This window comes from Lissotriton vulgaris, chromosome 4_1 (genome assembly GCF_964263255.1).
Source record: "Lissotriton vulgaris chromosome 4_1, aLisVul1.2, whole genome shotgun sequence".
NCBI lineage: Eukaryota > Metazoa > Chordata > Amphibia > Caudata > Salamandridae > Lissotriton > Lissotriton vulgaris.
The window spans coordinates 1,052,062,564-1,052,134,652 of record NC_141691.1 but is presented as its reverse complement, the minus strand read 5'-3'; positions in this window follow the sequence as shown (position 1 = coordinate 1,052,134,652).

The window sequence follows — 72,089 nt, the reverse complement described above, 5'->3', positions numbered from 1 at the left end:
TGGGAAACGGTGATGTTTCAAAAGTGAAATTCTGTGCTTGTACATAGGTTCTGCCCTGTGTTTTTTAACCCCTTTACTGCTAAGGCAATATTACTGCTGCCATTCACTTTCCATTGAAATCAATGGAAAGTCCATGACGAGTTACCCTTGTCATTAGCGGCGAAGAGGTTAAATGTTAATCAAAAAACGATTTTTGGTGCAAATCAATGGAATTTTCATTTGGCCCCTATTTATGATTGCCTTGTGCAGCCGGTGCATCACTTTAAACATGGGAAATAAATGACGATCTTCTGGCGCAAGGCCTTCATAAATAAGGCCTTGAGTTTCTTCGTCCTTGGTTTGTGTTCTGCTTTTTGATAATGCTTGATATCAACATTTGCAAGGTAGAGGATTTGTATTTTGGGAAACAGTGATGTTTCAAAAGTGATATTGAGTGCTTATACATAGGTTCTGTGCAGTGTTTTTTAAATGTTATTAAAAAAACGATTTTGGGTGCAAATGAATGGTATTTTCATTTGGCCCTTATTTATGATTGCCTTGTGCAGCCGGTGCATCACTTTAAACATGGGAAATAAGTGACGCTCTTGTGGCGCAAGGCCTTCATAAATAAGGCCCTGAGTTTGTTGGCTGTTGATTTGTGTTTTGCTTTTTGATAATACTTATTATGAACATTTGCAATATTATGGATTTGTATTTTGGGACACAGTGATGTTTCAAAATTGATATTGAGTGGTTGTACATAGGTTCTGCGCAGTGTTTCATAATTGTTATTCAAAAATTGATTTTGGGTGCAATTCATTGGTATTTTCATTTGGCCCTTATTTATGATTGCCTTGTGCAGCCGGTGCATCACTTTAAACATGGGAAATAAATGACGCTCTTCTGGCGCAAGGCCTTCATAAATAAGGCCTTGAGTTTCTTTGCTCTTGGTTTGTGTTCTGCTTTTTGATAATGCTTGATATCAACATTTGCAAGGTAGAGGATTTGTATTTTGGGAAACAGTGATGTTTCAAAGTGATATTGAGTGCTTATACATAGGTTCTGTGCAGTGTTTTTTAAATGTTATTCAAAAACGATTTTGGGTGCAAATGAATGGTATTTTCATTTGGCCCTTATTTATGATTGCCTTGTGCAGCCGGTGCATCACTTTAAACATGGGAAATACGTGATGCTCTTGTGGCGCAAGGCCTTCATAAATAAGGCCCTGAGTTTATTTGCTGTTGGTTTGTTTTTGGCTTTTTGATAATGTTTGATATCAACATTTGCAAGATAGAGGATTTGTATTTTGGGAAACAGTGATGTTTCCAAAGTGATGTTGAGTGCTTATACATAGGTTCTGTGCATTGTTTTTTAAATGTTATTCAAAAAACGATTTTGGGTGCAAATCAATGGTATTTTCATTTGGCCCTCATTTATGATTGCCTTGTGCAGCCGGTGCATCACTTTAAACATGGGAAATAAATGACGCTCTTCTGGCGCAAGGCCTTCATAAATAAGGCCCTGAGTTTATTTGCTGTTGGTTTGTTTTTGGCTTTTTGATAATGTTTGATATCATAATTTGCAAGATAGAGGATTTGTATTTTGGGAAACAGTGACGTTTCAAAAGTGATATTGAGTGCTTATACATAGGTTCTGTGCAGTGTTTTTTAAATGTTATTCAAAAAACGATTTTGGGTGCAATTCATTGGTATTTTCATTTGGCCCTTATTTATGATTGCCTTGTGCAGCCGGTGCATCACTTTAAACATGGGAAATAAGTGATTCTCTTGTGGCGCACGGCCTTCATAAATAAGGCCCTGAGTTTATTTGCTGTTGGTTTGTTTTTGGCTTTTTGATAATGCTTGATATCAACATTTACAAGATAGAGGATTTGTATTTTGGGAAACAGTGATGTTTCAAAAGTGAAATTCTATGCTTGTACATAGGTTCTGCGCAGTGATTCTTAAATGTTATTCAAAAAACGATTTTGGGTGCAAATCAATGGTATTTTCATTTGGCCCTTATTTATGATTGCCTTGTGCAGCCGGTGCATCACTTTAAACATGGGAAATAAATGACGCTCTTCTGGCGCAAGGCCTTCATAAATAAGGCCTTGAGTTTCTTTGCCCTTTGTTGTTGTTCTGCTTTTTGATAATGCTTGATATCAACATTTGCAAGGTAGAGGATTTGTATTTTGGGAAACAGTGACGTTTCAAAAGTGATATTGAGTGCTTATACATAGGTTCTGTGCAGTGTTTTTTAAATGTTATTCAAAAAACGATTTTGGGTGCAAATGAATGGTATTTTCATTTGGCCCTTATTTATGATTGCCTTGTGCAGCCGGTGCATCACTTTAAACATGGGAAATAAGAGACGCTCTTGTGGCGCAAGGCCTTCATAAATAATGCCCTGAGTTTGTTGGCTGTTGATTTGTTTTTTGCTTTTTGATAATACTTATTATGAACATTTGCAATATAGTGGATTTATATTTTGGGACACAGTGATGTTTCAAAATTGATATTGAGTGGTTGTACATAGGTTCTGCGCAGTGTTTCATAAATGTTATTCAAAAATCGATTTTGGGTGCAAATCAATGGTATTTTCATTTGGCCCTTATTTATGATTGCCTTGTGCAGCCGGTGCATCACTTTAAACATGGGAAATAAATGACGCTCTTCTGGCACAAGGCCTTCATAAATAAGGCCTTGAGTTTCTTTGCTCTTGGGTTGTGTTCTGCTTTTTGATAATGCTTGATATCAACATTTGCAAGGTAGAGGATTTGTATTTTGGGAAACAGTGACGTTTCAAAAGTGATATTGAGCGCTTATACATAGGTTCTGTGCAGTGTTTTTTAAATGTTATTCAAAAAACGATTTTGGGTGCAAATGAATGGTATTTTCATTTGGGCCTTATTTATGATTGCCTTGTGCAGCCGGTGCATCACTTTAAACATGGGAAATAAGTGATGCTCTTGTGGCGCAAGGCCTTCATAAATAAGGCCCTGAGTTTGTTGGCTGTTGATTTGTTTTTTGCTTTTTGATAATACTTATTATGAACATTTGCAATATAGTGGATTTGTATTTTGGGACACAGTGATGTTTCAAAATTGATATTGAGTGGTTGTACATAGGTTCTGCGCAGTGTTTCATAAATGTTATTCAAAAATTGATTTTGGGTGCAATTCATTTGTATTTTCATTTGGCCCTTATTTATGATTGCCTTGTGCAGCCGGTGCATCACTTTAAACATGGGAAATAAATGACGCTCTTCTGGCGCAAGGCCTTCATAAATAAGGCCTTGAGGTTCTTTGCTCTTGGTTTGTGTTCTGCTTTTTGATAATGCTTGATATCAACATTTGCAAGGTAGAGGATTTGTATTTTGGGAAACAGTGACGTTTCAAAAGCGATATTGAGTGCCTATACATAGGTTCTGTGCAGTGTTTTTTAAATGTTATTCAAAAAACGATTTTGGGTGTAAATGAATGGTATTTTCATTTGGCCCTTATTTATGATTGCCTTGTGCAGCCGGTGCATCACTTTAAACATGAGAAATAAGTGACGCTCTTGAGGTGCAAGGCCTTCATAAATAAGGCCCTGAGTTTGTTGGCTGTTGATTTGTTTTTTGCTTTTTGATAATACTTATTATGAACATTTGCAAGATAGTGGATTTGTATTTTGGGACACAGTGATGTTTCAAAAGTGATATTGAGTGGTTATACATAGGTTCTGCGCAGTGTTTCATAAATGTTATTCAAAAAACGATTTTGGGTGCAATTCATTGGTATTTTCATTTGGCCCTTATTTATGATTGCCTTGTGCAGCCGGTGCATCACTTTAAACATGGGAAATAAGTGATGCTCTTGTGGCGCACGGCCTTCATAAATAAGGCCCTGAGTTTATTTGCTGTTGGTTTGTTTTTGGCTTTTTGATAATGCTTGATATCAACATTTGCAAGATAGAGGATTTGTATTTTGGGAAACAGTGATGTTTCAAAAGTGAAATTCTATGCTTGCACATAGGTTCTGCGCAGTGTTTCTTAAATGTTATTCAAAAAACGATTTTGGGTGCAAATCAATGGTATTTTCATTTGGCCCTTATTTATGATTGCCTTGTGCAGCCGGTGCATCACTTTAAACATGGGAAATAAATGACGCTCTTCTGGCGCAAGGCCTTCATAAATAATGTCTTGAGTTTCTGCTCTTGGTTTGTATTCTGCGTTTTGATAATGCTTGATATCAACATTTGCAAGGTAGAGGATTTGTATTTTGGGAAACAGTGATGTTTCAAAAGTGAAATTCTGTGCTTGTACATATATTCTGCACTGTGTTTTTAAATGTTAATCAAAAAACGATTTTGGGGGCAAATCAATGGAATTTATATTTGGCTGTTATTTATGATTGTCTTGTGGCGCCAGTATGTCACTTTTAACATGGGAAGAAAGGGACGCACTGGTGGCGCAAGGCTTTCATAAATAACGTCTTGAGTTTCTTTGCTCTTGGTTTGTGTTCTGCTTTTTGATAATGCTTGATATCAACATTTGCAAGGTAGAGGATTTGTATTTTGGGAAACAGTGACGTTTCAAAAGTGAAATTCTATGCTTGCACATAGGTTCTGCGCAGTGTTTCTTAAATGTTATTCAAAAAACGATTTTGGGTGCAAATCAATGGTATTTTCATTTGGCCCTTATTTATGATTGCCTTGTGCAGCCGGTGCATCACTTTAAACATGGGAAATAAATGACGCTCTTCTGGTGCAAGGCCTTCATAAATAAGGTCTTGAGTTTCTGCTCTTGGTTTGTGTTCTGCGTTTTGATAATGCTTGATATCAACATTTGCAAGGTAGAGGATTTGTATTTTGGGAAACAGTGATGTTTCAAAAGTAAAATTCTGTGCTTGTACATAGGTTCTGCCCTGTGTTTTTTAAATGTTAATCAAAAAACGATTTTGGGGGCAAATCAATGGAATTTATATTTGGCTGTTATTTATGATTGTCTTGTGGCGACAGTATGTCACTTTTAACATGGGAAGAAAGTGACCCACTGGTGGCGCAAGGCTTTCATAAATAAGGTCTTGAATTTCTTTGCTCTTGGTTTGTGTTCTGCTTTTTGATAATGCTTGATATCAACATTTGCAAGGTAGAGGATTTGTATTTTGGGAAACAGTGATGTTTCAAAAGTGAAATTCTATGCTTGTACATAGGTTCTGCGCAGTGTTTCTTAAATGTTATTCAAAAAACGATTTTGGGTGCAAATCAATGGTATTTTCATTTGGCCCTTATTTATGATTGCCTTGTGCAGCCGGTGCATCACTTTAAACATGGGAAATAAATGACGCTCTTCTGGCGCAAGGCCTTCATAAATAAGGCCTTGAGTTTCTTTGCTCTTGGTTTGTGTTCTGCTTTTTGATAATGCTTGATATCAACATTTGCAAGGTAGAGGATTTGTATTTTGCGAAACAGTGACGTTTCAAAAGCGATATTGAGTGCCTATACATAGGTTCTGTGCAGTGTTTTTTAAATGTTATTCAAAAAACGATTTTGGGTGTAAATGAATGGTATTTTTATTTGGCCCTTATTTATGATTGCCTTGTGCAGCCGGTGCATCACTTTAAATATGGGAAATAAGTGACGCTCTTGTGGCGCAAGGCCTTCATAAATAAGGCCCTGAGTTTGTTGGCTGTTGATTTGTTTTTTGCTTTTTGATAATACTTATTATGAACATTTGCAATATAGTGGATTTGTATTTTGGGACACAGTGATGTTTCAAAATTGATATTGAGTGGTTGTACATAGGTTCTGCGCAGTGTTTCATAAATGTTATTCAAAAATTGATTTTGGGTGCAATTCATTTGTATTTTCATTTGGCCCTTATTTATGATTGCCTTGTGCAGCCGGTGCATCACTTTAAACATGGGAAATAAATGACGCTCTTCTGGCGCAAGGCCTTCATAAATAAGGCCTTGAGGTTCTTTGCTCTTGGTTTGTGTTCTGCTTTTTGATAATGCTTGATATCAACATTTGCAAGGTAGAGGATTTGTATTTTGGGAAACAGTGACGTTTCAAAAGCGATATTGAGTGCCTATACATAGGTTCTGTGCAGTGTTTTTTAAATGTTATTCAAAAAACGATTTTGGGTGTAAATGAATGGTATTTTCATTTGGCCCTTATTTATGATTGCCTTGTGCAGCCGGTGCATCACTTTAAACATGAGAAATAAGTGACGCTCTTGAGGTGCAAGGCCTTCATAAATAAGGCCCTGAGTTTGTTGGCTGTTGATTTGTTTTTTGCTTTTTGATAATACTTATTATGAACATTTGCAAGATAGTGGATTTGTATTTTGGGACACAGTGATGTTTCAAAAGTGATATTGAGTGGTTATACATAGGTTCTGCGCAGTGTTTCATAAATGTTATTCAAAAAACGATTTTGGGTGCAATTCATTGGTATTTTCATTTGGCCCTTATTTATGATTGCCTTGTGCAGCCGGTGCATCACTTTAAACATGGGAAATAAGTGATGCTCTTGTGGCGCACGGCCTTCATAAATAAGGCCCTGAGTTTATTTGCTGTTGGTTTGTTTTTGGCTTTTTGATAATGCTTGATATCAACATTTGCAAGATAGAGGATTTGTATTTTGGGAAACAGTGATGTTTCAAAAGTGAAATTCTATGCTTGTACATAGGTTCTGCCCAGTGTTTCTTAAATGTTATTCAAAAAACGATTTTGGGTGCAAATCAATGGTATTTTCATTTGGTCCTTATTTATGATTGCATTGTGCAGCCGGTGCATCACTTTAAACATGGGAAATAAATGACGCTCTTCTGGCGCAAGGCCTTCATAAATAAGGTCTTGAGTTTCTTCGCCCTTGGTTTGTGTTCTGCATTTTGATAATGCTTGATATCAACATTTGCAAGGTAGAGGATTTGTATTTTGGGAAACAGTGACGTTTCAAAAGTGATATTGAGTGCTTATACATAGGTTCTGTGCAGTGTTTTTTAAATGTTATTCAAAAAACGATTTTAGGTGCAAATGAATGGTATTTTCATTTGGCCCTTATTTATGATTGCCTTGTGCAGCCGGTGCATCACTTTAAATATGGGAAATAAGTGACGCTCTTGTGGCGCAAGGCCTTCATAAATAAGGCCCTGAGTTTGTTGGCTGTTGATTTGTTTTTTGCTTTTTGATAATACTTATTATGAACATTTGCAATATAGTGGATTTGTATTTTGGGACACAGTGATGTTTCAAAATTGATATTGAGTGGTTGTACATAGGTTCTGCGCAGTGTTTCATAAATGTTATTCAAAAATTGATTTTGGGTGCAATTCATTGGTATTTTCATTTGGCCCTTATTTATGATTGCCTTGTGCAGCCGGTGCATCACTTTAAACATGGGAAATAAATGACGCTCTTCTGGCGCAAGGCCTTCATAAATAAGGCCTTGAGTTTCTTTGCTCTTGGTTTGTGTTCTGCTTTTTGATAATGCTTGATATCAACATTTGCAAGGTAGAGGATTTGTATTTTGGGAAACAGTGACGTTTCAAAAGCGATATTGAGTGCCTATACATAGGTTCTGTGCAGTGTTTTTTAAATGGTATTCAAAAAACGATTTTGGGTGTAAATGAATGGTATTTTCATTTGGCCCTTTTTTATGATTGCCTTGTGCAGCCGGTGCATCACTTTAAACATGGGAAATAAGTGACGCTCTTGTGGCGCAAGGCCTTCATAAATAAGGCCCTGAGTTTGTTGGCTGTTGATTTGTTTTTTGCTTTTTGATAATACTTATTATGAACATTTGCAAGATAGTGGATTTGTATTTTGGGACACAGTGATGTTTCAAAAGTGATATTGAGTGGTTATACATAGGTTCTGCGCAGTGTTTCATAAATGTTATTCAAAAAACGATTTTGGGTGCAATTCATTGGTATTTTCATTTGACCCTTATTTATGATTGCCTTGTGCAGCCGGTGCATCACTTTAAACATGGGAAATAAGTGATGCTCTTCTGGCGCAAGGCCTTCATAAATAAGGCCCTGAGTTTATTTGCTGTTGGTTTGTGTTCTGCTTTTTGATAATGCTTGATATCAACATTTGCAAGGTAGAGGATTTGTATTTTGGGAAACAGTGATGTTTCAAAAGTGAAATTCTATGCTTGTACATAGGTTCTGCGCAGTGTTTCTTAAATGTTATTCAAAAAACGATTTTGGGTGCAAATCAATGGTATTTTCATTTGGCCCTTATTTATGATTGCCTTGTGCAGCCGGTGCATCACTTTAAACATGGGAAATAAATGACGCTCTTCTGGCGCAAGGCCTTCATAAATAATGTCTTGAGTTTCTGCTCTTGGTTTGTGTTCTGCTTTTTGATAATGCTTGATATCAACATTTGCAAGGTAGAGGATTTGTATTTTGGGAAACAGTGATGTTTCAAAAGTGAAATTCTGTGCTTGTACATATATTCTGCACTGTGTTTTTAAATGTTAATCAAAAAACGATTTTGGGGGCAAATCAATGGAATTTATATTTGGCTGTTATTTATGATTGTCTTGTGGCGCCAGTATGTCACTTTTAACATGGGAAGAAAGTGACGCACTGGTGGCGCAAGGCTTTCATAAATAAGGTCTTGAGTTTCTTTGCTCTTGGTTTGTGTTCTGCTTTTTGATAATGCTTGATATCAACATTTGCAAGGTAGAGGATTTGTATTTTGGGAAACAGTGACATTTCAAAAGTGATATTGAGTGCTTATACATAGGTTCTGTGCAGTGTTTTTTAAATGTTATTCAAAAAACGATTTTGGGGGCAAATCAATGGTATTTTCATTTGGCCCTTATTTATGATTGCCTTGTACAGCCGGTGCATCACTTTATACATGGGAAATAAGTGACGCTCTTCTGGCGCAAGGCCTTCATAAATAGGGTCTTGAGTTTCTGCTCTTGGTTTGTGTTCTGCGTTTTGATAATGCTTGATATCAACATTTGCAAGGTAGAGGATTTGTATTTTGGGAAACAGTGATGTTTCAAAAGTAAAATTCTGTGCTTGTACATAGGTTCTGCCCTGTGTTTTTTAAATGTTAATCAAAAAACGATTTTGGGGGCAAATCAATGGAATTTATATTTGGCTGTTATTTATGATTGTCTTGTGGCGACAGTATGTCACTTTTAACATGGGAAGAAAGTGACCCACTGGTGGCGCAAGGCTTTCATAAATAAGGTCTTGAATTTCTTTGCTCTTGGTTTGTGTTCTGCTTTTTGATAATGCTTGATATCAACATTTGCAAGGTAGAGGATTTGTGTTTTGGGAAACGGTGATGTTTCAAAAGTGAAATTCTGTGCTTGTACATAGGTTCTGCCCTGTGTTTTTTAAATGTTAATCAAAAAACGATTTTTGGTGCAAATCAATGGAATTTTCATTTGGCCCCTATTTATGATTGCCTTGTGCAGCCGATGCATCACTTTAAACATGGGAAATAAATGACGATCTTCTGGCGCAAGGCCTTCATAAATAAGGCCTTGAGTTTCTTCGTCCTTGGTTTGTGTTCTGCTTTTTGATAATGCTTGATATCAACATTTGCAAGGTAGAGGATTTGTATTTTGGGAAACAGTGATGTTTCAAAAGTGATATTGAGTGCTTATACATAGGTTCTGTGCAGTGTTTTTTAAATGTTATTAAAAAAACGATTTTGGGTGCAAATGAATGGTATTTTCATTTGGCCCTTATTTATGATTGCCTTGTGCAGCCGGTGCATCACTTTAAACATGGGAAATAAGTGACGCTCTTGTGGCGCAAGGCCTTCATAAATAAGGCCCTGAGGTTGTTGGCTGTTGATTTGTGTTTTGCTTTTTGATAATACTTATTATGAACATTTGCAATATTATGGATTTGTATTTTGGGACACAGTGATGTTTCAAAATTGATATTGAGTGGTTGTACATAGGTTCTGCGCAGTGTTTCATAATTGTTATTCAAAAATTGATTTTGGGTGCAATTCATTGGTATTTTCATTTGGCCCTTATTTATGATTGCCTTGTGCAGCCGGTGCATCACTTTAAACATGGGAAATAAATCACGCTCTTCTGGCGCAAGGCCTTCATAAATAAGGCCTTGAGTTTCTTTGCTCTTGGTTTGTGTTCTGCTTTTTGATAATGCTTGATATCAACATTTGCAAGGTAGAGGATTTGTATTTTGGGAAACAGTGATGTTTCAAAGTGATATTGAGTGCTTATACATAGGTTCTGTGCAGTGTTTTTTAAATGTTATTCAAAAACGATTTTGGGTGCAAATGAATGGTATTTTCATTTGGCCCTTATTTATGATTGCCTTGTGCAGCCGGTGCATCACTTTAAACATGGGAAATACGTGATGCTCTTGTGGCGCAAGGCCTTCATAAATAAGGCCCTGAGTTTATTTGCTGTTGGTTTGTTTTTGGCTTTTTGATAATGTTTGATATCAACATTTGCAAGATAGAGGATTTGTATTTTGGGAAACAGTGATGTTTCCAAAGTGATGTTGAGTGCTTATACATAGGTTCTGTGCATTGTTTTTTAAATGTTATTCAAAAAACGATTTTGGGTGCAAATCAATGGTATTTTCATTTGGCCCTCATTTATGATTGCCTTGTGCAGCCGGTGCATCACTTTAAACATGGGAAATAAATGACGCTCTTCTGGCGCAAGGCCTTCATAAATAAGGCCCTGAGTTTATTTGCTGTTGGTTTGTTTTTGGCTTTTTGATAATGTTTGATATCATAATTTGCAAGATAGAGGATTTGTATTTTGGGAAACAGTGACGTTTCAAAAGTGATATTGAGTGCTTATACATAGGTTCTGTGCAGTGTTTTTTAAATGTTATTCAAAAAACGATTTTGGGTGCAATTCATTGGTATTTTCATTTGGCCCTTATTTATGATTGCCTTGTGCAGCCGGTGCATCACTTTAAACATGGGAAATAAGTGATGCTCTTGTGGCGCACGGCCTTCATAAATAAGGCCCTGAGTTTATTTGCTGTTGGTTTGTTTTTGGCTTTTTGATAATGCTTGATATCAACATTTGCAAGATAGAGGATTTGTATTTTGGGAAACAGTGATGTTTCAAAAGTGAAATTCTATGCTTGTACATAGGTTCTGCGCAGTGATTCTTAAATGTTATTCAAAAAACGATTTTGGGTGCAAATCAATGGTATTTTCATTTGGCCCTTATTTATGATTGCCTTGTGCAGCCGGTGCATCACTTTAAACATGGGAAATAAATGACGCTCTTCTGGCGCAAGGCCTTCATAAATAAGGCCTTGAGTTTCTTTGCCCTTTGTTGTTGTTCTGCTTTTTGATAATGCTTGATATCAACATTTGCAAGGTAGAGGATTTGTATTTTGGGAAACAGTGACGTTTCAAAAGTGATATTGAGTGCTTATACATAGGTTCTGTGCAGTGTTTTTTAAATGTTATTCAAAAAACGATTTTGGGTGCAAATGAATGGTATTTTCATTTGGCCCTTATTTATGATTGCCTTGTGCAGCCGGTGCATCACTTTAAACATGGGAAATAAGAGACGCTCTTGTGGCGCAAGGCCTTCATAAATAATGCCCTGAGTTTGTTGGCTGTTGATTTGTTTTTTGCTTTTTGATAATACTTATTATGAACATTTGCAATATAGTGGATTTATATTTTGGGACACAGTGATGTTTCAAAATTGATATTGAGTGGTTGTACATAGGTTCTGCGCAGTGTTTCATAAATGTTATTCAAAAAACGATTTTGGGTGCAATTCATTGGTATTTTCATTTGGCCCTCTTTATGATTGCCTTGTGCAGCCGGTGCATCACTTTAAACATGGCAAATAAGTGATGCTCTTGTGGCGCACGGCCTTCATAAATAAGGCCCTGAGTTTATTTGCTGTTGGTTTGTTTTTGGCATTTTGATAATGCTTGATATCAACATTTGCAAGATAGAGGATTTGTATTTTGGGAAACAGTGATGTTTCAAAAGTGAAATTCTATGCTTGTACATAGGTTCTGCGCAGTGTTTCTTAAATGTTATTCAAAAATCGATTTTGGGTGCAAATCAATGGTATTTTCATTTGGCCCTTATTTATGATTGCCTTGTGCAGCCGGTGCATCACTTTAAACATGGGAAATAAATGACGCTCTTCTGGCACAAGGCCTTCATAAATAAGGCCTTGAGTTTCTTTGCTCTTGGGTTGTGTTCTGCTTTTTGATAATGCTTGATATCAACATTTGCAAGGTAGAGGATTTGTATTTTGGGAAACAGTGACGTTTCAAAAGTGATATTGAGCGCTTATACATAGGTTCTGTGCAGTGTTTTTTAAATGTTATTCAAAAAACGATTTTGGGTGCAAATGAATGGTATTTTCATTTGGGCCTTATTTATGATTGCCTTGTGCAGCCGGTGCATCACTTTAAACATGGGAAATAAGTGATGCTCTTGTGGCGCAAGGCCTTCATAAATAAGGCCCTGAGTTTATTTGCTGTTGGTTTGTTTTTGGCTTTTTGATAATGTTTGATATCAACATTTGCAAGGTAGAGGATTTGTATTTTGGGAAACAGTGATGTTTCAAAGTGATATTGAGTGCTTATACATAGGTTCTGTGCAGTGTTTTTTAAATGTTATTCAAAAACGATTTTGGGTGCAAATGAATGGTATTTTCATTTGGCCCTTATTTATGATTGCCTTGTGCAGCCGGTGCATCACTTTAAACATGGGAAATACGTGATGCTCTTGTGGCGCAAGGCCTTCATAAATAAGGCCCTGAGTTTATTTGCTGTTGGTTTGTTTTTGGCTTTTTGATAATGTTTGATATCAACATTTGCAAGATAGAGGATTTGTATTTTGGGAAACAGTGATGTTTACAAAGTGATGTTGAGTGCTTATACATAGGTTCTGTGCAGTGTTTTTTAAATGTTATTCAAAAAACGATTTTGGGTGCAAATCAATGGTATTTTCATTTGGCCCTCATTTATGATTGCCTTGTGCAGCCGGTGCATCACTTTAAACATGGGAAATAAATGACGCTCTTCTGGCGCAAGGCCTTCATAAATAAGGCCCTGAGTTTATTTGCTGTTGGTTTGTTTTTGGCTTTTTGATAATGTTTGATATCATAATTTGCAAGATAGAGGATTTGTATTTTGGGAAACAGTGACGTTTCAAAAGTGATATTGAGTGCTTATACATAGGTTCTGTGCAGTGTTTTTTAAATGTTATTCAAAAAACGATTTTGGGTGCAATTCATTGGTATTTTCATTTGGCCCTTATTTATGATTGCCTTGTGCAGCCGGTGCATCACTTTAAACATGGGAAATAAGTGATGCTCTTGTGGCGCACGGCCTTCATAAATAAGGCCCTGAGTTTATTTGCTGTTGGTTTGTTTTTGGCTTTTTGATAATGCTTGATATCAACATTTGCAAGATAGAGGATTTGTATTTTGGGAAACAGTGATGTTTCAAAGTGATATTGAGTGCTTATACATAGGTTCTGTGCAGTGTTTTTTAAATGTTATTCAAAAACGATTTTGGGTGCAAATGAATGGTATTTTCATTTGGCCCTTATTTATGATTGCCTTGTGCAGCCGGTGCATCACTTTAAACATGGGAAATACGTGATGCTCTTGTGGCGCAAGGCCTTCATAAATAATGCCCTGAGTTTGTTGCCTGTTGATTTGTTTTTTGCTTTTTGATAATACTTATTATGAACATTTGCAATATAGTGGATTTATATTTTGGGACACAGTGATGTTTCAAAATTGATATTGAGTGGTTGTACATAGGTTCTGCGCAGTGTTTCATAAATGTTATTCAAAAAACGATTTTGGGTGCAATTCATTGGTATTTTCATTTGGCCCTCTTCATGATTGCCTTGTGCAGCCGGTGCATCACTTTAAACATGGCAAATAAGTGATGCTCTTGTGGCGCACGGCCTTCATAAATAAGGCCCTGAGTTTATTTGCCGTTGGTTTGTTTTTGGCATTTTGATAATGCTTGATATCAACATTTGCAAGATAGAGGATTTGTATTTTGGGAAACAGTGATGTTTCAAAAGTGAAATTCTATGCTTGTACATAGGTTCTGCGCAGTGATTCTTAAATGTTATTCAAAAAACGATTTTGGGTGCAAATCAATGGTATTTTCATTTGGCCCTTATTTATGATTGCCTTGTGCAGCCGGTGCATCACTTTAAACATGGGAAATAAATGACGCTCTTCTGGCGCAAGGCCTTCATAAATAAGGCCTTGAGTTTCTTTGCCCTTTGTTGTTGTTCTGCTTTTTGATAATGCTTGATATCAACATTTGCAAGGTAGAGGATTTGTATTTTGGGAAACAGTGACGTTTCAAAAGTGATATTGAGTGCTTATACATAGGTTCTGTGCAGTGTTTTTTAAATGTTATTCAAAAAACGATTTTGGGTGCAAATGAATGGTATTTTCATTTGGCCCTTATTTATGATTGCCTTGTGCAGCCGGTGCATCACTTTAAACATGGGAAATAAGAGACGCTCTTGTGGCGCAAGGCCTTCATAAATAATGCCCTGAGTTTGTTGGCTGTTGATTTGTTTTTTGCTTTTTGATAATACTTATTATGAACATTTGCAATATAGTGGATTTATATTTTGGGACACAGTGATGTTTCAAAATTGATATTGAGTGGTTGTACATAGGTTCTGCGCAGTGTTTCATAAATGTTATTCAAAAAACGATTTTGGGTGCAATTCATTGGTATTTTCATTTGGCCCTCTTTATGATTGCCTTGTGCAGCCGGTGCATCACTTTAAACATGGCAAATAAGTGATGCTCTTGTGGCGCACGGCCTTCATAAATAAGGCCCTGAGTTTATTTGCCGTTGGTTTGTTTTTGGCATTTTGATAATGCTTGATATCAACATTTGCAAGATAGAGGATTTGTATTTTGGGAAACAGTGATGTTTCAAAAGTGAAATTCTATGCGTGTACATAGGTTCTGCGCAGTGTTTCTTAAATGTTATTCAAAAAACGATTTTGGGTGCAAATCAATGGTATTTTCATTTGGCCCTTATTTATGATTGCCTTGTGCAGCCGGTGCATCACTTTAAACATGGGAAATAAATGACGCTCTTCTGGCACAAGGCCTTCATAAATAAGGCCTTGAGTTTCTTTGCTCTTGGGTTGTGTTCTGCTTTTTGATAATGCTTGATATCAACATTTGCAAGGTAGAGGATTTGTATTTTGGGAAACAGTGATGTTTCAAAAGTGATATTGAGCGCTTATACATAGGTTCTGTGCAGTGTTTTTTAAATGTTATTCAAAAAACGATTTTGGGTGCAAATGAATGGTATTTTCATTTGGGCCTTATTTATGATTGCCTTGTGCAGCCGGTGCATCACTTTAAACATGGGAAATAAGTGATGCTCTTGTGGCGCACTGCCTTCATAAATAAGGCCCTGAGTTTATTTGCTGTTGGTTTGTTTTTGGCTTTTTGATAATGTTTGATATCATAATTTGCAAGATAGAGGATTTGTATTTTGGGAAACAGTGACGTTTCAAAAGTGATATTGAGTGCTTATACATAGGTTCTGTGCAGTGTTTTTTTAATGTTATTCAAAAAACGATTTTGGGTGCAATTCATTGGTATTTTCATTTGGCCCTTATTTATGATTGCCTTGTGCAGCCGGTGCATCACTTTAAACATGGGAAATAAGTGATGCTCTTGTGGCGCACGGCCTTCATAAATAAGGCCCTGAGTTTATTTGCTGTTGGTTTGTTTTTGGCTTTTTGATAATGCTTGATACCAACATTTGCAAGATAGAGGATTTGTATTTTGGGAAACAGTGATGTTTCAAAAGTGAAATTCTATGCTTGTACATAGGTTCTGCGCAGTGTTTCTTAAATGTTATTCAAAAAACGATTTTGGGTGCAAATCAATGGTATTTTCATTTGGCCCTTATTTATGATTGCCTTGTGCAGCCGGTGCATCACTTTAAACATGGGAAATAAATGACGCTCTTCTGGCGCAAGGCCTTCATAAATAAGGCCTTGAGTTTCTTTGCCCTTTGTTGTTGTTCTGCTTTTTGATAATGCTTGATATCAACATTTGCAAGGTAGAGGATTTGTATTTTGGGAAACAGTGACGTTTCAAAAGTGATATTGAGTGCTTATACATAGGTTCTGTGCAGTGTTTTTTAAATGTTATTCAAAAAACGATTTTGGGTGCAAATGAATGGTATTTTCATTTGGCCCTTATTTATGATTGCCTTGTGCAGCCGGTGCATCACTTTAAACATGGGAAATAAGAGACGCTCTTGTGGCGCAAGGCCTTCATAAATAATGCCCTGAGTTTGTTGGCTGTTGATTTGTTTTTTGCTTTTTGATAATACTTATTATGAACATTTGCAATATAGTGGATTTATATTTTGGGACACAGTGATGTTTCAAAATTGATATTGAGTGGTTGTACATAGGTTCTGCGCAGTGTTTCATAAATGTTATTCAAAAAACGATTTTGGGTGCAATTCATTGGTATTTTCATTTGGCCCTCTTTATGATTGCCTTGTGCAGCCGGTGCATCACTTTAAACATGGCAAATAAGTGATGCTCTTGTGGCGCACGGCCTTCATAAATAAGGCCCTGAGTTTATTTGCCGTTGGTTTGTTTTTGGCATTTTGATAATGCTTGATATCAACATTTGCAAGATAGAGGATTTGTATTTTGGGAAACAGTGATGTTTCAAAAGTGAAATTCTATGCGTGTACATAGGTTCTGCGCAGTGTTTCTTAAATGTTATTCAAAAAACGATTTTGGGTGCAAATCAATGGTATTTTCATTTGGCCCTTATTTATGATTGCCTTGTGCAGCCGGTGCATCACTTTAAACATGGGAAATAAATGACGCTCTTCTGGCACAAGGCCTTCATAAATAAGGCCTTGAGTTTCTTTGCTCTTGGGTTGTGTTCTGCTTTTTGATAATGCTTGATATCAACATTTGCAAGGTAGAGGATTTGTATTTTGGGAAACAGTGATGTTTCAAAAGTGATATTGAGCGCTTATACATAGGTTCTGTGCAGTGTTTTTTAAATGTTATTCAAAAAACGATTTTGGGTGCAAATGAATGGTATTTTCATTTGGGCCTTATTTATGATTGCCTTGTGCAGCCGGTGCATCACTTTAAACATGGGAAATAAGTGATGCTCTTGTGGCGCACTGCCTTCATAAATAAGGCCCTGAGTTTATTTGCTGTTGGTTTGTTTTTGGCTTTTTGATAATGTTTGATATCATAATTTGCAAGATAGAGGATTTGTATTTTGGGAAACAGTGACGTTTCAAAAGTGATATTGAGTGCTTATACATAGGTTCTGTGCAGTGTTTTTTTAATGTTATTCAAAAAACGATTTTGGGTGCAATTCATTGGTATTTTCATTTGGCCCTTATTTATGATTGCCTTGTGCAGCCGGTGCATCACTTTAAACATGGGAAATAAGTGATGCTCTTGTGGCGCACGGCCTTCATAAATAAGGCCCTGAGTTTATTTGCTGTTGGTTTGTTTTTGGCTTTTTGATAATGCTTGATACCAACATTTGCAAGATAGAGGATTTGTATTTTGGGAAACAGTGATGTTTCAAAAGTGAAATTCTATGCTTGTACATAGGTTCTGCGCAGTGTTTCTTAAATGTTATTCAAAAAACGATTTTGGGTGCAAATCAATGGTATTTTCATTTGGCCCTTATTTATGATTGCCTTGTGCAGCCGGTGCATCACTTTAAACATGGGAAATAAATGACGCTCTTCTGGCGCAAGGCCTTCATAAATAAGGCCTTGAGTTTCTTTGCTCTTGGGTTGTGTTCTGCTTTTTGATAATGCTTGATATCAACATTTGCAAGGTAGAGGATTTGTATTTTGGGAAACAGTGATGTTTCAAAAGTGATATTGAGTGCTTATACATAGGTTCTGTGCAGTGTTTTTTAAATGTTATTCAAAAAACGATTTTGGGTGCAAATGAATGTTATTTTCATTTGGCCCTTATTTATGATTGCCTTGTGCAGCCGGTGCATCACTTTAAACATGGGAAATACGTGATGCTCTTGTGGCGCAAGGCCTTCATAAATAAGGCCCTGAGTTTATTTGCTGTTGGTTTGTTTTTGGCTTTTTGATAATGCTTGATATCAACATTTGCAAGATAGAGGATTTGTATTTTGGGAAACAGTGATGTTTCAAAAGTGAAATTCTATGCTTGTACATAGGTTCTGCGCAGTGTTTCTTAAATGTTATTAATAAAACGATTTTGGGTGCAAATCAATGGTATTTTCATTTGGCCCTTATTTATGATTGCCTTGTGCAGCCGGTGCATCACTTTAAACATGGGAAATAAATGATGCTTTTCTGGCGCAAGGCCTTCATAAATAAGGCCTTGAGTTTCTTTGCTCTTGGGTTGTGTTCTGCTTTTTGATAATGCTTGATATCAACATTTGCAAGGTAGAGGATTTGTATTTTGGCAAACAGTGACGTTTCAAAAGTGATATTGAGCGCTTATACATAGGTTCTGGCAGTGTTTTTTAAATGTTATTCAAAAAACGATTTTGGGTGCAAATGAATGGTATTTTTATTTGGCCCTTATTTATGATTGCCTTGTGCAGCCGGTGCATCACTTTAAACATGGGAAATAAGTGATGCTCTTGTGGCGCAAGGCCTTCATAAATAAGGCCCTGAGTTTATTTGCTGTTGGTTTGTTTTTGGCTTTTTGATAATGTTTGATATCATAATTTGCAAGATAGAGGATTTGTATTTTGGGAAACAGTGATGTTTCAAAAGTGATATTGAGTGCTTATACATAGGTTCTGTGCAGTGTTTTTTAAATGTTATTGAAAAAACGATTTTGGGTGCAAATCAATGGTATTTTCATTTGGCCCTTATTTATGATTGCCTTGTGCAGCCGGTGCATCACTTTAAAAATGGAAAATAAATGACGCTCTTCTGGCGCAAGGCCTTCATAAATAAGGCCTTGAGTTTCTTTGCTCTTGGTTTGTGTTCTGCTTTTTGATAATGCTTGATATCAACATTTGCAAGGTAGAGGATTTGTATTTTGGGAAACAGTGACGTTTCAAAAGCGATATTGAGTTCTTATACATAGGTTCTGTGCAGTGTTTTTTAAATGTTATTCAAAAAACGATTTTGGGTGCAAATTAATGGTATTTTCATTTGGCCCTTTTTTATGATTGCCTTGTACAGCCGGTGCATCACTTTAAACATGGGAAATAAGTGACGCTCTTGTGGCGCAAGGCCTTCATAAATAAGGCCCTGAGTTTGTTGGCTGTTGATTTGTTTTTTGCTTTTTGATAATACTTATTATGAACATTTGCAAGATAGTGGATTTGTATTTTGGGACACAGTGATGTTTCAAAAGTGATATTGAGTGGTTGTACATAGGTTCTGCGCAGTGTTTCATAAATGTTATTCAAAAAACGATTTTGGGTGCAATTCATTGGTATTTTCATTTGGCCCTTATTTATGATTGCCTTGTGCAGCCGGTGCATCACTTTAAACATGGGAAATAAGTGATGCTCTTGTGGTGCACGGCCTTCATAAATAATGCCCTGAGTTTATTTGCTGTTGGTTTGTTTTTGGCTTTTTGATAATGCTTGATATCAACATTTGCAAGATAGAGGATTTGTATTTTGGGAAACAGTGATGTTTCAAAATTGATATTGAGTGGTTGTACATAGGTTCTGCGCAGTGTTTCATAAATGTTATTCAAAAAACCATTTTGGGTGCAATTCATTGGTATTTTCATTTGGCCCTATTTATGATTGCCTTGTGCAGCCGGTGCATCACTTTAAACATGGCAAATAAGTGATGCTCTTGTGGCGCACGGCCTTCATAAATAAGGCCCTGAGTTTATTTGCCGTTGGTTTGTTTTTGGCTTTTTGATAATGCTTGATATCAACATTTGCAAGATAGAGGATTTGTATTTTGGGAAACAGTGATGTTTCAAAAGTGAAATTCTATGCTTGTACATAGGTTCTGCGCAGTGTTTCTTAAATGTTATTCAAAAAACGATTTTGGGTGCAAATCAATGGTATTTTCATTTGGCCCTTATTTATGATTGCCTTGTGCAGCCGGTGCATCACTTTAAACATGGGAAATAAATGACGCTCTTCTGGCACAAGGCCTTCATAAATAAGGCCTTGAGTTTCTTTGCTCTTGGGTTGTGTTCTGCTTTTTGATAATGCTTGATATCAACATTTGCAAGGTAGAGGATTTGTATTTTGGGAAACAGTGACGTTTCAAAAGAGATATTGAGCGCTTATACATAGGTTCTGTGCAGTGTTTTTTAAATGTTATTCAAAAAACGATTTTGGGTGCAAATGAATGGTATTTTCATTTGGGCCTTATTTATGATTGCCTTGTGCAGCCGGTGCATCACTTTAAACATGGGAAATAAGTGATGCTCTTGTGGCGCAAGGCCTTCATAAATAAGGCCCTGAGTTTATTTGCTGTTGGTTTGTTTTTGGCTTTTTGATAATGTTTGATATCATAATTTGCAAGATAGAGGATTTGTATTTTGGGAAACAGTGACGTTTCAAAAGTGATATTGAGTGCTTATACATAGGTTCTGTGCAGTGTTTTTTAAATGTTATTCAAAAAACGATTTTGGGTGCAATTCATTGGTATTTTCATTTGGCCCTTATTTATGATTGCCTTGTGCAGCCGGTGCATCACTTTAAACATGGGAAATAAGTGATGCTCTTGTGGTGCACGGCCTTCATAAATAATGCCCTGAGTTTATTTGCTGTTGGTTTGTTTTTGGCTTTTTGATAATGCTTGATATCAACATTTGCAAGGTAGAGAATTTGTATTTTGGGAAACAGTGACGTTTCAAAAGCGATATTGAGTTCTTGTACATAGGTTCTGCGCAGTGTTTCTTAAATGTTATTCAAAAAACGATTTTGGGTGCAAATGAATGGTATTTTCATTTGGCCCTTTTTTATGATTGCCTTGTACAGCCGGTGCATCACTTTAAACATGGGAAATAAGTGACGCTCTTGTGGCGCAAGGCCTTCATAAATAAGGCCCTGAGTTTGTTGGCTGTTGATTTGTTTTTGGCTTTTTGATAATGCTTGATATCAACATTTGCAAGATAGAAGATTTGTATTTTGGGAAACAGTGATGTTTCAAAATTGATATTGAGTGGTTGTACATAGGTTCTGCGCAGTGTTTCATAAATGTTATTCAAAAAACCATTTTGGGTGCAATTCATTGGTATTTTCATTTGGCCCTATTTATGATTGCCTTGTGCAGCCGGTGCATCACTTTAAACATGGCAAATAAGTGATGCTCTTGTGGCGCACGGCCTTCATAAATAAGGCCCTGAGTTTATTTGCCGTTGGTTTGTTTTTGGCTTTTTGATAATGCTTGATATCAACATTTGCAAGATAGAGGATTTGTATTTTGGGAAACAGTGATGTTTCAAATGTGAAATTCTATGCTTGTACATAGGTTCTGCGCAGTGTTTCTTAAATGTTATTCAAAAAACGATTTTGGGTGCAAATCAATGGTATTTTCATTTGGCCCTTATTTATGATTGCCTTGTGCAGCCGGTGCATCACTTTAAACATGGGAAATAAATGACGCTCTTCTGGCACAAGGCCTTCATAAATAAGGCCTTGAGTTTCTTTGCTCTTGGGTTGTGTTCTGCTTTTTGATAATGCTTGATATCAACATTTGCAAGGTAGAGGATTTGTATTTTGGGAAACAGTGACGTTTCAAAATTGATATTGAGTGGTTGTACATAGGTTCTGTGCAGTGTTTTTTAAATGTTATTCAAAAAACGATTTTGGGTGCAAATGAATGGTATTTTCATTTGGGCCTTATTTATGATTGCCTTGTGCAGCCGGTGCATCACTTTAAACATGGGAAATAAGTGATGCTCTTGTAGCGCAAGGCCTTCATAAATAAGGCCCTGAGTTTATTTGCTGTTGGTTTGTTTTTGGCTTTTTGATAATGTTTGATATCATAATTTGCAAGATAGAGGATTTGTATTTTGGGAAACAGTGACGTTTCAAAAGTGATATTGAGTGCTTATACATAGGTTCTGTGCAGTGTTTTTTAAATGTTATTCAAAAAACGATTTTGGGTGCAATTCATTGGTATTTTTATTTGGCCCTTATTTATGATTGCCTTGTGCAGCCGGTGCATCACTTTAAACATGGGAAATAAGTGATGCTCTTGTGGTGCACGGCCTTCATAAATAATGCCCTGAGTTTATTTGCTGTTGGTTTGTTTTTGGCTTTTTGATAATGCTTGATATCAACATTTGCAAGATAGAGGATTTGTATTTTGGGAAACAGTGATGTTTCAAAAGTGAAATTCTATGCTTGTACATAGGTTCTGCGCAGTGTTTCTTAAATGTTATTCAAAAAACGATTTTGGGTGCAAATCAATGGTATTTTCATTTGGCCCTTATTTATGATTGCCTTGTGCAGCCGGTGCATCATTTTAAACATGGGAAATAAATGACGCTCTTCTGGCGCAAGGCCTTCATAAATAAGGTCTTGAGTTTCTGCTCTTGGTTTGTGTTCTGCGTTTTGATAATGCTTGATATCAACATTTGCAAGGTAGAGGATTTGTATTTTGGGAAACAGTGATGTTTCAAAAGTGAAATTCTGTGCTTGTACATAGGTTCTGCCCTGTGTTTTTTAAATGTTAATCAAAAAACGATTTTGGGGGCAAATCAATGGAATGTATATTTGGTTGTTATTTATGATTGTCTTGTGGCGCCAGTATGTCACTTTTAACATGGGAAGAAAGTGACGCACTGGTGGCGCAAGGCTTTCATAAATAAGGTCTTGAGTTTCTTTGCTCTTGGTTTGTGTTCTGCTTTTTGATAATGCTTGATATCAACATTTGCAAGGTAGAGGATTTGTACTTTGGGAAACAGTGACGTTTCAAAAGTGATATTGAGTGCTTATACATAGGTTCTGTGCAGTGTTTTTTAAATGTTATTCAAAAAACGATTTTGGGGGCAAATCAATGGATTTGTATTTTGGGAAACAGTGATGTTTCAAAAGTGAAATTCTATGCTTGTACATAGGTTCTGAGCAGTGTTTCTTAAATGTTATTCAAAAAACGATTTTGGGTGCAAATCAATGGTATTTTCATTTGGCCCTTATTTATGATTGCCTTGTACAGCCGGTGCATCACTTTATACATGGGAAATAAGTGACGCTCTTCTGGCGCAAGGCCTTCATAAATAAGGTCTTGAGTTTCTGCTCTTGGTTTGTGTTCTACGTTTTGATAATGCTTGATATCAACATTTGCAAGGTAGAGGATTCATATTTTGGGAAACAGTGATGTTTCAAAAGTGAAATTCTGTGCTTGTACATAGGTTCTGCCCTGTGTTTTTTAAATGTTAATCAAAAAACGATTTTGTATAAACTTAAATATGTTGCAATTTATTGTTCATATTGTTTGCTTTTTGTCATTACTTTGTTGTTTGCTAATAGCGGTCTTTAATGTTTTTTCTTTTCAGAACAACAGATTCTAATCAACTTTTGAAAAGCAAGCAAAAATGCCTTCAAGGCAAAGAATTATCAAAAATACCATACGCAAAAGGAGAACATCAGCAACGGAATTTATGGAATCCTCTACAACAACTACTTCAAAAAACACCAAAAAAGCTCCTGGTAAGACAATTAAATCTTTTCTTCGCAACATATGTCATACAAAAAGAAATGATATTGGTAATGTGAATATTCAGAAGGAGACAGCAAATCTAAAAAGGAAGGAGAGGCCCACAAAAAATGTCTCGATTGGAGTACGAGAGAAGAGAATTGATAGCAATAGAAGGGTAAATCAATTTAGGGACATTCATAGGTGAATGTTTCGTAATAGGGTAGTTTTAAATTTGCTAAAAAAATGATAAGGAAGGTAAACAGAGAACTGCTTTTTATAAGAAAAAGAAAAGTGTAGAGAAGATATTTGATCAGGCTTTTGAAGTTAAGAAAAAATTATTTATTTTAGTAATCAATAGAATTAGGATACTTAATAAGGCAATTGATGTTTTCAAATCGAACAGAAGATGGAAAAGAATAATTAATCGGACTAATTTTTGTGAAGTATTTTCTGGCGAATGGATGCATAGTTCAAGTTCTGAGCCATTTTTCAATGAGGAGAGTTACTTTCAGGAAAATGATTTGGTGCATGCAGTTGACACCAGTGGTCGAGCATATGAGGTGAAAGATGGTTGTGTGATGGAAAAAGAGAAACTTGTGTCTAGAGATGCAGAAGAGGTGTTAGCTGATGAAGTTTTAGGGAGACGTACTAAGGGTCCAGTGTACACATGGAAGTGCAGTAGTATTTGTAGTGTGCGACAGGATTCAATCGATTTGCTTCGAAATTTCTTACGTACATATAGTAAGAAAAGTCTCAAACAAAAAATGAAGATCTTGCAAGAGTTAGATCCTTGCAGAGTGAGAGAAAGCACAGGTTTGCATGGGCATTCACTGGCTTGTCTTTCTAGAAAAGTATGTCAGAGTGTTTTTCATCATTTTAGGATGTTAGCAGTGCATCATAATAAGGTGAGGAAATTAGTGAGAAAGTTGTATTATGCAAAAAGTCCACCACTTAAGCTTAAACAGTTAAACAGTTCTCTTTTGCATGGATCTGAAGTGGAAGTGAAGACTATTTGTGAAGAAATTGAGTTTTGTTATTTTGGGAACAAAGAGGACAGTGTAGAAATGGATATAGTAATGGATAGTAATGTGGAAGACAATGGACAGATTTCAAGTACAGAAACGTTTGACGAGGAAATTACCAAGTTTAAGGTGAAATCAAGTGAAAGGCCTAATTTAACTTGTGTGTGTTGTCGACGGACTCATTATAATATTCAGACTAGGTTAGTTGATATATATGCAAAATGTGAATTGGAAAATAATAGTGAATGGAAGGATTTTGTAAGTTATTTGTTGGTGGAGAATTCTTTTGATTTGAGTTTTGATCAGCGTATTTGTAATTATTGTTTGAAAAAATTAAATGAAAAAAGAATGCCTGCTAGAGCAGTTCATAATAATCTTCAGTTGATAGATATTCCTTTTGAATTGATGGATTTAAATACTTATGAATCAATTTTGATTCAATGTGTCCATCCTTTTCAAGCTATTGTTCGCATGGAGCCTAAGATAGGGAAATTACCTCCTACAGATTTACAAAGAGGATTAAAGGGAAGAGTTGTTTATTTGCCTCTAGATGTCAAGAAAAATATTGATACAATTGGTGTAGAAAGAGTAGAAGAGGATCCTCTAGTTATTCTAGTTAATGGGGTTCCGACAAAGAGTAAGAAAATCTGGCAAGATTTAGTGGATGTTAGGAAAGTCAAAAAGGCAATGTTGTATTTGGTCAAAAACAATGAGTACTATAAAGATGTAAGTGTTGGAGCAGAGGAAACAGCTACAGAAGAAGACAGTGATTGTTCAGTTGGCCAAATTGAAAAAGTTGATGTGTCTAAAAATGAAGAAATATATGAACATTATACTGTTCATCCTTTGCATTCCAAAGAAGTAATGGGGAATGCAATTGACTTGTTTCAAATGAAAGCAGCAAAAGGAAGTCCCATTAGTGTATGGGAAGAAAGTTTGGAAGCTCGTTGTTTTCCACAGTTATTTCCAACAGGTCGTGGTGGACGATATGACGATCGACCAGTTCAAATTCCTGCAGCTGAATACCGGACTTTAAGATTATATGCTGAAGATCCAAGGTTTCGGCACTGCATTCCGTATTTGTTTCATCTACTGTATGAAAGTGATTTGTCTGGTCTTTCCTATGCAGTTAATCATATATTGAAAAGTGGAGCTCATCTGCAAAATGTTTCTGCAAGGGACTTTATGGAGAAAGTCAATCTGCAAGATAGTATTTTGGAATCTCAGCTAATCAATCTCATGGCATGTCAGTGTGGAACCAATTAGTATTGGTTCCGTCATCATGGAGAATTGAAATGTATGCTAAGAAACTTAGGAACTCCTACATGGTTCCTCACTCTTAGCTGTGCTGAGTATGCATGGGACGACTTACTTGAGTTTCTACGAGAGGCAAATGGAAACATACAAAATATAGAATTGAAAACACCTGGAGAACTGTGTTCTTTGGATCCAGTGAATGTTTGCAGATATTTTAATCATAGATTTGAAGCTATGATGTCTTTTATTACCAACAAAAAAAATCCTCCCCTTGGAGAGGTTTTGGATTTCATTTGGAGGAAGGAATATCAAGCGAGAGGTGCTCCTCATATACATATGTTGTTATGGATTAAAGATGCACCCAAATTTGGATCAGATTTGGATGAAACAGTGATGAGTTTCATTGAAGAGTATTCAACATGTGCTGTTCCAAAATCTACTGAAGAAAACAGTTTAAGACAACAAGCTTTACGTTTTTCAATCTCATCGTTGTGGAAAGTACTGTCGTCGAAAATTTAAAAACAAGGAAAAGTACTACACGAAAAGTCGTTTTGCGTTTCCACGACCAGTGATTTCTAAGGGAAGAGTAAATAATTTGATGTCATCTCTACGACATACCGTGACGAGGAAATCTCCCAAAAATACATACAATTTGAAAAGAAACGAAGAATCTAAGTACATCAACGATTACAACCCAGTGATTTTTTCCATGTGGAATGCTAACATGGATATTCAGTTCGTTGCTGACCACTCTATTGCTGTGGCTCGATATGTGACATCTTGCATCACCAAAAAAGAAAAGACAGAACTGAAGGAAATGTGGGAGGACATTTCACATGAAAAGAGTCTAAGCAAGAAATTATACAGTTTCAGTCTGAAGATGTTGTCGCATCGAGAAATTAGAGCATATGAATGTTCTGATCGGTTATCATCAGCAAGTCTCTATGCCAAATCAAGAACAATCATTTGGGTGAGTCTAGGTCTTGCTGCAACACGAAACCGAGTTTTGAAATCTGTACAAGAAATTGAATATTTGGCGGAGAAAGCACCAAATAGTACAGATATTTTGAAGACAAATATGTTGGATACATACTATCCAAATAGAAGTACTCACCTTGAGAACACTTGTTTGTATGAAGTTCTGCAAAACTACAGTTATAAGAGGAACATCACAGAAGATATCAATAATGGAAAATATGCAGTCATTGGCTATGAAGGATGTCTAGTGAAGCAGAAAAAAGGCCATTTGATTAATCATCGAAAATTGAGTTGCAAAGCTCCAGACAAAAGAGAATTTTACTATTTAGCTCTTTTGCAACTCTTTAAGCCATGGCGTACAGAAGAGGAACTACTTGGAGATTTTCTCTGTTATGAAGACTCTTTTAATGCAACTAAGGATACCATAGAATGTCCTATTTTTCTAAATTATCTGCAAATGTTGAACGATGAAATAGAGCAAGAAACCACAATTGCTGAAGAGATTGCTAGAGACAGTTCTCAAGACAGTCAGAGTTCTACTTCATTGAGTCAGGATCCACTAGGAGGACCTATTATCCAAAATGAAGCTGCCACTGCCATGGATGAGGTGGAAAGAGCTATGGAACAAGCTCAAGAGGATGGAGTTAACTTAGAAGATTTGGTAAAGCAACTAAACGTTGAGCAGAAAAAGATATATGATGAAGTCACAGAACAGATTGAACATGGATTCAGACATGAGAAAAAAGAGTGCTCATGTACATCATTTGAGCCTGTCCGACTGTACGTACGTGGAGAAGCGGGGACAGGAAAAAGTTTTCTAATTAAAGCCATTGCAAGTTATCTGCAGAAAAGGACTGATTCACCGCTGTCTTGTGTTGTAACTGCCCCAACTGGTCTGGCAGCACATAACATTAAAGAGATTGCTCTACATCGTTTACTGATGCTGCCAGTTGAGCATGATAATAAATTGCATTACAACAAGTTATCTGGAGATGCGTGTTCTGAAGCTTCAAGAGTCTTGAAGAAAATGAAACTTCTTATCATTGATGAAGTAAGCATGGTCTCAAATCTAATGCTTGCTTTTGTGCATTTGAGAATGCAAGAAATTCTTAGAACAGAGTATGATGTGTTATTTGGAGGAAACACATTATTGTTTTTGGAGATCTATTGCAGTTGACTCCAGTAAAAGGACAACCAGTGTTTAAAATGCTCATGCATGAAGATACTAGGAAGTCCCTTTGGAAGCATTGGAAACGTTAATATATGGTTAAATTTTAAATATGCTGAACTGCTTCAAAATATGCGACAGGCAAAGGATGAAGATTATAAAAATATTCTACAAGATGTAAGAATTGGAAAAGTAAGCGAGCTTGGGAAAGAAGCTTTACATGCTCGATTAATTTCAAATTTGTATCCAAATGAAAAACAATCTTCCAGAGAATATTTTTTTAAAAATGACTGAGAAGAAATCTGGGATATGTTTGATGCCAACTCTGCAAGAATGTTCCATCTTCAACAACAAAATGTTAGAGTTAGAAAATGAAGAGATTGTGAAACTGGAAGCAAAGATAAAATAGAGCATATGGGTGCAACAATTGTTTTGTCCGAAAATTTGAAAAACAAATTGGATTCATTAGAGAAAAGTATTTCTAAAACAGCTGGTTTTGAAAAGACTCTGAATGTGTGTTGTCGTATCATTTTGAGAAGGAATTTAAATGTTGAAAGAGGTCTGGTAAATGGAGCAATGGGTTATGTTGTTGATTTTGTGAATTATAGAAATAGAGATGGAATTGAATTTTTAAAAATAAAATTTGATGGCATTGAGCAAGTACAACAAATCAGTCGTTGTTCTGCTAGATTTTTACTTATAAAAGACTTATATGTTCGCCGAAAACAGTTTCCTGTTTGTTTGGCATATGCAGTAACAATTCATAAATCTCAAGGTTTAAGTGTAGATAATGCTTTAGTGAACATTGGAAGATCTGTTTTTAAAGAGGGTATGGCATATGTGGCATTATCCCGAGTCAGAACTTTATCAGGATTGTACTTGATTGAGTGTGATGAGACAAATATTTGTGCAGATCTAGATTGTGTTAAAGAATACAATAGGTTAAGAAGAGAGTATGCTCCACATTTGCCTCAATATCCTCTGTTTGAAAAACGTGTGGTAGGCAGAAAAAGAAGAAATGAGAGTAATTGCAGTGAGGTAGTAGCAAAAAGACAAAAAGTAGACGAAACTGTAATTGAAAACAGAAAGAAAAAGGATTGTGAAGAAAATGTTGTTGGATTTCAGTTTGAAAATAGTTCTGGTGTCAACTGCTATGCTAATGTAGTGCTTAATGTTGTTTTTTTTCTTCAAACTTTACAAGAACAGATTGTTGAAAATCGGGATCAAAGATTGTGTGGTTTATTGAATTCTGTGTTTGAGAAATGTAGCAGTGATAGAGCAAAAATAGAAAGTGTAACAGAAATTCGAAATATTTTAGATATGTGTTCTGGTCAAGATAAATTTTCACAGAACATTCAGCAGGATTGTCAGGAATTTTTAATGTATATGTTTGGTGTTTTGGAAGATGAAGGTGTAGATGTAGATAATCTTTTCAGCCTTTCTTATCAATGGCAACATGACTGCGAAAATTGTAGTTCATCAAGTACCAATAGAATAGACACTGAAAGATTTATATATTTGACTTTACCTGACTGTAAATCAGTGTCATTTGAAAATCTAGTTAAAGCAGCAGATCATAATATGGTGTGTACCCAATGTAACTATCCAATGCTATCCACATTATTTGTACAAAGTTATGGTCAGTATATCATTTTAGTTTTCCAACTTTGTAGACCTGATGGAACTAAATTGACAACTTCTATCAAAAATGTTGTGGCTTCTCAGTTATCAATTTCAGGAAGAACCTTTACAACTGAAGCTATTATTTATCATGACGGTTCTTTGACAACCTCAGGACATTATACATGCTACTTAAAATGTGAAAAAGGATGGAGTTACTGCAATGATTCTCATTTGACTTATAAACAATGTTTGCCTTATGACTCTACAAATTCTTACCTAGTGTTTTTAAAACCAAAGTTTTAGCGGTAAGGCTGACAGTGGCAGTGTCTGCTGATCCCTTTTTGATGCCAGGTACAACTGCTACATACTGCACTATTCTACCGCTGGTGTAGTGGATGAGGAAACGCTAATCCAAGCCGAAATTTTAACGCTCTGATTTTAAATTGATTTGAAAAATTTAAACATTTTAAGTTGTATTATAATTGAGCAAAAATTGTAATACTTATTTCCTCTATGCTTAGACGCTCTCCCTCGGCGCTGCCAGGGGCTGTAAAACGGTAAATGCTCAGCGCTCTGTGATACAGCCTGCCCGCCCCGGTCCGACTCGGTATCCAATACCGTTGAGCGCAGGGCGGGACAGGTACGAGCCTGAGCAACATACTTCCTGCCTCCCGCTGTAGACTCGAGCGGTTAGCGCTCTAGCCTTGATGCAACAGGGGCTATTTAGGCGGCGAGGAGGTGAGGCAAATTGCGGTAAGGCTGACAGTGGCAGTGTCTGCTGATCCCGTTTTGATGCCAGATGCAACTGCTACATACTGCACTATTCTACCGCTGGTGTAGTGGATGAGGAAACGCTAATCCAAGCCGAAATTTTAACGCTCTGATTTTAAATTGATTTGAAAAATGAAAACATTTTAAGTTGTATTATAATTGAGCAAAAATTGTAATACTTATTTCCTCTATGCTTAGACGCTCTCCCTCGGCGCGGCCAGGGGCTGTAAAACGGTAAATACTCAGCGCTCTGTGATACAGCCTGCCCGCCCCGGTCCGACTCGGTACCCAATACCCTTTCTCATGTCGTCTTTGTCACACCCAATTTTCTACTGCTCAGACAGTGCCCCACCATATACACTGTTACAACTCAACGGTGCCTACGCCAGCTCGAGTCTTAGACACCGTCCCACTAGGAAGGAAAAACATCCTATGTAACATCAGGTCCCTCTCAAAACACACGGCGGAGGTTTGGGATATGATCTCTTCCAATCAACCCGAGCTGTGTTTTCTCACAGAAACATGGCTCAAACCACATTGCACTCCGGCCATAACTCTTGCTATCCCATATAATTACAAAGTACTGAGACTGGATCGCCCTCTAAAAACTGGCGGAGGAATAGCTGTGGTGTATAAAGATGAATTAAGAGCTACGATTTTAGAGGAATTTAGTTCCCCTGACATCGAAATTCTGATTTTTAAAATACAGTCATCCCTTAAGGAAAATTATAAATGTGCCTTAGTCTACAGGCCACCTGGCCCTTACAAGAAATTCAATAACAACCTAGTTGAATTACTTGCCCCACATATTAATGATGATTGTGAATTCACATTAGTTGGAGATTTTAATGTCCACTGTGAGAAATTGGACTGCAATGATGCTCAATCATTAATAACAGACCTATCAGCCTTAGGTTTGACACTGAAGAATAATGGACCTACCCATCAGGCTGGTCATACTTTAGATCTAATTTTTTCCAACATTCAAATGATCTCATGCCCGCCTGCTACTCAGGTGAGTTGGACTGACCACTTCATCGTGGAATTTACTACCCCTCCTCAAGCACCCAATTTCACACACCGTAGCACCTTACATTGCATTCGTAGACAGTGGCATAAAGTCACTAAATCTACTTTTAAAGAAAATTTTAACTTTCCTGCCCTATGGCCTTCAGATGATATTGAAACAGCTCTCGAAAAATTGGAAGGTGAAACTAGGAAAACTATAGATAAAATTGCCCCTTTAAAGCTTTTTAAATCCAGGCCAGTTAAAAAACAAGAAGTCTGGTTCTCTGATCACCTAAGAACTCTTAAACAAGGAGCCAGGAAATTAGAAAAAATATGGAGAACTTCCCATCTCCCAGAGGATAAGGAAAAATACTGGAGCGCGCTATCTTCCTATCACAAAGCAATACGTTGTGCACGGAAAGCACACATTGCTACTCAAATACAAGAGGCTGGAAACTCCCCTAGAGTTCTCTTCCAAATACTACAGACATTTGCTAAACCGACAGCATGTGAAGCTCCTGACATGTCATCTCAACAGCTGTGTGACGAAGTTTCTTGTTTCTTCACTAATAAAATTGATAACATTTATGTTAAGATATTATGTACAAATCAGGCTGCATCGACTAATATGACACCCCTCCTTAATCCCACAGATTTTATACCGGACTCACAATCCCTGGACAGCTTTCCCCTTATCTCACTTAAAGAAACTTCTAACCTCATAAAACGGATTAAAAGTGGAAGTCCAGAGGATGCCATCCCTGCTAGACTAATGCCCACATTGGATGAGCAACTAAGTCCAATAATCACAGATTTAATAAACCTTTCACTTACCTCAGGTACTGTCCCCAAGGAATGGAAGCGAGCTCTTGTCAGACCCATAAGGAAAAACACCGCCTTACCATGGTCTGACCTGACAAACTTAAGACCCATCTCTCTGCTACTTTTCCTGGGGAAAGTTATAGAAAAACATGTCAATTGTCACCTGTCCAGACATATTGAACAGGTACAAGCCTTGGATGAATCCCAATCAGGATTCCGCCCCAAATACAGTACAGAATCTACCTTGCTGTCTGTTACTGATGATCTCCACGCCTACCAAGACAAGGGCCTCTCAGTCATCTTGGTTCTACTAGATCTATCGGCAGCGTTCGACACCGTGTCTCATTCCATTCTGACTCAACGGTTGTCGAGCGCTGGCCTTAAGAACAAAGCCCTTGAATGGTTAAAGAGTTTCCTAGCCGATCGCACCCAGAGAGTCACCTTGGGTTCATATCGCTCAGCAGAAATTGGGATCTCTAGGGGGGTGCCACAGGGCTCATGTCTGAGCTCCACGCTCTTTAATATCTATGTGGCACCCCTGGCAGGAGTGTTGGGTAGATACGGCTTTGTCCCCGTATCTTACGCAGATGATACACAGCTCCTGTTCCCCTTCAAAACCCTTTCCGCTGAGGTCAGGAACTCTTTCTCGTCTGGCATGAAAGAAGTGGCGAATTGGATGGCTAACAACTATCTCCAATGTAATGTCAGCAAAACGGAGATCATGTTATTAGGGGAAGCTAAAATACTCTGGACTCCTGATTGGTGGCCACCAGAGCTTGGAGCAGTCCCTGAACCAAAACAGGTCGTGAAGAACTTGGGTATTCGGCTCGACCAAGACCTGTCACTAAAACAGCATATACCAGCTATATTTCAGGGATATGTTTCCACACAATTGGCCTGCTCCGCAAAATCTTTCCACTCTTACCTAACTCAGTAAGAAAAACCCTCATTCAAGCACTCATCCTGAGTCGGATAGATTATTGCAATGGTTTGCTATTATCTGCCAACGAAGGAGTGCTAGACAAACTGCAGGTCATTCAGAACACGGCAGCTCGCCTTGTTCTGAATGCCCCCCCCCCCCCCCGAGAACTGCCTCTAAACCCCTCCTTGAACAATTACACTGGCTTCCAGTCAGACAAAGGGCAAAATTTAAGATATGCTGCCTGATCCACAAATGCTTGAATGGACAGGGACCCATCTATCTTGAACGGAGATTTGTCCCCTATGTTCCAACACGATCCCTTAGATCAAGCAACAATCTCCTCCTGGTGGTTCCCCATGTCAAAAGAGCTAGACAGGGAGGTAGAGCTCTGTCTACTATGGGCCCTAAATTGTGGAACAAACTACCCCTGGCTCTAAGACAATGCAAAGAGCACCTAACTTTCCGCAAACAACTAAAAACTATCTTATTCAAAAATGAAATCTAAACTCCCCTCTCCTCAGTATGTCTGTTGATTTACCGGTCAAAAGCGCAGAGATACTCCTGGCGGAGTGATTCAAGCGCTATATAAACTCACAAATAAATAAATAAATAAATAAATAAAATAAATAAATAAAGGGAATTGGCCTTTGAAGATGGGAATAGATAATAAAAGTTAGTTAGTTAATCTAATGTTTTAAATTATTTATCTCATATAGGTACTGTAAGCGGATCTCAAAGTAAAAAATACTGATATATCTGACACAAATTAGCCGTGAGGAAAGTGTAAGGTATGATGTTCTTAGATCTTTTTTCATAGGAAATCGATGAAATGAAAGTTATAGAGCACAGCAGACTTTTTTTCCACCAAAAGGACCTTCACTATCTTCTATTTGGCCTCACGGAAAAGTAAGTGAATCAAAGATTAGTGTACATATATGAGATGTAAGTTTGAATGTTTTTTTTTAAACACAATCTTTTAGATTGTGTTTTTTTTCCCGCTGTTATATGATGAAGACTTTGAACTCACTAATTTAAGTGAAATTCAATATATTCTGAGAACAGCAAAAATAAACAATGTAACATATTGTAGAAGTTATTCTATTGTTTGCATTGTGTAATTTATATTGTATTCACATTGTCTCACACTCATTTTCCTTTTTCACCCTTATTTACCTCTCTTTACTCATTTACACTGCCTTTTTTTAACTTTGTTTCATCGCTGTTCCTTTACTGCACTTCATTCACAACTTCTCAATCCAATTTGAACTGTCTGCATTTCCTCTCTTCCTTCCACCACTTTTTATCTTTTACACATTCTCTCAGTACCACTGCTTTAGTTTTCTTCCTCTCTCTTTCTTTCTTTTTCTCCTTTTTTTTTCTTTCACACTCATTGTACTGTAGTTCACTCAGTCTTTCTCTTTCTTTTTCTGTATACTTACTCTCTCACTCCTTTTTCATTCATCGTTCTATATTAACCTCATTCCCTTCATCCCTTCACTCTGTGACTCCGCTTCACTCACTCTCAGTCATCTTCTATTCCTCTTTTTTATTAATAGTTCCTCATTCAGACTTCTCTCCTTTTCACTCATTGTCCTTTTACTTTCTTATCTTTCCTGATTTCGTTTTGGTATCTCACATTCTTTTAGTATCTTACTTACCTTCAGTAATTTGTTCTCTTTCTATTTCTTTTTCCTTCTTTTTTCTCTTTCTACATTACTTAATTTCTGTTTTTGTATCCTTCACTATTGCTTTATTTCTTAGTAAACTTTTTTAGATTTTTTACCTCTTGAACTGTTTCTTCTATTTTAATATATATTTTTTACTAATTATAACGTGTTTTTTCTTTTGTCTTTCACAGATACAAGTAAGTTTTCATTAACTATATGGTAAGTGTGTTTACAAAATGTAGGCGGTCATCACCCTTTGCTTTAACCTCACTACTTTTCGCTCACCCTACCTCACCCTTGTTTCCTTTCTTTGCTTCCCTCACTTATTCTTATCCTCCATGTTTACTTCCTACCACATTCAACTTCTTTCTCTGCTTATCCACACTCCTTCACTTACCTTTTTTACTGGTTCACTTAGTCCCTTTCTGACACTCCTTCCTTTACTCTCTCTCTTCTTTCTCTCTGTCACTCCCCATGTTTTACCCTTATTCACTTATATACACCCTCTTTCACTTCTCTTTACTTACACTCACTGCTATTTTCTTTCCCTCCGTCACTACTGTTTTTTTTCTTTGGTTCCGTCACTATCTGTCATTCCCCATACTTAAGTCTCCTTCCTTTTACTTTCATCACCCATTCACATTTTCCCAGAACCTGTGCTTTAGTCTTCTTCCTCTTTCTTCTCTTCTTTTGCTCTCTTATTCATTTTCTTTTTCTCAGTTACTTCCTCTTACACCTTTTCTCTGTCTTACTATCTATTACACAGTCCCTCTGTGTTCCTCACTCTAGCTCTCTTTCTCTTAACACCACTCTCTCTGTCCCCATTCCTCATGCTCACTCCTTCATTATTTTTTTTCTTTTTTTTTTGTTGGTACGCTGACGGGACGCGCACCGGTACGCGCACCGGGGCGTACACCGGTACGCGCACCGGGAGCGCACCGGAGTCAAATATGAAAAAAAAAAATACTATTTTTAAACAAAAATATTATTTTAATATACAATATAGGGTTCATTTTTGGAAAAACATACCTTTCTCAGCTAAAGACATTTGCGAAAAAATAACCTTAGAAATTCACTAAAAAGTACATAGGTATGAAGCCCTATAAAAAGTTAAAAATTAGCAGTTAAAAAACCTATGAAATTCACAGGAAAAAACAAAGGTTTCACACCAGTTATAGTTAGGAATTAGCATTAAAAAAACCTATGAAATTCACTGAAAAAACCAGAGGTTTCACACCAGTTATAGTTAGGAATTAGCATTTAAAAAACCTAAGAAATTCACTGAAAAAAACATTTTCACTGACCATGTCATGAGTGATGTAATATGTGATGTCATCAGCAGTGCATAACACGCGCAAGTTATAGTGAGTCCAACTAACTATAACGTGGAATTTCATTGGTTTTATGTCAGTAAAATTTCCAGCTAACTATAACTGGTGTGAAACCTATGTTTTTTTCAGTGAATATATATATATATATGTATATATATATATATATATATATATATATATATATATATATATATATATATATATATATATATATATATATATATATATATTACCTACTGGCGGTCGCCAGTAGGTATATATAGTTAGGATTTTTTCTCTATGGGATTTTTGAAAATTCTATGTCTAATAAGTTTGGCGTTTGTGCACGGAATTGGCTGACATTTTCAGGAAAATGGAACATTTTGTGTCTGAGCAGCCCCTGACAATTTGGGGGGGTTTCATCAAGGGGGGGCCGAGAAAAAAGGGGGGTCCCAAAACTCATTTTTCCCATGTTAATTTCCATAGGGCGGTTGGCCTCACTTTTAGCTCGAACGGCTGAATGGATTTGCACGAAACTTGGCAAAATTGTAGGGACTGTTAGCCCGATGTGCCTTTGCTAGGTCTCAATATATGTGCTCCAGTGGATTTTGAATAATTTAGGTTCAAAAAAAGATATATATCTGGGCGGAGCCTAACCACACATCTGATCTGATTGGCTGTCAGCACTTCATCCAAGAAGTGTTGGCAGCCATCTTGGGACCAATATACATGATAGCACCTCATTAAAAGCATTGTAGTTAATAGAGGGTTTTAGGACTTTAGTTACATTATAAATCATTTGTTGATGGTACCATACTCGTTTTAGGAATTATGGTGGGTTCTAAGGTGATTTTACCATGTGAAAAAACCTTCTGCTGTGATATCATGAATATTGTTTGAAAGAAAACTAATATCTCATGATTTTCCCACAGTGGTTTGGAAGGGGATCTATAAGCTAAACTGAAAGCATATTTTCTGTAAATTCACATTATCTTTCTCAGTCATGTGAAAATGAAGTCTGACATTCTCAGTAAAACATGTACATCCAACAAGGACAGAGACTGTCAGTTGATTCCTTTGTGTTCTACTGCAGCCTCCTAGAGTGTTCTAAAGAACAACTAGAGCGCTAACAGTCCTACTTATTACAAAGGTATGGCACACCTGAAGCCATCTTGATTGGAATAAAGTGGTAACTCTTAAAACATTTAATTTAAAAAGAAACAACATGAGGGGGTATATTTTGCCATAGAAAGTATGATTAGTGCTGCAGAATGAAAAATTAGGGCACATTTTGAGTGACTTCTCAAATTTTTTTCTATTTCATTAAAACATTCTGACATGCAGTCTCCCAAAATGGCCACCAGAGACAAAAGAGCCCAAATGTAGCCCAAATATCACCCAGATGTAGCCCAAGTATAGCCCAATGACAGAATGTCCCAGAGTGTTCTAAAGAACAACTAGAGCGCTAACAGTCCTACTTATTACAAAGGTATGGCACACCTGAAGCCATCTTGATTGGAATAAAGTGGTAACTCTTAAAACATTTAATTTAAAAAGAAACATGAGGGGGTATATTTTGCCATAGAAAGTATGATTAGTGCTGCAGAAGGAAAAATTAGGGCACATTTTGAGTGACTTTTCAAATCCTCTTCTATTTCATTAAAACATTCTGACATGCAGTCTCCCAAAATGGCCACCAGAGACAAAAGAGCCCAAATGTAGCCCAAATATCACCCAGATGTAGCCCAAGTATAGCCCAATGACAGAATGTCCCAGAGTGTTCTAAAGAACAACTAGAGCGCTAACAGTCCTACTTATTACAAAGGTATGGCACACCTGAAGCTATCTTGATTGGAATAAAGTGGTAACTCTTAAAACATTTAATTTAAAAAGGAACAAAATGAGGGGGTATATTTTGCCATATGAATTATGATTAGTGCTGCAGAAAGAAAAATTAGAGCACATTTTGAGTGACTTCTCAAACCCTCTTCAATTTCATAAAAAAATTCTGACATACAGTCTCCCAAGATGGCCACCAGAGACAAAAGAGCCTAAATGTAGCCCAAATATCACCCAGATGTACCCCAAGTATAGCCCAATGACAGAATGTCCCAGAGTGTTCTAAAGAACAACTAGAGCGCTAACAGTCTTACTTATGACAAAAGTATGGCACACCAGAAGCCATCTTGATTGGAATGGAGTGGTAAGTATGAAAACACTCAATTTAAAAAGGAACAACATGAGGGGGTTAATTTTGCCATAGAAAGTATGATTAGTGCTTCAGAAAGAAAAATTAGAGATCATTTTGAGTGACTTCTCAAATCCTCTTCTATTTCATTAAAAAAAATTCTGACATGCAGACTGAAACATGCACTTTGAATACCAGCAGCAGGCGTCCCTGGTGAGCAGTAGGTTTACTACAGTGATCTAATGTGCAACTAGAGTGCTAACATTCAGAATTTATGGCAAATGTGTGACACATCTGAATGCCTTCTTGATGGAACCAAAGTAAACAAGCATTGAAAATGCAATAGATCTCGCCCTCGTTTAAGTTAAAGTCATTCTGTTTGTAATGAGGTGGCTTTTTAGCTTTGCTTTTATTAGTGTTTTTTCAACTTTCATGTAAATAACATGCATCTGTATGCATATAAGTATATGTATGCATGCATTTATGTTTGTATTTATATAGATATACAGATGATATGTGTTTATATATGTATGTATATATATATATATTCACTGAAAAAACCATAGGTTATAGACCATATATAGTTAGGAATTAGCATTTACAAAACCTTGAAAATTCACTGAAAAAACCATAGGTTATAGACCATATATAGTTAGGAATTAGCATTTACAAAACCTTGAAAATTCACTGAAAAAACCATAGGTTATAGACCATATATAGTTAGGAATTCGCATTTACAAAACCTTATTTTACTCACACAAAACCATTGAAATTCCATATATAGTTAGTTGCACTAACTATATATCGCGCACCCGCAATCCACTGCTGATGATGTCACATATTACATCATTCATGACATGGTCAGTGACATCACTGATGACATCTCAAATGACATCACTGATGACATCACTGATGACAACATCCAGTGACTGTATGTTTCTGTAAAGTTAAAATATGTCTTACATATTGAAGAATGAGTGGATGTATAAGTGTCTGGATGAAGGATTTAGTAGGTGCATGACTGACTGTATGAGTAAGTGATTAAATGTGTCTCACTGAGTGCATGGGTTAGTGACTAAACTGTCTTAATTTGTGCATCATTATGTCTGTTGTTCTGTAAACTGTTGCATGTGTTGATAAGTAGCTATATGAGTAACTATATGGGTTATTGATTGGTTGCCCAAGTATTTGTATGGGAGACTGAGTGTGTGTATGGGTGGCTGGGAGGTGTATGACTCTGTGCATAGATGTGTGAGCAGTTGATTCACTAGATGTATGGTTTCAAAAGTGCATGTGGAAACAGCTGTATGGGCGGTTGACTGTGTGCATGAGTGTATTGGTGAGTGAATGGATATCTCAGTGCTACATGTCAAAGTAAGTACATATGTAAAACACAGTACATGTGAGAGTTGACATATATAAATAACTGTGCATAAGAGCCAGTGAATGTGTGAGTGGCTGTATGGATCATTGTGAACTTGTATCAGGGATTGTATAAGAGAGTAAATATGTGTTAGTATATGTTTGAATAAGTAAAGTTTGTATAACTGTATAGTTGAGGAAATGGAGGTGTGATTGATTCTTTGCATAACTGACTAGGTGTGTGAGTAACTCCATGGATGAGTGACAGTCTGTGAGTGTCTGTTTACACTGATTGTATCTAAGGTTATATTAGAGTCTGACGAGGTTCATCGTATTATCACATGAATGATATCATCAGTGATGTGATCAGTAATGTCAAATGAGATGTCATCAGTGATGTCATTTGAGATGTCATCAGTGATGTCATTTGAGATGTCATCAGTGATGGCATCAGTGATGTCACTGACCATGTCATGAATGATGTAATATGTGACATCATCAGCAGTGGATTGCGGGTGCGCGATATATAGTTAGTGCAACTAACTATATATGGAATTTCAATGGTTTTGTGTGAGTAAAATACGGTTTTGTAAATGCGAATTCCTAACTATATATGGTCTATAACCTATGGTTTTTTCAGTGAATATATATATATATATATTCACTGAAAAAAACCATAGGTTATAGACCATATATAGTTAGGAATTAGCATTTACAAAACCTTAATTTACTCGCACAAAACCATATAAATTCGCATATATAGTTAGTTGCAATAACTATATATCGCGCACCCGCAATCCACTGCTGATGATGTCACATATTACATCATTCATTACATGGTCAGTGACATCACTGATGACATCACTGATGACATCACTGATGACATCCCTGATGACATCACTGATGACATCTCATTTGACATTACTGATCACATCAATGATAATATCATTCATGTGATAATATGATGAACCTCTTCAGACTCTAATATAACCTTAGATACAATCAGTGTAAACAGACACTCACAGATTGTCACTCATCCATGGAGTTACTCACACATCTAGTCAGTCATGTAAAGAATCAATCACTCCTCCATTTCCTCAACTATACAGTTATACACACCTTACTAATTCAAACATATTCTAACACATATTTACTCTTTTATACAATCTCTGATACAAGTTCACAAGGATTCATACAGCCACTCTCACATTCACTGGCTCTTATGCTCAGTTATTTATATATGTCAACTCTCACATGTACTGTGTTTTACATATGTACTTACTTTGACATGTAGCACTGAGATATCCATTCACTCACCAATACACTCATGCACACAGTCAAATGCCCATACAGCTGTTTCCACGTGCACGTTTGAACCCATACATCTAGTGAATCAACTGCTCACACATCTATGCACAGAGTCATACACCTCCCAGTCACCCACACACATACTCAGTCTCCCATACAAATACTTGGGCAACCAATCAATAACCCATATAGTTACTCATATAGCTACTGATTAACACATGCAGCAGTTTACAGAACAACAGACATAATGATGCACAAATTAAGACAGTTTAGTCACTAACCCATGCACTCAGTGAAACACATTTAATCACTCTCTCATACAGTCTGTCATGCACCTACTAAATCCTTCATCCAGACACTTATATATCCAATCATTCTTCCATATGTAAGACATATTTTAACTTTACAGAAACATACAAACACTGGATGATGTCATCAGTGATGTCACTGACCATGTAATGAATGATGTAATATGTGACATCATCAGCAGTGGATTGCGGGTGCGCGATATATAGTTATTGCAACTAACTATATATGCGAATTTCTATGGTTTTGTGCGAGTAAATTAAGGTTTTGTAAATGCTAATTCCTAACTATATATGGTCTATAACCTATGGTTTTTTCAGTGAATTTCAATGGTTTTTTAATAGCAAATATCAAAAGCTGTAAAATGTCAAGTACGTGGTAGGTAAAAACATTTTCGTATTCATGCACGCTGATGTGCTTTGAACGCTGCCCCCCCCCTTCCTCTTTTCTTTTAGGAGTATTCTCTCTTTGCAGATAGTGAAGGGTAGGTAACGTAAGCCTTTGCCCCCATTGTAACCCGTCGTGCCTGCTTCCCTCTACATTTGATTGATTGGTATCCAAGCATTTACTGTTTTAGAATTGGGTGCTCTCATGCTGACGCCAGCTTCAATCTGAAACATCCAGAAGCACTGTAGACTACCAATTCATTCAGTTCCGGTGGAGCCCCAACGTGACCCGGTAGAGAAGATCTTGCCCTCCCCTCTTTGATTGATTGTTCTTGTTGCCTGTCCCTTCTCTTAACATTTAACAGAACTTTTTGGACTGCTGAAAGGAGTTGTATTCCGACCGCTGGTTGGTGGAGACATTTTAACTATATTCTTGACCTGCGTTGTCGCGTAATGCGTCATATGACATGCCGCGTTAGCGCACCCGGAAGTGCTCCGGTGCGCAAGGCGCAGCTTCCCGGAAACGATCCAGAGCGCGGCGCAGCGCGTAACGTAAGCATAACAGGTCATGTGACTTGTTAATAAAACTTTTCATTGGTTCATTTTACTTTTGTTATTCTAATGATGAAAGGCTTGGTTATATGACCTAAAAATAACGCTTTGCATTGCTTTCGAACATTTTTTTTTTCCCAAATGATGAAAGCCCCACCTTTTTTTTCTCACTCTGACTTGTAAAGCAAAGGACCCAGATGCATTTACAGTTTATCACTTACAATGTTCCAGGCTAATGTATTTTCCCGGGAAATTTACAACTGTCCTGCAAGTAAAATATTCCTTTTTCGAGAAAAAGGGTGTTTCTTCGTCCCATGAGGGAGCCGTTGAGCAAAAGAGGCTCGGCCTGCTGTCTTAGTCGCTGATAGGCATGAATATCAGATTCTTATCGATCACTTTATGTTGCAGGAGTAGAAAACACAACAGCCCTTGACCATTTTTCTTTACTGCGTTCCTGCGTATTATACCTTTTAACAGTCATGTAATTGGACTGCTTTATTTCACTTGCCTTTTACTGATTCGAAAACAGTGGCTATTATTCAAAACTTTACCAAATGTAGGTACTACTACCATGTTTTTTTTAAAAACCTTTATTGTGAAAATGTCAGTATACAAATACGGGCCTATAACCACGTGGGCCGGCCACGGAGCAAACTGGAATCATATATGATGAGGGCACATTTACACTGTAGAAGAACGTAACGGGCGACCCATTAGATTGCAAGAACTAAGGTGTCTACCATTTACGGAATCGGTGGACGTACATTTTATAATTAAAGTACGACAGGGCCAGTTACAATAAAATTATCTAGATATACATTTGCGGGCAAGTACCATGGGTGACGTTAATTCGAACTTTCAATAGTACAGTAATCAATAACACATCAGAACTTAATATCAATAGGGATGTCTAAATGTTCAATCAATTCTCGTCCCTGCTCGCCATGTGCTTCAAAACTGCATACGTATCTCGTGATATCAAGGTTGGGCAACCAGTACACAACAAGGAGTTACGAGTCCCATTTATACCGGCGCCATTTTGGGCGCGGCCGGGCAGGTCCAGGATATAGTCAAACATAACAAATGAAGCTGACGTCTCTGAAGCAGTTGACGCACAGCAGGACATAGCAAATAAACATGAAGTCTCTGAAGCTGTTAACTCACTGCAGGACAAAACAAGTGAACCTGAAACCTCTGGAATAATTGTCGCTCAGAAGAACAACACACAAAACTCTGTAGTGTCTGAGGAAAGTAAAACAGAAGGGCACTGTAGTTTCAGACACACTTAACACTAATGACTTAACAAAGATATCGTCTGTCTATGAAGCAGCTGTCATGTTCACAGAATTGACAAAGAAGTGTGCAGACACCAATGCTATTAAGAAACACAAGGAAATCCCTAACGCATCAGCATTCTCGGAAGAGGTTGACACAGATGACATCTTAAGGAACAAAGAAAGACAAATTAAGGATGAGGAAGTTGTCACTTTAGTTTTTTCATCAGCTAGCGACAGCAACAAACACATTGTAATGGAGATTAGAGAGGCTACGGATGGGTGAATACATTATCAAAAGAAATGGCGACTCCCCCCTTTAGCAGATTAGCTAAATCTTTGCGTAATTTGGGCATAAAAGTTATATTATTGGAAGTAGATGGTTATGGTTCTGGTTAATTTCCATTCAGAGTGTCCTACACAGCACCACTCTAGGTAAATACTACTTTATGTAAAACCTGGGACATAGCACTCATTGGAATGTTTGTAATCTTTCCTGTTAAATTGCATCATAAGTTATTTTAACCATTCCATATAAAGTCATGCATAAAAATGAATACACAGACACAAATAACATGTGTATCCAAAAACAAAATACAGATTTCGGCCTTATTTATTACCTCTAGTTTTCATAGGCAAATTTCTGTGGAAAACATGCACATTAAGGGTTGCCTTTCCTTAAACCCTCATTCTCCAATGTGATGAACTAGGCTAAAATTCTTCTGGTCCCTGCACCCTGTCACAGAATATCACCCCAAAACATGGAAGCGCCCAAACACCAGATTGAGTTGAACCCCACAGTAAGCCTTATTTCTTCAGGGCCTCAGAATTTCTTTTGCTTTGCTCATGGAAATTGTGGGATATAGGAGAGATAAGGTGTCACCATTAAGAATGAGTAGTATTTAAATTTGCATATCAATTATGTTTAACCTTTTAGACATATGATATGCTAGCTTGAACTTATGCTTTACATTTGAAGCCAAATTCAACAGCTTAAGTAAGTAGGTTTTCGTAGTTGTAACTTTGAAGGGTGATCTAGCAAGCTGTAAAGATTTTCTAAAACAGTGGAGCGTATTTCGTTTTTTAATGTACATGTTTATGAAATGATTACACCCCCCCCCCCCCAAGGCACCCCACGCAGTCTTTCGGCGCAGCATTGTAGGATGGCCACACCAGTGAAACTTGCTACACACCACCTCGGTGCCATCCGTATCTCAGCGCCTTTGAGTCACTGTACCGCAAGAGTGTGAGAAACTCAGCTGGACACGCCGTCTTTCGGCGCAGCATTGTAGGATGGCCACACCAGTGCGGCAACTTGCTGGACACCACCTCGGTGCCATCCGGATCTCGGTGCGTTGTGCTGCATTCGACCTTCTGTAGCAGCAAGTGCGGGCGCAACTCAGCTGGAAGGCGAGTGAAACGCTAAGGGGCGCCGCACTGCACATGAGGTGCCTCCACCTGGGGAGGCGGAAGAGGGCCGTTTGCGCCGCCTCCCCCCAGGCACCCCACGGCGTCTTTAGGCGCAGCATTGTAGGATGGCCACACCAGTGCAACTTGCTGGACACCACCTCGGTGCCATCCGTATCTCGGCGCGTTGTGCTGCCTTCGGCCTATTCGCACATCGGTCCGCTACTGACGCCGCCTCATGGGCCAACGGGTTTTGTATGCTTTTTATAACCCAAAGCCGCATAACAGGTCATGTGACTTGTTTATAAAACTTTTCATTGGTTCATTTTACTTTTGGTTTCCTAATGATGGAAGGCTTGATCATATGACCTAAAAATAACACTTTTCATTGGATTAAAACATTTTTTTTTCCCAAACGATGAAAGACCCACCTTTTTTTCTCTCACTCGGCAATCAAAAAAAGTTCCGTTAGATGACAACAGAGGGGAGAGGCAACAAGAACCATCACTCAAAAAAGGGGAGGGCAAGTTCTTCCCTACCGGGTCACGTTGGGGCTCCACCGGAACTCATCGAATTGATAGTCTACAGTGTTTCTGGATGTTTCAGACTAAAGCTGGCGTCAGCATGAGAGCACCACCATCTCGTAGCTCCGTTGTGGCCATTCCGCAAGCAATCATGGCAGCCGCTCCCCACCGGAAGCCTGCGGGAGTCGGGGGCCCCCAAGACTTTTGTAGAATCTTCAAGGCTGAGGGGACGCTTTCGAGAATGGAGCCCAAGCCCTTGCAGACAAGCGTCCGATTTCCAAGGTGTCCCAGGGCCATTTTAGTGGACCAGGCCCAAATCCGAAGAGCCGGCCGCCATTTTAAGAGTCCTGTGGCAGCCGCCTATCGCTGCACCGCAAGAGTGGGAGCAACTCAACTACATGGTGAGCGAGACGCTGTAGCCGCAAGAGCGGGCGGTAAACAGCTGAATGGCGGATGAGGCACAGTGTAGCAAAAGCGGGCGGAATGGCAACTGAAACGGTAAAGGGGCGACCCACTACAACAGACGAGCCTCAACCTGGGGAGGCCCGTTCACGCCGCCTCCCCCCCCACACCCCCCCCCCCGGGGCGCCCCACGCCGTTTTTCAGAGCAGCATTGTAGGATACCAAAACCAGTGCGGCACCCAGGGGCGCATACAGTGCATACGTATCTCGTGATATCAAGGTTGGGCAACCAGTACACAACAAGGAGTTACGAGTCCCATTTATACCGGCGCCATTTTGGGCACGGCCGGGCAGGTCCAGGATATAGTCAAACATAACAAATGAGGCTGACGTCTCTGAAGCAGTTGACGCACAGCAGGACATAGCAAATAAACATGAAGTCTCTGAAGCTGTTAACTCACTGCAGGACAAAACAAGTGAACCTGAAACCTCTGGAATAATTGTCGCTTGGAAGAACAACGCACAAAACTCTGTAGTGTCTGATGAAAGTAAAACAGAAGGGCACTGTAGTTTCAGACACACTTAACACTAATGACTTGACAAAGATATCGTCTGTCTATGAAGCAGCTGTCATGTTCACAGAATTGACAAAGAAGTGTGCAGACACCAATGCTATTAAGAAACACAAGGAAATCTATAAACTATAGTTGGTCACCATGGGGTTTAAAGAAGGGATGGTTCTTCACCTGGGTGCCGTCCAGAACTCAGCACGTTGTGCTGCCTTGGAACTATTCGCACAACAGACCGCTACTGACCATTGTTGCTTCTGTTTTAATAAAAAAATGTAAGGTGTTTACTGTTTTTGTTGCGATGTATATATTTATGAGTTATTAAAGTGTTATAATCCTACTACTTTGTTGGAGTGCTATATATTTTTAATGTGACACATAATTGTGAAGACTTTGATGTACAAAATGGCATCCCTGGAATCTTCCGCTTCAGGCTCGGTCCCACACACCCTTACAGTGAGAATCCCCTCCCCAATCACAATACAGGATCGTTATCAGATAGTAGGAACGCGTGTGGTGTGACGGATCTCATGGGGTGGGGGCCTTGATCTACTGTAACTCCTTTGAAGAGGGGTGATTCTTTACAGTTGGGGCCATAAACTACATCCGCAGGGCTAGGTGATAGCCTGGGACCGGCCTGGACAATCGGACACAGAGGAAGAGGAGTGTCAGAGGGTGCGGTAGTGAATAGGGTGAAAGGGTGGTGTCGGGCGGGCACAGGGTGTGATTCTCAGGGAAGAGCAGCGCAGATGGGGGGAGGTTTTATGGCCCATGCATAAGAGAGAGAGCAGGGTGACCAATGCATGGGGGAGATGCTTGCGAGGGTGGGGAGCCATGCTGAGGATCGGCGGCGTGCAGAGAGTGGGTCTGGTCAAGGCATCTAAAATGGCTGCTGTGCACGACAAAAGTGTGGCATTGGAAAAAAAGCAAGCTCGCGCAGACAATGTTTATCAATACGAATTAATTTATAACAATTATTTTTAACAATATATTTACTCGCATTGTCAAAATGGCGGTCAACACTTCCTGATTTCCTTCGAATCGAACGTTAACAGACGTCACGATCGGCGTCGTGCAGAGAGTGGGTCTGGTCAAGGCATCTAAAATGGCTGCCGTGCACGACAAAAGTGTGGCATTGGAAAAAAAGCAAGATGGCGCAGACAATGTTTATCAATACGGATTAATTTATAACAATTATTTTTAACAATATATTTACTCACAGTGTCAAAATGGCGGTCAACACTTCCTGATTTCCTTCGAATCGAACGTTAACAGACGTCACGCAGCAAAAAAAAAAAAAAAACCACTCACGCGCAGCCGCTGGAAGACAAGTATCAACATATATGAGCATCCTCAGCCACCCTCAGAAAACATAGGGGGTCAGGATACGTCTCCCGTACCCCCTTATACCCATTTCTCACATTGTTTTTCCTCCATCTTGTAATGTAATTAAAACGAAACACAAAATGGCGAATTCCCGTTTCGCGTCCCGATTCGCTACCCAGTTCGCGAACCGGAAAGCGCTTCTTCCGCAAAAAATCAAATTTTTTTTATTTGCCCCACGGGACCCTTTAATAACCCCAACATCATTCCTAGGGGGTCAAGAAGGGTCTACCTTGCCCCCTTTCATTAAATTCGCCCTTCGTTTTTCTCCTCTTCTTGTCTCTCGATCCTACCGAGAGACAAGATGGCGGCCACACCGGACTGTTTAGAATGTTGACAGACGCCGGAGAGCCAATCAGCTTCGCTTCACAAAGCTCCGTTACGCGAAAAGTTCACGAACTGGAGCGCTTTCCGGGACGCTGTCACAGATATATCTGTTTTTTTTAACATTAATTTCTCAAAATCCACTGGAGCACATATATTGAGACCCAGCAAAGGCACATCGGGCTAACAGTCCCTACAATTTTGCCAAGTTTCGTGCAAATCCATTCAGCCGTTCGAGCTAAAAGTGAGGCCAAACGCCCTATGGAAAAATGAATAGGAAAAATGCGTTTTGGGACCCCCTTTTTTCTCGGCCCCCCCTTGACGAAACCCCCCAAAATTTTCAGGGGCTGATCAGAAACAAAATGTGCCATTTTCCTGAAAATTTCAGCCGATTCCGTCCACAAACGCCAAAGTTATTAGACATAGAATTTTCAAAAGTTCCATAGAGAAAAAATCCTAACTATATATAGGTAATATATACACATAAATATATATATATGGCTGCTTCACTGACAACCCGGTAGAATGGACTCTGAGGGCTGCAGGGGTGTCCTGCTCATGCAAGGGCACCCTCTCACTTAGAACCAAGCTCCCTGCTCTCTGGATTGCAAAGGCCTGCTATAGGGACGACTTATAGGTTTTAAGTGCAGTGACCCTAAAGTAAGTGGTGCATGCACCGACTTACACAAGCTGCACTGGCAGGCCTGTAGTTCCATTTTGCTTGGCCTCTCATGGGTGGCATAATACATGCTGCAGCCCATGGGAGGGCTCTGGGGTACCTATGCCCGGTGTACATGTGTACCATATACTAGGGTCTCACAAGGATACCCCTGTATCCAATCTGGAATGTACCTAAGTACATAACATAACAGTTTAGGGAGAAAGCAGATAGACCGGGGTCCTGATTAGCAGGATCCCAGTCAGACTAGTCAAAAACCAGCTTAGCACCAGGCAAAAATCCTACCTTCCTACAAAGTGTCTAAAATTATATAGGAGGCTGAAAGCTTGAAAGTGTAGCAGATTTACCATGTGTAGTACTCTTGTGTTGTATTTATATGACAAATAGTATTACATGTTCATTGTGGAGTGATGCTTTATTTTGAACTGTGTAAATCAGTCAACGATATATTGTAAAACCCAATAAAATTATTAGAAATCGAACTATCATAGAAATTATGCAACAAGTAACCAGGAGAGTAAAGGAATATATTGTCATAGGAAAGGCAGGCCAAGTCAACATAGGAGATGCAAGGAACGATCCCCACTTTAAACCAAAGTGCCTCTCAAATTAGAGGATTTTGGGTTCCCTCTTGAATGTGAACGGAAAAGAGGTTGTACTAAGGTCTTGTGGAAAGGAGGTTAAAAGCTTTGTTGCACTACCAGAGAATGCCTGTCTAATGCACAGTTATTGCCTGAGAGTCAGAGATTCGAGCAGGAGGGACCTATCATTTCTTGATTCTCATTGAACTCCAGAGAATTTCCGGTTTCCAGCTAAGTGGAAGCGGTGGCGTTTAGGAGGACTTTATGAGCAATGCATACAGTCAGAAATTGGGCTCTTCCATCTATGGGGAGCAACTGATGGATGCTATGAATAGGAGAGAATCCATGCCTGGCATTGCTCTGTTATGGTAACAAAACCATAACTCATAGCTTAGTATGTTTAATGTATTCAGTTTAAATCTTCAATCACTGTTATAGTGAAATGATATAAAGATTGGTCATTTATTTGCATGATAAAATGAGGTTTAGTAAAAGATTTGCATTAAAATTTCAGTGATTTAGAATTAGATAACATCTCATTGTATGGTGTTAAACCTGTCAGCCATAGGGTGGTCTTCCCCCAAATGTTTTATCTACTTGCCTCCAATTGTGCTGGATTTTTGCTTCTGTCCTTACGACTCTGTGCACTTTAGCCTCTTATTCAAAGCCACAGGGACATAACAGGCCCCCACAATCTATGTGTTTTCTTTTTTTCTCTTTGTATGTGTGCTGCATTCAGAAGCACCCATAGAAAGAGGAAAATGCCTCAGAAGATTGTGTTTGTGCAGGAAGGTGCCCTTGGTGCAAGGTTGCCTGCATTGGCACTAGGTAGCACATTGTGTGCCAGTGCAAGGAGCAAACAGAAATGAGCTGTATAATGTTAAGCACGTCGCATTCCTGCCTTTTCCCTATCAAGCAAAGTAGCAAAGTGGTTTGCCGCACTGCATGATTTTTTCATAGCTGTCCCTGTTAATTTCACGCTATGAGAAGTCTTTGGCACAATAGCTTGTCATTCTCTTGGCCATAGGAATAAGCATCCATCCCACAACCTTGCACTGAGCACTATGCAAACAAAATAAAGACAGACAATTATAACATATAAACATTAAACAGCAAATACAAGCAAACATAACTTCCAGTAGTTTAGAGCTGCCCATTCATAAATGATTAGTAAACCAAACAGATTCAGAACTGTCACTTTAAAAAAGAATGCAGAGGATTTGATATATAATGTTACCCAATGACTAGGCACTGGTCCTTCCCGAAACTCTCAACAATCTTTGGCAATGCTAGGAGATTTTGCCTTTGTGACCTATTGGCTCTGCCAATGGTTTTAAGGCATGCTGCACAGTATTCACAGTGATGTGCAGCACGGCTACAGTTAGAAAACAAATGCTGTTAACACACCTCCCATGTAATTTTGTAAGCGCACATATGTGCCCTCCTACAAGATGATGTGTCACTTTATTTTTTCTTTGAAGGTACCGATCCAAGTTGGACCTGTAACAAAAAATAAAATAGGCAAAATCGCTTTTTTATTAGCAAGCAGGGGAGGGGAGTAGGGATAAGCCGAAGCAACATAGGAGGGGACACGAAAGCACTAGGTGGGGGAGTGCTGGAGGGGACGCAAAAGCAAGAGGTGGAAAGGAGGGAGCAAAAGCAACACATGTGTTGAGCGAAAGCAACAGGGAGGGCTTGCATGGGGGAAAGCAACACAGAGAAGCACAATGATATTGTAAAGAAGCAATGCTCCAAGGGAGGGAACAAACACAAGATTGACAAGCTGGAACAGGAATAAGAAGCGGGCAAATGAGAGTGACAAGAAAACCCAACCAATGTAAGCAATGGGCAGGCTACAAGCCCCTTTATGTTATTGTTAAGCCCAAATAAGCCTCACAACAAACAGCACATGCACCGTCTAGTAGAGTCGACTGAAAGTAAAATAGCTGCTATTTTTCTCTGTGAAGGGTGGCAGCCCAAGAAATAGGATAAGGAAGGGAAACATAATGCATTGGAGATTGCTAAGTAGTAATTGATGCAATGTAGTATTATTCGAATGAATTGCATAAACCACAGAAAAGGTATTTTCGAAATACAATTTTTTTGCATGAAGTGTTAATGCCAAATAAAATCAAATTATAAACCTTTTTTAGTCAAAATAAAGGTTAGGGTTTCAGGCTTTTTCGCACGTTGTCCAGCTCATGCTGTATGCAATCTCCCTCTGTGTTCATTAAAGCCTCAATTAAAATGAAATGTCTGACCTGTCTTTTCAAGGTCCTTCTACAGTCGCTACAAGTAAGGAGGAAATAGCGCTATCACATCTTGAGCAGTGCTGTTAATTGGAGCTCGCGCATTGCTGACATAGAGCACGGCTTGTGCCGTGCATCATCAGCAGCTGATTTCCAGAACCGCTAATAAATGGCTGTGTGCGGGGGATGCTGTACATTGCTCTGCAGCAGCGAGCGAGCTATGAATATTCCGCCCACGTTATGCTTCTGCGTTAATGTCATCGAATGCAGGTGTACAATCCAGGATCAGTACGGAAAGGAGAAACGCTTTTTATGCACGATACAATTCGCTCCAGAGAGAAAGAAAACAGGCGCTCGCACAGCATTTTGGAGGTGATTTTTTTCTGTAAACATCTCTCCCTCAGGAGGATGCATTGTACAATACCACATGTTTTGAGATTGGCATTTCATTTATGCCAGCCCTCGGGGATGGTAGCAGCTGATAACAGGCACAGCCAGCAAATTACCTTGAGCACACAATGTGCAATCTAAGCGGCGCAGAAACTAAGCGGACCGCGTTCCCTTCACAAACAGTAACGGGAAATAGTCTCTCATTGGTATTGCCTCATCTGCACATCAGTCACACAATCAGTCCCAGGTTAAAATCTGTCATTTTGCAGCAACGGTGGGTGACATGCAATTGTTATACCATAAAATACATAAAACAGTACGAATAAGAATACGAATCTGAAATGTAGAACTTGCCCTCATTGTTACAAAAAATATAAAGCTTCTTCGAATAGGGGAGTAGCCAGAGGTGTAGGGAGGAGGGCAAGTTTTGTGGGGTATAACCCACACGCAACAGTCACTGAAGACCAGGATATTTGTGGACCAATTGAGCAACAGAAGTCAGAGGGTGCATGAGAGCTGTCTGAACTGGGCTCTTAGCAATAAACGGCAGTGTCTGTGAAAGGCAGCTGCCTGCTTCTGGAGTGTACAATGGGTTCTATTGGAGGGTCGCTGAGGGTAAAACAAGGGTCATTACCTCCTCGTCAGCCCTCCCTGTCCCAGTCCTAACTACATGAGCATAGCTCCTCCCACCAGAAACGCCCAAGCAACTTAAAACCCATCCCTTCCCTCCAGGCCACACCCATACCCTGAGGCATATAACCATGTGACCCGCCAATCAACAACCTGTTTGTTTTTTCTGCGGAATCACTTCCGGGCAGACTTCGTCATGGGGGGGGGCTGGAACTGGCTTCCTTTCGGGTAAGTGTGAAACAGGATGTTAAACGCCTGTTTAAAACTCTTATGTGCCTGTTTGTTCTTATGTGCATGTGCTTTGAGTCGCTGCTTTAGTGGGACCACGGGATTGGGGGGTCTGGACTGCCTGGTGTGGGGTGGTGACTCCCTGCTGCGGCCTCCCCTCTTCCGGGTTTGTTCCCTGCTCTAGGGGCAACACCCGTGGAGGGAGGGGAGGTGTGATGGGCGCGGCAGGCTTTTCTGCGCACCGAGGGCGTGGCGGTTTGGCTTCTCCACGGAGTACCTGTCACGGTGCTCGTTTCGTTTCGAGCCCATGTTTTCCCGTTATTTTGGTTCCTGCTATCCTTAGTGGAATCTTGGGTTTAGAGGGGCTCCCTTTGTTTATCCAGTGAGTAAGTAAGTAAGTATTTTTATTGTTTTTAGGTTAATTAAAACCATTACAAAAGTACATTGATAGTTCATGCATTCAGATAAAAGATTGTAAAGAAAGATATATTAGTTTTTTAAAACAAGAGAACTTAATAAAAACGTTTTGGTACGGCTATGTGGTCATGATGTAAAGTCTTGGCCATTTTTCAACTAGTCCAGTCTTGTGCTCTCTGCCAGATTTTTTAGTTTCAGTTCCAGACATTTCAAGAATTTTACCAACTTCCCGTTTAGTGGGGGAAGGCCTGGGTCAAAACAAGCAAGAACCGCTTGTCTACGTGTGCGGATTTTTTGTTCGTTGAAGGCAGTTTTTAACAGGGCTACTCTTTCCTCTTTCAGCCTTGGGCAGATACATAATAGGTGTTCGAGATCTTCATTTTCTGCCCCGCACAGCCTGCATTTTGTCCCACAGTCCCTTCTCAACCATGGTTGCAAATGTGGAATAGAGGGTAAAATTCCTAGCCTGTATTTTAAAAAGGCTTCTTTTGATTTCCTGCCGTACCCCAGACTAAAGTATGCCTGTCGCCCAGGCGATTTATATGTGGCCAGAGTCATCCAAGCGTGTCGCCTTTGTGAAAAAGTCGCTTTATCTTCCAAGTGCGATTGACTTTTTATGCTCTTGTTTACAACACGCTTGAACTGCGCATGCGGTAAAGGAGTTTCCCATAGTTCTTTGAGACCTGTGACAGTCAGGGATTCCTCTAAGAAAGTTTTTGCCGGCAATTGAAGAGAGCTGCTTAAGTCTAGCCATAGCAGATGGTTAAGTGAATTTTCTGGCGAGTTCTTGATTTTCTGCCAGCACTTTATGTACGCGCCTCTCCTCGCAAGGTTTTGGGAGGTCAGTCCAAACTCTAGCCGGATCTGGGCCTGTGAGGTATAGGTTGGCAGGTTAAAGAGAAGTCGATAAGCCTTTGCAATTGTTGTGTCCAGCAGTTTCGCGTCTTTGCCTTTTAGAGCCTCACTGCCGTATGTAATAGATGACTCTAGCTTAACTTGTACCACACGGAGCAGTGGGAGTAGAGTAGGACCATTTAGATTGGACTTTAGCTGTTTGAGCGTGGTCGCTATCAGCATCCCTTTCCTCCTGATTCCCTCTAATTGGTTCGAGAAGCGACCTCCTTTGTCAAACAATATTCCCAGGTATTTATATTCTAAACAGTTTGCGACAACCTTTGTTCCAAGGAACCAAGTATGCAGCTTTTTGTTCCCATTTATAGACAGAACTTTGGTCTTGTCAAGATTTATTTCCAACAGGTTCGCTTCGGCATATCCTTGCAGTGCGTTGATGAGGTTTTGGAGACCTATTTTGGTGTGGCTGACCAGGACCACGTCGTCTGCGTAAGATATACTGGGCAACGCTTTACCTCCCAAGCGTGGGGCATGCCCATTGCAGATTTCTAGGGCGGGTGGTAAGTCGGCTGTAAATAAGTTGAAGAGGGTCGGTGCTAAAACGCACCCTTGCTTTAGGCCGTTAGTGGTCGGGATGCGCCTGGAGAGGTGTGTGCCGTTGCCGAGTTTTACCTGGACCCACGTATTGGTATGCAGTTCGATCAAAGAGTGCAGAAGGGGGTCGGGGATCCCCCAGGAGGCCAATTTTCTCCAGAGGAGACCCCGGTTAACGTTATCAAACGCCGCCTTAAAGTCGACAAAGCAAAGGTGAAGAGCCTGTTTATTCACCCTCGCTTTGTCGATAAGTTGCGAAATTGCCAGCAAGTTTGTCGTAGTTCCCGTTTCTCTGCTGAACCCAGTTTGACTCGAAGGAATTATGTTGTGGTGTGTTGCCCATTCGCACAGGTGGGTCAGCAGGAGCCCCGCAAAATATTTGGCCTCGATATCCAGGAGTGCTATCAGCCGATAATTTTTTGGCAGCATTCTATCCCCCGCTTTATAAATTGGTGAAATGATTGAACCCCTCCATGAGGCAGGAAGAGTTCTAAATCGACTCACAGATATGTAAAGAGAGGTCAGCGTTTTTGCCCAGTATTCTGGCTCAAGTTTGAAGAGGGCCGGAGGAATCCCGTTTGGCCCTGCTGCACCGTCCTTCCTTCCCTTCGCAATTAGCTTAACCAGAGCCGCGGAGATTCCAGATTCGAATTCTAACCAAGTTTTTATTGTTTGTGACGGTTGGCCCTCTGGGACTCCCTGGGGCTTACTTGTGGTGGCGACCTGCTGGTTAAAATGCGAGTCTAAGAAGGATTCCCATGAAGATTTAGTGATGTGGGACGTTATTCCGCTGTTTTTTGGATTTATAATTTTGTTTATTGTTGACCAAAACTGGGAGCTGTTGTTGCCCTTTGAGTCATGATGAAGTTTTGCCCAGAGGTCCTCTTCGTTGGATCTTTTGACTCTCCATTTCAGTTTTTTAAGGTCCGTCCGAACCTTCTGAAGTTTTGCAAGAAGGACCTTATCCCCCGGGTTTTTTCTTAGCGTTCTTAGCTGTCTGTTAATCTCTTTTTTGTGGATTTTTAGGGCTGATTTCTGGGAGCTTGAGATCCTCGTTAGGGTTTATCCAGTGGGGACCCGAAGTTTGTGGTTTCAATCCTGATTCTACTGTTTTTATCACCTGAATACATTTTCACGCCGCTGCGTTTCTTTTTAAAAGAGCTCCCTCTACTTGCGGCCTATTATTAGAAACTGCCATTTTGAGCTGCTGGTGGAGAGTTGCTGGGGCTTAATGGTTCAGGTCTTAGACTATTGCTTATCTGCTGTTGAGGGCGCCCTGGTCGGGAATGTTCCCTGTCCTCGAACAGTCTCTGCTGACTGTGGGGGTCATGTGGTGTTGTGGTGGCTCTACTCCCCTGCATATCTGCTGGGGCTTTGGGGAGTTTCTTACCTCTGTGCTCGTTGGTTCCTTGGGCGGGGGCTTCTTGGTTACTTCGTATCCTTACAGTTGGGCCCTGTTTAGTCTTTTCCTTTTGTAGGTTTGTAGTTGTCTCTGTTTGGCCGGTTTGAAGGCCGGCCTTCGGTCCTGTTTGGGTATTGGCAGTGGGTCCGGGTGGCATTCCCTGGTTCGCCCTTGGGGTTTTTTCTTGAATTGGTCTGGGTATATCTTGGGGTCTGGTTCTCTGTTCTCCTGTTCACATCATGGAGGGTAGAGGTGCGGACGTACGTGAGCTCGGCTGTGACGATGAGGTGGTGGTCGCTGGGTCTTCCACTGCTCCCTCCATGGCGGATATTGAAAAGATGATTTAGGCTGCTGTGGCGGCGCCGTTTGTGGTTTGTAATCCCAAGGGGCCTAAGAGACAGAAATTGGATGCCTCGGCAGAGGTCGATCCAGACATTGACTCTGATGAGGAGGTGAAAGATCGTTTTGTCCATGGGGCAGACCTTCGCTGTGTTCTGCAGCATGTTCGAGACAATTTGGGGTTCCTTGGTCCCATGGAGGATGGAGAGTCTGAAGACTTCTTCGCAAATTACCTAAAGGAAGAACCTGATAGCCTTCCCATTCATACATCTGTGAGGAAGGTGCTGGAGGGGGAGTGGAAGGATGTTGACAAACATGCCTTTCCCCGGTTTCTGGCTAAGAGGTATCCCCTACAGGGATTCACAGAGGAATTTCCGGCCGTGGTGAAGGTGAATTCCCTGCTTGCTGGTATGGCGTCCCAGAGCCTGGTGGTGTCTGAGGATGCGGTTCCTTCAGATCCTGGGGACAAGCGGGTTGAAGGGGTCTTGAAGCGGTACTTTGCAGTTAGGTCTGCAGCTTACACCAGCTATCTTGTTCAGTCGCTTCTTAAGGACTGTCAGGGTATTTCTGAACAGCTCATGCAGGATGAGGATCCCTCAGAATCTTTGTCCATTTTGGATCAACGGTTGCGTTTCATGGCTGATTTGTCCTTCGACTCCCTTAGCGCTGCAGCGGCGGTTGATGGTGCCTCTGTTGCGGCTAGGAGGCAGTTGTAGCTTAAGTCTTGGAAGACAGAGGCTGCTCAGAAGGCGGCCGTGATGAAGATTCCCTTCAAGGGCTCTAAGCTGTTTGGGGAGCCGTTGAAGGCTTTGATTAAGAAGACAGCTGAGGACAAGAAATTGTTGGCTCCGGTCCGTTCTTTTCAGAAGGGGAAGTTTGCGGGTCATAAGCGGGCTTTTGGGCAGACATTTCATTCTAAAATGGCAGCCCAGCTCTTTCGTGGTAGGGGACTTGGCCGGGATGTCCCTTCCTTCCACAAATCCCGGGGTCAACAGGGTGCTTCCTCTTCTGCAGGTTCCTCTAAGTCATGACTGGGTGGTGAGTTCCTTGAGGATGCCGGTTGGGGGTCGCCTCACCTCTTTTTTTCCAGTCTGGGAGGAGTTCGTTCGGGATCAATGGGTCTTGCAGGTGGTCCAGCTGGGCTGCAGAATAGAATTTCGAACTCCTCCGGTGGATGTGTTCAGAGCTACCCTGTCCCCAGGTCTCAGACAAGATGTCGTGCTCTGTTGGACGGAGTTCGGGACTTGGTGTCAAAAGGGGCTGTGGTAAAGGTGCCTGTGAGTCAACAGGGTCAGGGGGTTTACTCAATCCTATTTTTGATCCAGAAGTCAAATGGGGACTTCCATCCTGTCCTGGATCTGAAGGCGGTGATCTTGTGTATCCCTCATTGGTCCTTCAAAATGATGACTCTACAGTTGATTCTTCCCTTCCTGTCAGTGGGGGATTTCCTGACTTCTCTCAATCTCCGGGATGCCTCTTTTCATGTGCCGGAGTACGCTGATTTGTAGAGGTGCCTGCGTTTCTGTGTCGGGGTGGATCATTACCAGTTCCAGGTTTTACCATATGGCCTGTCTGCCTCTCCGAGGGTGTTTACTAAAGTGTTGGCACCCTTGGTGGATTTGTTGCATGTGCTGGGTATGCAGGTGTTCCCTTACCTGGACGATTGTTTGATTTCTTCCTTTTCTTTCCTTCAGGCTCAGGCACATTCCCTGGAGGTTTGCAGTCTCCTTCAAAGGTTCGGGTGGATTCTGAAATTGGAGAAGTCCCATCTTCTACCCACTCAGGAACTGCTGTTCAATGGAGGGGTGTTCAACACCAGGTTGGGAAAGGTCTTCCTGTCGGAACCCCGCAGACTGACTCTTATGCACGAACTGAGGAAGGTGTTGGGTGCTCAGTCTTCCACGGCTCACCAGTGGTTGTGTATTCAGGGGGTAATGTCAGCTACTGTGATGATTGTTCCTTGGGCCCGTTTACACTTGTACCCCCTGGTAAATCATCTTCTGGGACATTGGGACCCGGCCTCTCTGAATTCTGAGCTGATGATACCGGGGGGTCTGTCCATCGTCCAGGAGTTGTCCTGGTGGCTGGTGGATCGGCTTTACATCTACCGGGGATTTTGAACTTGGAGGCGGATCGCCAGAGAAGGGTGTTTCCCTCCCTGTCGTACATGTGCCTGTCGCAGGAGGTGTTTTTTTCCCTGATAGTCCGGTTCGGGGTCCCAGTGGTGGACCTGTTTGCAGCCCTGGATAATGCCTTGAGGGAGACGTTTTGTTCTCAGGTTCGGTCTGCCGCGGTTTTGAGGGTGGATGCCATATCCTTCCGGTGGGAGGGGGGCCTGATGTATGCCTTTCCCCCTATTGCTATGCTTCCACGTGTTCTGCTGAAGGTCAAGCTGGATCGTGCTTCTGAGATCATGGTGGCTCTGGATTGGTCCATGAGGCCTTGGTACCCTCTGTTATTGAAGTTGGCAGTGGGGCCTTGCTGGAGGTTGCCAGAGGTCCCTTGTCCCTTGCCATTTCCTCCTCTGTCTCGGGGGTGTCTGGTCTGCCTGAGGCTGGTGGGTTGACTGTTGAGAGGATGAACCTTGTGGCTTTGGAGTGTTCTCCTTCAGTGGCAGAATTTTTTTAGTGGTCCAGGCGCCCTTCGACTCTCAAGTCCTATGCCAGGCATTGAGTTTCTTTTCAATCTTGGTATACGGCGCGAGGGTGGTCTGCGTTGGAGGTGGATCCGGTACATGTCTTGGAGTTTTTGAAGGATGGGTTTGACTTGGGTCTGTCTGTGTACTCCCTGAGGGCCCAGTAGGCTGCTGTTCGGGCCTTTTGGGGTTCGGTCTGTGACCCAGTGATTCCCCTGGTGTACCGATTGTAACAGAGTTGTTTCCTTCAGAAGCCTGTCATTCGGTCCTTTGCTCCTAGTACCGATCGGCCTCGGGTTTAGGGGGCTTGGCCGGTGGCTCCCTTTGAGCCTCTGCATGAGGTGTCTTTGAGGTTTCTGACGATCAAGGTGCTGTTCCTTGTGGCTATTACATCTGCAAGGCGGATTTGAGTGTACGAACCAACACGTGCACTTAGATCCACAGGGGGCGGCCTTCTGAGGATCCCGAGAATTGAAAAAGTCCGCATGGGAGGCAGGTCTTTCAGATGCCTAGCGGCAACTAATTGGAACAAACTGCCAGCGGACCTGCGCCTGGAACCGGAGGAGACCAGGTTCCGAGCGAAACTTAAAACATTTCTCTACCTGAAATAATGTGTCCGCTCAGTCTCTGTGCCCGCTGTTAGCTGCCTTTCCCACTTTTAGCGCATGGACACGCCGGTGTGCGTAATCGCAGCGCTCTACAAATGTCCCAATAATAATAATAATAATAATAATTGAGGTTTTTTTCCTGATCGGGTGGTTCTGCGGCCTAATCCTTCCTTTGTTCCCAACGTCCCTTCCTCTTTTCACTGCTCTGCGGATCTGGTTTTGCCTGTTTTCTGTCTGGGTCCTTTTTCGGAGGTTGAGGTGCAGCTGCACTGTTTGGACATTCGGAGGGCTCTGGAGATCTATTTGATGTGTACTGAGCCGTTTAGTAAGGCGGAATCCCTTTTTGTTACCTATGGACTAGCCGGCCAAGGTCTGAAGCCTTCTGGGGCTACCCTCAATCGTTGGCTGCGGTGGGCTGTTGGTGCTGCGTATGAGACCTGTGGTGTGCTGGCTCATGGGTCTGTTCAGGGGAGGTCGACTCGGGGGTGACAGCTTCCAGGGCTTGTTTTCAATGGGCTTCAATGGCCGAAATCTGCAGGGCTGCTGCCTGGAGTTCGCCACACACCTTTATGTCCCATTATCATTTGGTGGTAGGGAGGACTGATTTGGCTGGGTTTGGGGACACTGTGTTGCGTTCTGCTCCGGTGGTGTGACTTTTCTGTGCTTAATGAAGTCTGTTTTTTGCTACTGAGTGAAGCCGATTCTTGCTTTGGTATCTGCTCATGTAGTTAGGACTGGGATGGGGAGGGCTGACGAGAAGGTAACGACCGGTTACTCACTAGTAATATTCATTACTCCGAGTCGTAGCCCTCCCCTTCCCGGTCCAGGTTCCCATCCCTCCCTCCCTGTTCGGCTTCTTGTGCTTGGTGGTACAGGTTGTTGATTGGCGGATCACATGGTTGTCTGTCTCAGGGTATGGATATGGCCTGGAGGGAGGGGATGGGTTTTAAGTTGCTTGGGAGTTTCTGGTGGGAGGAGCTATGCTCATGTAGTTAGGACTGGGACGGGAAGGGCTATGACTTGGAGTAATGAATATTACAGGTGAGTAACCGGTCATTGTTGTAGACCTATTGAAGGCAGTGCTTGATATGGAAACCTGGAAGTGCAGGTACTCTGTAGCAGAGTACCTGCTAGTTTCTGAGAAGTGCCGGTAGTCTCCAATTAAAAGTAAAGCATTTCTCTTGAGAAGTGCCTGGACTCTCCCCCTCATCATAAAAAAGTGCCGGTACTCTGTACCGGACAGTAGCGGCCCATTTAAAGCACTGGTTGAAGGTGTTTGAAGGCGCATTGTGGTCTCTAAGGGCATGTTTGGCGTGCATTAGGACCAGTTTGAGGTGACTAAAGTCAGGCTAAGAATTTCTTGTGGGCATACTGGAGGCATCTAAGGACCAACTGGGAGCATTTAGGGACCAGCTGGAGATTGAAAGTCTGAGGGTCTTAGAGAACTTTCTCATGCAATCTAAAAACATGCTACAGGTGTTTCCGCGCACATCAAGAGTCTGGCAGAGCCCACCTCAGTTGTTGAAATATGAGATGGTGGTGGCTTGAAGGAATCTGTGGGACTGCTGGCATTTCTAAGGTGTATGGGAGGAGGGCTGGAGGGTTGACACACTGTTGGGGATCGCTGAAAGCCAGTCCTGAGTTTCTTTGAGTGGCCTTTGGTGTCTTAAGACAAAGTGAGAGTGTCTAGTAGCTAGATCAGGCCTTCTGAAGGCAGACCAGCTGGAAACATGGTAATGTCAGAGAGTCTCTCCGGTGCTTGTGGTGGTATGCTTGCAACTCTGCTGCGCTTGCCAAAAAACGCTGTTACTTTTAAACTGTTGAAACTTTTAAAGCTTTTTAAATAACTTGAAAATTGTACCTTTGCACTTGTGTTTTGCACTGATACTGTCTAACTCCCAGTGTTCCCTCACTTCCGCTTTGGTCACTTCCGGCTCTAATTACGGTCTATTTTCAGGAATAGCCAGCCACTGCACAGCAGGGCTGAGTGGTGGGTGGGAGGGGTCTCACGCTTAATAGTGAAGCTGGAGCAAGCGCACAGTGTCAGAGAATCTCACCGATGCTTGTGGTGGTCTGCTCGTAACGCTGCTGCGCTTGCCGAAAAACGCTGTTACTTTTAAACTGTTGGAACCTTTAAAGCTTTCTGAAAACCTTTTCCCTTGTGCCTTTGCACTTGTGTTTTGCACTGATACTGTCTAACTCCCAGTGTTCCCTCACTTCCGCTTTGATCACTTTCGGCTCTAATTACGGTCTAGCGTTCAGGAATAGCCAGCCGTTGCACAGCAGGGCTGAGTGGTGGGTGGGAGGAGTCTCACGCTTAATAGCGAAGCTGGAGCAAGCGCACAATGTCAGAGAGTCTCACTGATGCTTGTGGTGGTCTGCTTGTAACGCTGCTGCACTTGCTGAGCAACGCTGTTACTTTTAAACTGTTGGAACTTTTAAAGCTTTTTAAATAACTTGAAAATTGTACCTTTGCACTTGTGTTTTGCACTTATACTGTCTCACTCCAAGCACTCCATCACTTCCGCTTTGATCACTTCCGGCTCTAATTATGGTCTAGTGTGCAGTAATACCCAGCCATTGCACAGCAGGGCTGAGTGGTGGGTGGGAGGAGTCTTACGCTTAATAGCGAAGCTGAAGCAAGCGGGTAGAGTCAGAGAGTCTCACCGATGCTTGTGGTGGTCTGCTTGTAACGCTGCTGCGCGTGCCAAAAATAGCTTTTACTTTTGAACTGTTGGAACTTATAAAGCTTTTTAAATAACTTAAAAATGGTACCTTTTCACTTGTGTTTTGCACTGATACTGTCTCACTCCCAGTGTTCCCTCACTTCCGCTTTGATCACTTCCGGCTCTAATTACGGTCTAATGTTCAGGAATAGCCAGCCCTGCACAGCAGGGCTGAGTGGTGGGTGGGAGGCGTCTCACGCTCAATAGTGAAGCTGGGGCAAGCGCACAGAGTCAGAGAGTCTCACCAATGCTTGTGGTGGTCTGCTCGTAACGCTGATGCACTTGCCGAAAAATGCTGTTACTTTTAACAGCCGAGGGAGCGCCTAAGGCAAGCCCGTCTGCGCCCATTCGCGCACGACCGGGAACAGGGTCCCGGACCCCTGGCCCCCACCTCTTGTACTCCACGAAGGAACTTTTGTTCCTCAAGTCAAGTCAAGTCAAGTCGGAATTTATATAGCGCGCTACATACCCAGAGGGTCTCAAGGCGCTTGAGGAAGGGTGGGGAATTACTTGTCGAATATCCAGGTTTTAAGTTGCTTTCTGAATGATAGGTTGTTCTGAGTGAGGCGAAGGTGAGTGGGAAGTGAGTTCCAGGTTTTAGCCGCCAGGTAGGAGAAGGATCTTCCTCCCATGGTGGATTTGTTGATGCGAGGTACAGCAGCAAGGGCTTGGTTGGAAGAGCGTAGCTGGCGGGAGGGGGTGTAGAAGAAAAATCGTGTGTTGAGGCATTCGGGTCCAAGTTTGTAAAGTGCTTTGTGTGCGTGGGTTAGGAGGCGGAATGTTATCCTCTTATTGATGGGAAGCCAGTGGAGGTTTTTCAGGTGATCAGAAATGTGGTCTTTACGCGGGATGTCTAGTATGAGCCTAGCTGATGCATTCTGGATGCGTTGGAGTTTTTTCTGGAGTTTTGCGGTGGTTCCGGCGTATAGGGTGTTTCCGTAGTCCAGGCGGCTTGTAACCAATGCGTGGGTGACCGTTTTTCTAGTTTCGGTGGGGATCCAGCGAAATGTTTTTTGAGCATGCGAAGAATGTTGAAACAAGAGGATGAAACAGCGTTGACTTGTCTGGTCATCGAGAGTGAGGAGTCCAGGATGACGCCCAGGTTATGTGCGTGGTCCGTCGGGATGGTTGCTTTTCCAAGGGCCTCTGGCCACCAAGAGTCGTCCCAGGCGGAGGGGGAGGTACCTAAGATAAGGACTTCTGTTTTGTCTGAGTTCAGTTTCAGACGGCTGTGCTTCATCCACTCAGCTACTTCTTTCATTCCTTCATGTAGGTTGGTTTTGGCGGTGTTGGGGTCTTTGGTGAGTGAGAGGATCAGTTTAGTGTTATCAGAGTAGAAGATGATGTTGAGGTTGTGTTGGCGTGCGATGGCTGCGAGGGGGCTCATGTATACGTTGAAGAGGGTGGGGCTGAGTGAAGATCCTTGTGGTACGCCACAAATGACTTCAGTGGCCTCTGACTTGAATGGTGGGAGGCAGACTCTCTGAGTTCTTCCGGCAAGGAACGAGGTGATCCATTCCAGTGCTTTTCCTTGGATTCCGATGTTTCTGAGGCGTTGTAACAGGGTGCTATGACAGACTGTGTCGAAGGCTGCGGAGAGGTCAAGGAGGATGAGGGCGACTGTGTCTCCATTGTCCAGTAGAGTTCGAATGTCGTCTGTTGCAGCGATGAGTGCGGTCTCAGTGCTGTGTTTGGCTCGGAAGCCGGACTGTGAGGAGTCGAGGGTTTTGTTGGTTTCGAGGAAGGCGGCGAGCTGGTTGTTGACAGCTTTCTCGATGACTTTGGCCGGGAATGGAAGGAGCGAGATGGGGCGGTAGTTTTTGAGTTCGGTGGGGTCAGCTGTGGGTTTTTTCAGAAGGGCGCTGAGTTCGGCGTGTTTCCAGCTTTCCGGGAAGGTGGCGGAGTTGAGGGAGCAGTTGATGACGTCTCGGAGGTGTGGTGCTATGATGGAGTCTGCTTTGTTGAAGATGTGGTGAGGGCAAGGGTCTGTGGGGGATCCTGAGTGGATGGAGTTCATCAGGCGGATGGTATCCTCAGTAGAGATTGGGTTCCAGTCATTAAGGATGTTCAAGGGGGGTGAAGGTGCAGCAGAAGTTTGTGTGGGTTGGTCTCCGGGTTGGTTGTCGAAGCTGTTGTGGATGTCTGCGATTTTGTTGTGGAAGAACGAAGCTAGGGAGTCGCAAAGGGTTTGAGATGGGGTGATGTCGTTGGATTTGGCAGTGGGGTTGGTAAACCTTTGACGATGTTGAATAATTCCTTGCTGTTGTGGGCGTTGTGGTCTAGTCGGTCTTTGAGTTTGGCTTTCTTGGCCGTCCGGATCAGTTGGTGGTGTATGCGGGTGGCGTTTTTGAAGGCGTCCCTGGTGCTGGTGTATGGGTCTTTTTTCCAGGCCTTCTCAAGGGAGCGACAGAGTTTCTTGGAATTCTTAAGATCATCGTTGAACCAGGGGGCGTTTTTGCTGCCTAGTTTGATTTGACGTTTTTTCAAAGGTGCTAGGTTGTCGGCGCTGTTGGTTAGCCATTGGGTGAGGTTAATGGCTGCTTGGTTGGGGTTCGAGGAGTGAGCAGGGGGGTTTTGAAGAAGCGATGAGGAGATCTGGTCGATGGTGATTTTGTTCCAGTTTCTTCGCAGAGTAGGTTGAGGATGGTTGTAGGTTGTGGTCTTTTTGTAGACAAAGTGAACGCAGCTGTGGTCCGTCCAATGGAGAACTGAGGTGTGACTGAAGGAGATATGTTTGCTGGAGGTGAAGATAGGGTCGAGTGTGTGACCTGCGTGGTGAGTGGGGGTATTGAAAGTTGTTTGAGTCTGAGGTTGGCGAGATTGTCCAGAAGGGTGGTGGCGTTGCTGTCGTTGCTCTTTTCCAGGTGAAAATTGAGGTCTCCCAATAGAATGTATTCCTCGGAGGGGAGGGCGTGTGGGGTGATAAAGTCACTGATGTCTTCACTAAATTGTGCCCGGGGTCCTGGTGGCCTGTAGAGGAGTTAGCCTCTGAGTGTGGTCTTGGGGTCGGTGTGGATCTGGAAGTGAAGGTGTTCGGCGCTAGCGAGGTTGACGTCTGAGCTGGTTGAGATGCGAATGGAATTCTTATGGACGATGGCGATGCCTCCTCCTGTTTGGTAGGTGCGGTCATTTCGGATGATCTTGTAGCCTTCCGGGATGGCAATGGTGATGTCTGGAGCTGAGGAGGTGTTCATCCATGCTGCTGAATACCAATGTAGCCGTCACACTCATGTCGGAAGGACCTTTGAGGCCACAAAAGGGAACTGGCAGCCTAAATTAAACAACACGCCACCATAGGCTGTCACGGCCCGCTAGCCCACTGGCACTCCTGCTTGCCACCCTTAACACCCGCTCACTGCAGAAACATAATCTTGAGGTGTTCTCGCTCCTTCAAGATGACCCCCTGGACATTCTAGAAATCACAGAAACTTGGCTTGAGGAGTCCTCAACCCCGGACTTAGTAGCCGCCATGCCCCCTAACTATGCGGCCCTATGCCATAATCGACCTGGCAGTTCTAGAGGGGGTCGGGTTGCGATCCTGTATAATCACAAAATCAAGGCTGAGTCTCTCTGCGCAGAAAGCATTGAGGGGGCTGATGTGCTGGGGGCTAAATTTTACTCCCAGACAGCCTGTCTAGTTATTTTGGTAGTTTACTCTCCCCGCGCGAACGCCACCCAGGTTCGTTGAGCTTTTCACAGAACTAGTTAATGAAATCCGCTCACGTTACCAATGTATGGTGGTGATGGGGGATTTCAACTTCCATTGGGACCAGACTCCCAAAGACAGCCAGGCCAAACAGTTGGAGGAGGCATTGATCTCTTTAGAACTCCGCCAACTTGTGAATGGGCCCACCATGAGAAGGGCCACGCACTCGACGTGGTTTGGACATCCCGTGCTTTCACAAGCCCTATAGCTATCAGTCCCTGATCAGTACCTTAAAAGCAAGCAGCCCGCTCTACTCAGGAGTGGAAAGTGTTGCGGAGCTGGAATAAAATCACGGCCGACGACCTGGTTGCTACCCTAGATAAATCAGCTACTTCCACTCCTACACAGACCTTGATGTAGAAAGTGCTGCCCTGGCGACAAGGCTAAAGAACGCTATTGTTATGGTAGCCCCAACACGCAGGGAAAGAATAAAGTACAAAGGCAAAGGGGCCACCTGGTTCAATGATGCCTTAAGAAACCTGAAACAAATCCTTCGCCAGTGTGAGAGAGCCTGGCGGACAGTCTACAACCCAGGGGCCCGGTCAGAATATATTGCTATAATTGCTGTCTATAAAAAGGCAATTCTTACAAGAAAATCAGAATTCTATGAAGTTAAGATTGTGGCTGCTGACAAAACACAAAAAGAGACTTTCCTGATCTTGAAAGAGCTGAGACAAGACAAGGAACAGAAGCCTTCCTTCTGTTTGGAAGATTGTAACACATTCCAGTTTTTCTTTGCAATGAAATTGAAAGACCTATTAAAGGAAATTCACACTACCCCTGATTGTACCAGTTTACTCTCTGCCTGCAAAATCTCATTTTCTGTCTACACCAACCATCTCCCACTGCCTGAACCCTCTCATGTGCATCTGCAAAGGCCTATTAAGATATGGCTGCTGGTGTGTATTGCACAGCGCTACCATGTTAAATCTTTCCCATCTCTGCCTGTAGTCTTGCACCATGTCTGTGTCTGCTTGCACTATCTGTGTCTCTGCTTCAACCATTTCACCCTCTCTCTGCACCATCTTTTCTCTGACTGCACCATCTGTGTCTCTGCCTACAGCCGTGCACCATCTATCCTCTGTGTGTACCATGTCGGTGTCTGCATGCACTATCGGTGTCTCTGCTTGAACCATCTCACCCTATCTCTGCAATATATTTTCTGTGACTGCACCATCTGTACCTCTGCCTGCAGCCCTGCACCATCTATCCTCTGATTGTACTATGTCTGAGTCTGCTTGCATTATCTGTGTCTCTGACTGCAACCCTGCACCATCTATCCTCTATGTGTACCATATCTGTATCTGCTTGCACTATCTATCCCTCTGCCTGCAGCACTGAACCATCTATCCTATGTGTGTACCATGTCTGTGTCTGCTCGCACTATCTGTGTCTCTGCCTACAGCCGTGCACCATCTATCCTCTGTGTGTACCATGTCTGTGTCTGCTTGCACTATCTGTGTCTCTGCTTCAAACATCTCACCCTCTCTCTGAAACATTTTTTCTCTGACTACACCATCTGTCCCTCTGCCTGCAGCCCTGCACCATCAATCCTCTGATTGTACCAGTTAAATCTCTGCCTGCAATATCTAATTTTCTGTCTGCACCAACCCTCTCTCACTGACTGCACCCTCTCATGTGCATCTGCAGAGGCCAATTAAGATATAGCTGCTGGTGTGTATTGACCAGCGTTACCATGTGAAATCTTTCCCTTCTCTGCCTGTAGTCTCGCACCATGTCTGTGTCTGCTTGCACTATCTGTGTCGGATATATGTTGATACCACACATACTTTTAGCACGCATACCATTACCACGCATTTTTTACAACGCAGGACCCTTTACCACGAATACCTTAACAACGCATTACACTACAACGGAGGTACTATTACAATGCATACCATTACAACGTTAGTATAGGTAAGTATATAATATTTTAAAATAATGTAATTAATAATAAATTAAATATTTTAATTAATTAATAATTATTTTATAATTAAAAAATGTAATTAATTATATTAATTATTATATATTATTTGTAAATATATATGTTAAAAATACCCCTGTACCCCAAAACCCAAACCCAACCCTGAAACCTAAAAATACCACTGTACCCCAAAACCCAAACCCAACCCTGAAACCTAAAAATACCCCTGTTCCCCAAAACCCAAACCCAGCCCTGAAACCTAAAAATACCCCTGTACCCCAAAACCCAAACCCAACCCTGAAACCTAAAAATACCCCTGTACCCCAAAACCCAAACCCAACCCTGAAACCTAAAAATACCCCTGTACCCCAAAACCCAAACCCAGCCCTGAAACCTAAAAATACCCCTGTACCCCAAAACCCAAACCCAGCCCTGAAACCTAAAAATACCCCTGTACCCCAAAACCGAAACCCAACCCTGAAACCTAAAAATACCCCTGTACCCCAAAACCCAAACCCAACCCTGAAACCTAAAAATACCCCTGTACCCCAAAACCCAAACCCAGCCCTGAAACCTAAAAATACCCCTGTACCTCAAAACCCAAACCCAGCCCTGAAACCTAAAAATACCCCTGTACCCCAAAACACAAACCCAACCCTGAAACCCAAAAATACCCCTGTACCCCAAAACCCAAACCCAATACCCCTAATAAATGTTTTAAAAAAAAGATAAACTTACCTATACTTACGTTGTAACGGTATGCGTTGTAATAGTACCTGCGTTGTAGTGTAATGCATTGTAAAGATATTCGTGGTAAAGGGTCCTGCGTTGTAAAAAATGTGTGGTAATGGTATGCGTGCTTAAAGTTGCATGGTAACAGTTACATACCTCTGTGTCTCTACTTCAACCATGTCACCCTCTCTCTGCACCATTTTTTCACTGACTACACCATCCGTCCCTCTGCCTGCAGCCCTGCACCATCTATCCTCTGATTGTACCAGTTTACTCTCTGCCTGCATTATCCCATTTTCACTTAGCACCAACCCTCTCCCATTGCCTGCACCCTCTCATGTGCATCTGCAGAGGCCTATTAAGATATGGCTGCTGGTGTGTATTACACAGCGCTACCATGTTAAATCTTTACCTTCTCTGCCTGTAGTCTCGCACCATGTCTGTGTCTGCTTGCACTATCTGTGTCTCTGCTTCAACCATTTCACCCTCTCTCTGCACCATCTTTTCACTGACTGCACCGTCTGTCCCTCTGCCTGCAACCCTGCACCATCTATCCTCTGATTGTACCAGTTTACTCACTGCCTGCAAAATCTCATTTTCAGTCTGCACCAACCATCTCCCACTGCCTGCACCCTCTCATGTGCATCTGCAGAGGCCTATTAAGATATGGCTGCTGGTGTGTATTGCACAGCGCTACCATGTTGAATCTTTACCATCTCTGCATGTAGCCTTGCACCATGTCTGTGTATTCTTGCACTATCTGTGTCTCTGCTTCAACCATTTCACCCTCTCTCTGCACCATCTTTTCTCTGACTGCAACATATGTGTCTCTGCCTACAGCCATGCACCATCTATCCTATGTGTGTACCATGTCTGTGTCTGCTTGCACTATCTGTATCTCTGCTTGAACCATCTCACCCTCTCTCTGCAACATATTTTCTGTGACTGCACCATCTGTGTCTCTGCCTGCAGCCCTGTACCATCTATCCTCTGATTGTACCATGTCTGAGTCTGCTTGCACTATCTATCCCTCTGCCTGCAGCACTACACCATCTATCCTCTGTATGTACCATGTCTGTGTCTGCTTGCACTATCTGTGTCTCTGCTTCAACCATCTCACCCTCACTCTGAAACATTTTTACTCTGACTGCACCATCTGTCCCTCTGCCTGCAGCCCTGCACCATCTATCCACTGATTGTACCAGTTTATTCTCTGCCTGCATTATCTCATTTTCTGTCAGCACCAACTCTCTCCCGCTGCCTGCACCCTCTCATGTGCATCTGCAGAGGCTTATTATGATATGGCTGCTGGTGAGTATTGCACAGCGCTACCATGTTAAATCTTTCTCTTCTCTGCCTGTACTCTCGCACCTTGTCTGTGTCTGCTTGCACTATCTGTGTCTCTACTTTAACCTTTTCACCCTCTCTCTGCACCATCTTCTCACTGACTGCACCATCTGTCCCTCTGCCTGCAGCCCTGCACCATCAATCCTCTGATTGTACCAGTTAAATCTCTGCCTGCAATATCTCATTTTCTGTCTGCACCAACCCTCTCTCACTGCCTGCACCCTCTCATGTGCATCTGCAGAGGCCAATTAAGATATAGCTGCTGGTGTGTATTCCCCAGCGGTACCATGTGAAACCTTTCCCTTCTCTGCCTGTAGTCTCGCACCATGTCTGTGTCTGCTTGCACTATCTGTGTCTCTACTTCAACCATTTCACCCTCTCTCTGCACCATCTTTTCACTGACTACACCATCCGGCCCTCTGCCTGCAGCCCTGCACCATATATCCTCTGATTGTACCAGTTTACTCTCTGCCTGCATTATCTCATTTTCACTTAGCAGCAACCCTCTCCCATTGCCTGCACCCTCACATGTGCATCTGCAGAGGCCTATTAAGATATGGCTGCTGGTTTAGTGTAGTTCCTAGTTTCCCACTAGGCCCTGCGCATTGGAATAACATAAACAGTAGTATCGACGTGGAACTGCGGATATTCCAGGCCTCCACTGACTATGCTAAACTTAATTGGGTTGTGTTACCAACTAGCTCAGAGGTCACTGGAAACTTTCTTCTCTGCATAGGAAGTGATCAGCTTCCTTGGCACAGACAAGAAGGGATTCAGTTTTCCAACAACCGTGCAACATGACAACTTTGCTCCTCAGATCAAGAGTCGATCTCTAGGGTCGTGTGAAACAATAGACATAGATTTCACTCAGTCAGTCTAGTGCAGTTTACTTTCACAGTATGTAGAGAATAGAGAGACGGGCGTTTATCAATAAAGGGTTAACATTTATTGAACAGTCTTTCTTCTCGTACAAGAGAAATGTATTGCCACAATTGCAATAATTGTTATTATAAAAAGTACGTACAGTAAGATAAGTATTGCGAAATAGAACTGTAAAAGCATTGATATGGTTTCTTAGCCATACAATGGTTTAAAAGTAATAAAACATATATACAGTCATATATACATTAGGCTAACATACTCAACTGGTGCTTCTAACTAAGCCTACCCCAGTGTGCCTGACCTAAGCCTAACACGTGAAAGGGGGAGTAAGTAAGTAGCTTAAGTTAAGTTGGTTTTGCCAAGGTTTGTTTCAAGAATTCTCGTCTAAGGGTTTAGTCAACACCATACCTCTGAATAGAATGATGGAGGATTGGTATCTCCTTCAGGGGTCTCTCTCGATATCCCAGTCACCCGCGAGGGTAAACCGGAAGCGCCGGGACTGGATTTCTCTGCACGAGAAATGCAGCGGCTTCTCTCAGCGCGTCGAGGAAGGAGGGGTGACAGCGTCCGCGGGCAGCTGGAATCGGCTGGATGTCTTCGCAGAGGACGGCTGCTCGGCTCCTCAAGCGTACTGCACCATAGTTCGCGCTGTAGCGGCGATAATGGTAATCAGCAGCTTCACCACCACAGGATAGCAGGCTGCAGCGACAGAGTGCTAGTTTTTACCAACACAGGGTCATGCAGGCAGCTGGCATCAGCAACAGGGAATGAACTTGCAGCTCGTATCTCACTCATTGCTTAAGGCAACGTTGGTAATATTTATACCTGACAGGTGCCGGGTTTGACGCAAGTTTGCTGGACATAAGACGTCAATTAAAGATGTCACTAGGAAGTGACAGTTATCAGTTGCTCATTAGAGTTCCATTACTAATCAAAACATAGCAAGCGGGGATTTCCAGGTTTGCAAGGTTTTTATCTTGTTGAAGAACTCGGAGTGTTATCTAGGAATATCAGATAGTGAC